This window comes from Haemaphysalis longicornis, unplaced genomic scaffold (assembly GCF_048455015.1).
Source record: "Haemaphysalis longicornis isolate Haplotype H1 unplaced genomic scaffold, Haemaphysalis longicornis Haplotype H1 scaffold_8, whole genome shotgun sequence".
Lineage (NCBI taxonomy): Eukaryota > Metazoa > Arthropoda > Arachnida > Ixodida > Ixodidae > Haemaphysalis > Haemaphysalis longicornis.
Window position 1 is genome coordinate 136,396,228 of NW_027526445.1, and position 72,089 is coordinate 136,468,316.

A 72,089-nucleotide genomic window follows, 5' to 3' on the forward strand; every position below is an offset into this window, starting at 1 on the left:
CTCGATGCGAATCGACGGTTCCAGAACCACGCGCGCCGAAAGATAAAAATCCTGCAGATCAGACGCCGGGGCATTCGATTCTGCGACGCTCGCCGACGCACGTACGTCACTTTGTTGACCGCTGCCTCGCCGCCTTTGTATTCTTTTCAGTTGTTAGGGGAGCACAAGTTCGCTCCAATAAACTTGTTTCTTTTCCAAACAACTGCGTCGTCCTTGGCTTCGTGACATCTGGTGGAGGTGCTGGGTACGCACCCTTCATGCCCACTAGAACCTCTGGAAGCCGCCAAGCCAGTCCAACAAGAGCCAGCCTCCGCGTGCAAGATTTACCACCCGAGTTCGGTCTACTACCGGAGAAGACGAAGAAGAAAGCCGTCGCAACCAGCACCATGCTCAACCAAGCCAATCCTCCTGTCGTTCTGCAGCAGCCACGGGAACCGCCATCATTCCGAGGAGCCCCCGCAGAAGACCCAGAAGAATGGTTGGAGAAACTGGAGCGCGTCCGGAAATTCAACAGGTGGGACGACGCAGAAACGTTCCGGCATGTTTTCTTTTACTTGGAAGATTCGGCTCGCACTTGGTTCGAGAACCACGAGAGCTCCTTGACAAACTGGGCTCAGTTCAAAAGCGAGTTCACTAAGACCTTCACTACCGTCGTGCGGAAAGAAAGACCCGCCCTTTTGTTGGAAACGCGCACGCAACACCCCAATGAAGGCGTCTTGATCTTCGTTGAGGAGATGAAGCAGCTATTTCGCCGCGCGAATCCCGAAATGACGGAAGAAAAGAAGTTGCGGTTCTTAATGCGCGGAGTGAAGGAGGAACTGTTTGCCGGACTTGTCCGAAATCCGCCCAAAACCGTCGCCGAATTCGTTACCGAAGCCAGCACCATTGAGAAAGCCCTCGAGATGCGTGCTAAGCAGTATGACCGCAACTTTGTTGGCGCGGCCAATGCGAACGACTTTGGCAGCACGCGGATCCCGGCCGACAGCCTACGCGAGACTATCCGCGAAATAGTGAGGGAGGAGCTGCGGAAACTGCTCCCGACGCCGCCGCAACCACAAGTCGCTTCTCTTACCGACGTCATTAGAGAAGAAGTGCAGCAAGCGCTGGGAACTTCAACGACGCCAGTAGCACCTCGCGAGCCGCAAGCCATGACCTACGCAGCTGCTGTACATCGCCCTCGCCCACCTGCACCCTATCGTCACGAGGCTCCGTACCGTCGTCCCCTCTCGCCGGCCCGACCACCTGCGGCGCAACCCCCTGCCCCAAGGAAGACCGACGTGTGGCGAACGTCCGACAATCGTCCGCTGTGCTACCACTGCGGAGAGGCCGACCACGTCTACCGTCGCTGCCCCTACAGGAGGCTCGGTTTGCGAGGGTTCTCCGTCGACGCACCCCGCCCCCGAACTGGCCAGCGCCCATCGGAGATCGAAGAGTACCTGTCCAACACCAGCCGTCGACCAGCCCGTTTCAACCGTTCGCCGTCGCCCTACCCATACCAATCGCCGAACCGCCGTAGCAACGCTGACTTCGCCCGTGGAAGGTCCCCCAGCCCACGCGGGGGAAACTAAAAGCAGCAACTTCTGGAGGTGAAGTTGCTCTACGGCGAAAAACTGGGAACCCTCCAACGACGCAAGGACGCGGTGAAGACAATGATTCACGACATGCCCTCATCAAGACGACCCGACCTAACCCTGACGAGACTCCCGAACACGACGACAGCTATACGCCGCGACGCGTACCCGACCTGACCGAGACGTCCGCTGAGAAGACGACGACAACGACGACGCACAGTGCCCGACCGCCAACACGCACAAGCCGAGATACGACGCCCCGACGAACCCGGAACTCGAGGAAGACTGCGTCTGACGTCAAGGTGTCCATCGACGGCTTTGACGTAGTCGCCCTCGTAGACACGGGAGCTGACTATTCGGTAATGAGCGGACCATTTGCGGCTAAACTGAAGAAAGTTATGACCAGATGGGATGGTCCGCACATACGCACAGCAGGAGGCCACCTCGTGACGCCAAGTGGAACGTGCACATCGCGCGTCACCGAAGACGGCACGACGTACCCTGCGGTGTTCGTCGTTTTGCCCAACTGCTCCCGCGACGTAATTCTCGGAATGGACTTTTTGACGGACAACGGCGCAATAATCGATCTGCAGACGAAGTCGATAACTTTTTCCTGCGACCACTCCATGACGCCGGAATCGAACCCCGAACACCGTGCAGCTGTAAGGATCGCCGATGATCACGTCACCCTGCCACCCCGCGCAAGCTTGATGATCACCGTCCACTGTGAAGGTGCTGCTCCCGACGTCGACGCTATCGTGGAGAGTGACCAAAGGTTGCTTCTTGACCGCGGTGTGTCTGTCGCAAGAGGCATTGCACGGTTTAAGCAGCGCAAAGCCCACGTTTTGGTCACCAATTTCACCGAGGAGTACCAGCATTTAAACAAGGGCGCTGCAATTGCGTTCGTCGAAGAAATGCAACAAGCAAGTGACGTGTTAGCAGTCGCCGACTTTGAACGCGGACCCGACGATACCTTCAAGCTTCCGCACCCCTTCGACGTGAATCCGGCGCTACCGCAAGATGAAAAGAACAAGTTATTGGCTTTGCTGCGTCGCTACAGCGAGTGTTTTTCATCGAACTCAAAGTTACGTCAAACACCTCTGGCGAAGCACCGGATAATAACCGAGGATGGAGCACGACCTACCCGACAGTCACCGTACCGCGTCTCTTCACACGAGCGTGAAGCCATCCGGACTCAAGTCGACGACATGCTCAACGGCGACATTATACAGCCATCGAAAAGTCCGTGGGCTGCGCCGGTCGTACTCGTGAAGAAAAAAGACGGCACATTAAGGTTTTGTGTTGACTACCGACGACTGAACAAAATCACGAAAAAGGACGTGTACCCCCTCCCCCGAATCGACGACGCCCTCGACCACCTCTGCCATGCGAGGTACTTCTCATCGATGGATCTGAAGACAGGCTACTGGCAAATTGAAGTGGACGAGAGAGATCGAGAGAAGACTGCATTCATAACCCCGGATGGCCTATACGAGTTCAAGGTGATGCCGTTTGGGCTATGCACGGCACCAGCAACGTTCCAAAGAGTCATGGACACTGTGCTAGCTGGCCTGAAGTGGCACACCTGCCTCGTATACCTCGACGACGTTGTGGTATTCTCTAGGACTTTCGACGAACACCTCGCAAGGTTGCAGTCTGTACTCGAGGCCATCCGTACGTCGGGGTTAACGCTGAAGCCTGAAAAGTGCCGCTTCGCGTACGAGGAACTGAAGTTTTTGGGCCATGTTGTCAACGCCGCGGGAGTCCTGCCAGATCCGTTGAAAACTTCAGCCATAGCGAACTTCCCAAGGCCGAAAGATAAGAAGGGCGTGCGCAGGTTTCTTGGACTGTGCGCATACTACCGGCGCTTCGTCGCAAACTTCGCACGCATTGCAGAGCCGCTCACGCGCTTGACGAAGGACAGCACCCCTTTCAGCTGGGAAGACGACCAAGAAAAGGCATTCTGCGAGCTGCAAAAACATCTGCAAAGCCCGGCCGTGCTCGCTCATTTCGACGAAAACGCCGACACGGAAATACACACGGACGCCAGTGATATAGGCTTGGGTGCTGTCCTTGTCCAAAAACAAAGCAGGTGCGAAAACGTAATCGCCTATGCCAGCCGTGGTCTGTCAAAGGAGGAGAAAAACTACTCTGCCTCCGAAAAAGAGTGCTTGGCTATTATATGGGCCATTTCAAAATTTCGCCCATACGTGTATGGCAGACCGTTCAAGGTTGTAACAGACCATCATGCGCTGTGTTGGCTCGCCAATTTGAAGGACCCCTCTGGCCGTCTTGGGCGGTGGAGTCTGCGCCTGCAAGAGTTCGACGTTACAATCGTCTACAAATCCGGGAGGAAACACTCCGACGCCGACTGCCTGTCCCGCGCCCCTGTCGACCCGCCACCACAAGACTCCGATGAAGACAGCGCGTTCTTCGGGGTTGTTACGGAGAGTGACCTAGCCGCCCAGCAGCGTGCCGACCCCGACTTGCGCGTAATCATCGACTACCTCGAAGGACGAAACGTCGCCGTGCCTAGAGCGTTCAAGCGTAACTTACCAGCATTCAGCCTTAAAAACTCCGTCCTCGTGAAGAAGAATTTCAGCCCCGGAACAAGAACGAATTATCTACTTGTCATCCCCGCAGACCTTCGTGACGAAATTTTGGAAGCGTCCCACGACGACCCGTCTTCCGGACATCTCGGCACAGCTCGCACTATTGCAAAAATTAAGGCGAAGTACTTCTGGCCCCGCCTTACATCCGACGTCACCCACTACGTTCGGAGTTGCCGGGACTGCCAGCGACGAAAAACGCCGCCGACAAGACCCGCCGGACTTCTGCAACCGATCACCGTCCCGTCGAGGCCCTTTCAACAGATTGGAATGGACCTCCTAGGCCCGTTCCCGACGTCACGATCGCAGAACAAGTGGATTGTCGTAGCAACAGACTACATGACGCGCTACGCAGAGACCGCCGCTCTTCCGCGGGGGACTGCACAAGAAGTCGCCAAGTTCTTTATAAACCGAGTTGTGCTGCGACATGGAGCCCCTGAAGTCCTAATCACGGACCGCGGAACGGCCTTTACCGCGGAGCTGATGCAAGGAATCTTACGCTACAGCAACACGGATCACCGAAGAACGACGGCGTACCACCCCCAAACGAACGGACTAACGGAACGTCTAAACAAGACGATTGCGGATATGCTGTCCATGTACGTCGACGTTGAACATAAGACTTGGGACGATGATGATGATCGTTGGATGTTTATGGCGCAAGGCCAACTGGGGCAAAGCGCGCCAAAACAATAGTCGATGATAAAGGTGAAACCTTAAACACTAAGTAAAATCAGCAAAAACAAAAGTAAAATCACGAAACGACAATGAGCATGGCTGGTGTATAGGGCCAGATTTCATGATGCGTGATAGGAAATGAGGTTTAAAAACTTGACGTCGGACAAATACTCAAACACACGTTTCACGGAAACAATGGCATCATCACCTAGGAAAAACGATGGATGTAGAGGAATATGTTGTCTGTAGAGTTCTCTGAAGTGTTTGTGTCGTGTTGTGTGAAGTGCCTTGCATGTGATTAGTATGTGCACTACGGATAGGGCCTCTCCGCACCTGCTGAACTGGGGTCTAGAAGATCCCGTCAGCAGATACGAGTGCGTCGCATGGGTGTGCCCTATCCGTAGCCTACCCAAGGCGACTTCCGTGTGTCTGTTGCGCGAGTCAGCTGTGTACCGTCCCAAGTGTGGCTTTATTACATGTAGTTTGTTGTCTGTCTGTTCGTCCCAGTGTGTTTGCCATGTTCTGCGCAGGTGTTGTCTTATGTGTGGCTTGAGGTCTGTGTAGGGTACCGTTGTAATGTCCACAGTGTTCCTGAGTGCAGCAGCACCGGCCCTCTCGTCTGCCAACTCGTTCCCAGCGATCCCTGCGTGTCCTGGGACCCAGCAGAGGACCAGCTGATGCTTTTGTGCATACACGGACATGATAGTGCTAAATACAAGATTAACTATGTGGTTTTTGGGGGGCTTGTGCGATGACAGTGCGCGAACAACACTCAAAGAATCTGTATAAATGATGGAATTGGGAATTTGAGTTTCAAGAATGTGTCGTACAATCAGTAAAATTCCATACGCTTCTGCTGAAAAAATTGATGTGTGCACGCTCATGGTTCTGGCTGCATTGAGATTAGGACCATGAGCAGCGCACGACACCATACTGTTGGTTTTAGAAGCGTCACTATAAAATTCAGCACATGTGTACTTAAACTGCAAAGACAGAAAGTGCTGCAGTATTGCAGCTCGTGGTACATGATTTTTGTCAAGTCTCATAAAAGAAAGGTCGCACGACACAGGGCGAACTTGCCAAGGCGGTAAACTGTTAAAAAAGGATGACCTGTACACATCTAAAAACGAAGCACTGAGATCCGAGGCTCGCTCTCTCACTCTAAGTGAGAAGGGCAGAGGAACGGATGGGCGATTTGCAAAGAGCAGAGATGTTGATGTGTCGTTAAAGACAGCATAAAAAGGATGATTATTCAGTGATGAAATTTTAAAAGCATATAGCAAGTCCATGTACGTTCGTTGGTTGTCAAGGCTCCACTTATCACACTCGACATACAGACTCTCGACAGGGCTAGTGCGAAAAGCACCCGAGGCGAGACGAAGCCCCAAGTGTAGCACTGGGTCGAGCATTCGCAACGCTGTCTTAGTCGCCGACCCATATACCACACTGCCATAGTCTAAACGAGACCCAACCAAAGCAGTGTAGAGCCGTAGTAGGAGTTCTTTGTCGGAACCATAAGATTGATGGGAGAGAACCTTAAGTATATTCATTGTTTTCAGACATTTATGTTTAAGTTCCTTGATGTGTGGAATGAATGTAAGTTTCTGGTCAAACACAACACCTAAGAACTTGTGCTCCTTGTTCGCAGGAAGCGACACGCCATTAAGAGTAATGTCTGGGTCCATATGGACCCCGCGCTTCCTGGAGAACACAACGCAAGAGCTTTTTACAGGATTTAATTTAAAACCGTTCTTGTCTGCCCAGCCGGCAAGTTTCTTTACACCAAGCTGGACTTGACGTTCGCAGATTGACATATGGCATGATTTATAGGATATCTGCACGTCATCTACATACATGGAATAAGAGATTGTAGGTGGCAGTGCCTTACCAAGAGAGTTCATTTTTACTATGAAGAGAGTGCAGCTCAACACGCCACCCTGTGGCACGCCATTTTCTTGCACGTAAACGTTTGAGAGTGCACAACCAACTCTTACTCGAAACGTTCTGTCTGACAAGTAACTAACAAGAGTGTTCAACATGTTACCCAAAACACCGAATGACTTGAGGTCACTAAGGATCCCATAACGCCAAGCGGTGTCGTATGCCTTTTCAAGGTCGAAAAAGACAGTTAAACAATACTGCTTATGCGCGAAGGCATCCTTGATATACGAGTCAAGAGCTACAAGTTGATCATTCGTCGATCGCCCCACCCTAAAGCCTGCCTGGCAGCTCTCGAGAAGACCGTTGTACTCAAGGAAGTACACGAGCCTGCGATTTACTATCTTCTCGAAGAGCTTGCACAGGCAGCTCGTCAGGGCTATAGGACGGTAGCTTGAGGGGGACGACGGGTCCTTTCCCTCTTTCAGGAAAGCTACAACTATAGCCTCCTTCCAGGAGTTTGGAATGTGCCCCGAAAGCCATATCTTGTTATATAGGTGTAAGAGTGTTAGAAGAGTGTCTGCGTGCAGGTGTTGTATCATTGTGTATGTGATGTTGTCTGGGCCTGGAGCTGAGGGTTTACACGTGCTCAGAGCAGCCCTCAGCTCATGTAGTGAAAACAGGGAGTTGTACGAAGTCTGTGATTTGTTGTTGTCGTGTAGGGACTTCTTTTCACAAGAGGCTTTATGTTTCAGGAAAGTGTTCGTGTAATGTGCTGAACTGGACACGTGTTGGAAGTGTTGTGCGAGTGTGTCAGCCTGGTCTTCCAGAGTGTCCCCTGTTGTACTGACCAGGGGTAGGCTGTGTGTCTGTTGTCCTTTGAGTTTGCGTATACGTGTCCATACTTTCCGTGTGTCTGTGTAGGAGTTTATTGATGTTATGAATGTACGCCAACTCTCTCGTTTTGCCTCACGGCGCACACGTTTTCCCATCGCCTTAGCCCTTTTGAACAAGAGGAGGTTTCCCGACGTGGGGTACCGACGAAGGATACCCCACGCCTTGTTCTGGGCCTCTCGCGCTCGCCTACAGTCCTCATTCCACCACGGCCTCCGCTGGTTGCGCGGGGCACCAGAGACGTGGGGAATGGACTTTTCGGCGGCGTCGAGGATGTGCGCCGTAAGGAGTTGGGTAGCTTCGTCAACGTGTAGGTGTCCTATGGATGTGTGGTGTAGTTTGGATGTCTCTGTAAATGTATTCCAGTTAGCTCGTGCTTCATTGAACCTATTATGGGAAGAGGAACTGCTTGGGCCTTTACCTATATATGTAAGTGAGGTGGGGAAGTGGTCACTGCCATATGGGTCAGCTCCCACACCCCACTCGAGATGAGGAAAGAGAACTGCGGAGCCAATCGCCAAGTCAAGACATGAGTACGTGTTGTGTCCTATGTTATGGTATGTAGGCTGTTTACTGTTGAAAAGGCATGCTCCTGAAGATGTAAGGAATTTCTCTATGAGGCGACCTCGGGCATCCGTGCGAGAAGAGCCCCAAAGAGTGTTGTGAGCATTAAGGTCGCCTGTCAGGATGTATGGTTCGGGCAGCTGGTCAACCAGCGCCTCGAAGTCGGAGCTCGTAAGTGAAACATCAGGAGGGATGTATATGGAGCATACCGTTATCAACCTGTTAAATATTATTAAGCGTATTGCTACAGCCTCAAGGATAGTGTTCAAGGTGACAGGGTGGCATGCTAACGATTTCCGGACGATTATGGCCACACCGCCAGAAGAGTGTGTGCAGCCATCCCTGTCTTTCCTGTATACCAGGTAACTATTCAAGAAATTTGTGTGTTTAGAATTCAAATGTGTTTCCTGAACACACATAACACTTGGCTGATTGGTATGCAGAATCTCATACACGTCGTCAAGATTATTCAGAAGGCCTCTGCAGTTCCATTGTACTATGTTCTCTCTTCCCATTATGAAGTGTTCGGAGCTACTGGACTGTGTTGTTTATGTGTCGTCTTTCGGGGCTGTGACTCTCGTCTTTTTTGGCTTGTCTGGAGGCTTTGGCGTCGGGACGCGTTCCTTGCGGTGCACCGCAGACAAGAACGGACCGACGTCCATTTCATCCTCGGATGTCCTCGGAGCGCCTGAGGGATCAGGCTCCTTGGACCGCGAACCCTTTGGGGCGCGCTTTTCCTTGCCCGCAACCACCGAGGGGTTCAGGAACGCCTCGGATGGCACAGGCGGTGCGGTGGGGGTGGGAGCTGCCGCTGGCTCCCCCAAGTCCATCTCCTCTGCGCCCTCGCCTGTGGCTTGGGACGCTGGAGTGGAAGTGGAGGATGCAGCATCGCTTCCACCAGACGTGGTTGCCCCCACAGCCGCTGCTGGCTCAGCGAGCGGTGCGGAGGCGGGTTGGGCTGCCCGAGGCAACCCAGGGGGGGGGCGGGGCAGGGACCAGGTCAGACTCGCTGAACTGGGTCCCTGTGGACACCAGACGCCGCTCCGCCCCCCGGCGAGCCGCGTCGGCGTACCTCCCCAGAGGGAAAGAGGCGAACCTCTTTCGCGCCTCTGGAAAGGTGATGTTCTCAGTGACCTTTACATTTATGATTTGTTTTTCTTGCTTAAATTTCTCACAAGTGCGAGACCAAGCTGCGTGGGGCCCCTGGCAGTTGGCACAGGTGAAACTCTGGGTGTTGCAGTTTTCGGACGGGTGGTCATGTTGGCCGCATTTCGCACAGGTAAGGCGGCCGCGGCAGGAGTTGGTGCCATGCCCAAACCGTTGGCACTTAAAACAGCGCCGCGGGTTAGGGATGTAAGGCCGGACCGGACATCGAACAAAACCTGCATTGATGTATTCTGGAAGGCTCGACCTGTCGAAAGTTAAGATAAGATGCTTTGTAGGTATTTGTTTGTCCTCTCTACGTATGTTTATGCGCCTGACTGCTGTTACGCCCTGACCTCGAAGGCCCTCCAGCAGGTCGGCTTCAGTTTCGTTTAGTAGATCGGGATCGGAGATCACGCCCTGGGAGCTGTTTAAGCTGCGGTGGGGCGTGACCCTGATGTCAAGATCACCGATTCGGATCTGGCTCAAGAGTTTTTCTGCCTGCTGCTGCTTGGTCACTTCGACCAGCAATTGCCCAGTTCTTTGTTTCTTGGCTTTGTACGCCTCACCAATTATACTCGTCAGGAACTTCGATAACAAGAAGACAGACAATGAAGAGACAGATCTTTCTGTGTCAGTTGACTCAACTACAAGAAAACGGGAATAGTTGTTTACAGTTGTTGGAAAGACAGTTGTTGAAAGAGGTGGAAATGGAACTTCGGTGCGGCCCCTTTTCGGGGGCCGATCACGTCTGGGGGGGGGGGTTTGAAAATGCCATATGACACATTGAAAAGCAGGGAGACGGGGGTACTTTCTTCTTTGACCTTACCCTGGTAGTCAAAGAGGTCCCGGAGCTCCCTGCCTGGTAGACAGGCAGGGAGCCCATCGGCCGGAGCTCGACCAAGGCTCCGACGGCCACCGTTCACGGCTTCTAACCCTTCACCTATAAACACATTGCCACGGTTGGATCCAGCGTATGTTTGGGGGCTCGGGGTCCGCGGTATCGCCAATACCGTCACCAAGATTACTCAAGGTGCCCCGTGCGGGGAAGACTTGGGACGAAGTCCTCCCGTATGTGACGTTTGCGTACAATACAGCGACGCAGGAAACTACGCAGATGACACCGTTCGAGCTTGTCTACGGAAGACGGCCGACTATGATGCTCGACGCCATGCTTCCGCACGTAGAAGACGACGACCTCAACGCCGACGTCCACGGATATCTTCAACGTGCGGAGGAGGCCCGCCAGCTCGCTCGAGTTCGTATAACGGACCAGCAGCTGGTGGATGCGGGCCGCTACAACCTCCGACGCCGAGACGCCGAGTACCAACCAGGGGATCGTGTGTGGGTTTGGACTCCCATCCGACGACGCGGACTCAGTGAGAAGCTCCTGCGACGGTATTTCGGACCCTACCAGATTCTACGACGTGTCGGCCAACTTACCTACGAGGTGATCCCCGATGGTGATTCCGGAACATCACGACGACGCACGCGGCCCGAAGTCGTTCACGTGGTTTGCTTAAAACCTTTCTACGGACGATAACGAATTTTATTTTTATTTTCGGACTGTCGCTTATGTTAGCATCGGGTCGATGCACTCTTAGAGGGGGGGTAATGCCGCGAACCATACATTGGGTTTGTTTATTTGTGTTTTGCTTTTACCGCCCGGCTGCGCCGGTCTGTGTTATCTCTGCGCCAAGGGAAGCGCGTGTTCCATTCTTTCTTTCTGTGCCGCATGTGTTATCTGTTGTGATAGGGAGAGCATTCCGATTTACGTGAACAGCCCGGAATAATCTTCTTGCATCTACAATGTTCTCGATGCGAATCGACGGTTCCAGAACCACGCGCGCCGAAAGATAAAAAGCCTGCAGAGCAGACGCCGGGGCATTCGATTCTGCGACGCTCGCCGACGCACGTACGTCACTTTGTTGACCGCTGCCTCGCCGCCTTTGTATTCTTTTGAGTTGTTAGGGGAGCACAAGTTCGCTCCAATAAACTTGTTTCTTTTCCAAACAACTGCGTCGTCCTTGGCTTCGTGACAATATTTTTACGTGAATTTTGAAACTATGGATTTCACTATAAGAACGAAGAACAAATGAACACGAGGATTTGCCAAAACTTTTTAATCCCAAGTAGTTTTTTATGTCTCACAACTTATTCAATTTTATGAAATACCAAACAAATCTTCCTCTGGCTCAACCCCCTTCCAAAAGGGTGTTCATTATTTTAACATCCTTTTTCCCAGAAGGGTGTAAAGATACAAATTAGGGTCTTTGAAACTTAAGCAAGGGTGTGAAGAAAAAGGGTATGAGAAGAGACAGTCAGCTTAAGAGACCGTGAGCTTAAATCTGAACAGACTTCCAACTTTGGAGGCATTTTGTACCTCTTTACACAGGTGGACTGAACATTCTCTACAAGCGTGGGGTGTTTTGTACCTCACGATGTTTAAAGCAATATGAATTAGCATAATTTATTACCAGTAAAGCTGATTAAGCTTGAGCTAGGTTTGGTGGTGGTAGCAAAAAAATACAAATAAAAAGAACTGCGGCACCTGTAAAAGGTGCACCACCGCAGAGAGGGTGTTATAAAAACATAAGTCGGCTTTCGAGCTTGTTAGAGTGTGAGCACAAGGGTCGTACGCGCATGCGCACCTCTTACTGTATCATTTCAAAGATGCTGTAGTATTTTTTGGATTCTAAAAGGCAAAAAATCGAGAAGCTTGCAATAGTGGTGGAAGGATGGAGAAACAGCATAACTGGGGGCCGACCTAGGTTGTTTCCCCCTTGGATCCCCTGGCATTGGGAGGCGGGGCACACTGCAACAGCCTTGTAAAATTAGGTTAAACTTGGCCTTACCCATCAGCTGTCATCCTAGCTTAGCGAAAACATTGAAAATATTAGCAAACATAAAAAAAACTTAGCAACACCGGAAGCAACTAGGTCGAGCCAAAGCTACGCTGTTCTTTTTTTGCAACCAAACACCTATTTCAAACCGTTTCAACACCTTACAGAGAGCCAAGCGTGTTGCAGTCGGTAACCACCCTTTTCGCAACACGATTATAGTCTTTTTTTTATCATTTTGAATGTTCAAATTGGTGTTTCACACGCCAAATATACACTATCAGCCAAAGCTTAACTTGGAGAATGAGGTGCACCGCCTATGGAAACGAGCGATTATTGCATACCAGCAAATATTATTTTGCGTTTGAAAATTTCTCGCCCGCGGAGAAGTATATGAGGGGATGTCTTGGCGTTATTCAATGAACTGCTGAACCCCTTTTCCACACCCTTTGAACACCTCAAGAAAAACGAAGGGTGGTGAAGTTGATCAACACCCTTTTTTCACACAAAAAAGGTGTAAGGATAAGAAAAAGGTTTTGAGATTCAAGAAAAGGGGTGTAGAGGCCTCCCAACACCCTTGTTTCACTTATGCTGCACCATGTTTGACTAAAAGGGTGTAAAAAGTTTAGTGTGTAGTGCGCAACTGCCAATCGCATTGCCCAGCGGTAATTTATGTTTACATGTAGTTTAGTAAATTCCTCTCTCTATCTCAGCATGATCACTGCTATGAAAAGAATGTACCCAAGATCAAAGCGGCCATAGCTCTTTCGGAAGGCTTATGAGCCCTGCTGAATTTGCGTTAGGTTTTGTCGTATCAGCCAATCGGAGAGCTGAGACAAATTACATGATATATTGTTGCGGGAAATGAGCTAGTTGTCGCATACCCATTCTATTTTTGGCTAATTTTATAGCTTATATGAGCGACGTTTACGTTTTATTGAAGCAATATTTCTAAACAACCGAACTTGTGTTTTCTCGGCATGGCCTCTTTAAAACTAGTGAAATACATGTGTTTCGAAAAAACGTTTCCACAATACGACTGTTCAGCCAAGCCGAAACCGTACGTCTCTGAACCAGCTTTTTCCGCGTATGTTCGTACAGAGCATCCCCTCTGCCGAGATTTTGTGCCATCCTAATTCTGGAGTCCCCACCGCTGAAGGGAAAAAACCATTTGGTGTGTGAAGATACTTGCGATGCTTCATTGCAGGTAATCTTGCCCTGCGTCCGTGCATGAAGCCTACGCGCTGATGCCCGCCAGAGAAGCAGCCACGTTTGGAGCGGACGCTCCCTTGGTGGGCCACTGGGCGGGCTCCGCTTGGAAGACCAAGCGAACGGCCGAGCGCGCAGCGTCCAACCTCGAAACGTGGGAAGAAGCTCTACACGAACACCTACGCAGCTCTAAACAAACAGTAGACATCCCAGCAGATTCCCCAGAACCTGACTGCAAACTCGGCCACATGTGGCAAGCAAAGGCTAGTCTCAGAAAACGCCTCTCTAAGCAGCGGCACAATCGAAGCCTTCGAAGGAAAATAGCTGCTCTCGAACGCGACATTGAAAAATACACCCTTCAGCTCCTCAGTCATAACTGGCATTCCGCGTGCGAGGCTTGTAACTCCCACTTCAACCTTTCGCTAACGTGGAGCATTCTCAAACACGACCCCTTTTCCACACGCACCACACGACGACCACTCGTATCCTACATCATATATGAATTATGATTTCACTGGTACTGACACCGAACTCCTCGATTATATTCATAATAAATACGCTCCTGCTGTCCCCACCTTAACTAATTCAAGGTGCTGTGGGGATCCCAACCCAGAGCTGGATGCACCCATAACGGAGGCGGATATGCCCACCGCCATTTAACACCTTAAAACCAGATTGTCGCTGAGCCCCGACGAAATAACTAACAAGGTGCTTCGAAACCTTGACGACCCTACCATCCCCGACCTGCCTACACTTTTCAACGAATGTTGGGAGAAGGATGAACTGTAGTCTTAATGGAAGACAGCCAAAACCGTTCTTATTGCCAAACCGGGGAACGAGCCACCCGTCGATTTCCTCCGACCTATATCGTTAACATCGGTCCTGGGCAAGCTCTTGGAGCACGTTGTTCTCACCTGGCTAAACAGTCATGTACCACCTGATCCATCACTTCATGCTGGGGTTCCCACCTCAGCTCTCTACTCTGGACGTCATGCTTTTATTTAAAGACCAGGTATTATATGCTCGATTCAGTTCCACACCTAACACCAATGCGATCTTTGGCATCGATTTACCACGAGCACTCGACTCAGTTAGCCACTCAGTAATCCTGGAAGCAGTAGCCAGCCGCCGTGGTGGCTGAGTGGCTAAGGCATTGTGCTACTGAGCACGAGGACACGGGTTTCATTCCCGGCCGCGGAGGCCGCTTTTGGGATGTAGGCGAATAGCAAAAACGCCCGCGTGCACGATATTTCGGCGCACGTTAAAGATCCCCACTTAGTCAAAATTAATGCGGAGCCCTCCACTACGGCGCGCCTCATCGCCTGTGTTATGTCGGCGCGTTAAAGGGACACTGAAGTGAATTTGTCAAGCTCCCGTTTTTGCTTGCACTGTGTAGACTGGCTCAAATTAACACACTATTCATCGTTTATCCGGTTGACAAATCGGTAATTATTTTACAAAGCGCGAAAGAAGAAAAACTACTATGCGCGGTTTGCGGCGGCCGCGCCAACTAAAGGCTGTGACGTCAGGAGGGGGGGCACCGTGATTGGACGATGCCCAAGGTTAGCAATCAAAAGTTTCGGTTTCGGTTCTGTAAAACAACATGCTTGACATCTGATGGCGTTGTTGGATGGGCATTCTCGATTTCTCAATTATCGCCGTACCGCGCTTCTGCCATGTTGTCGGCTGTCAAATGTCTAAGACAAACCTCCCAGGGCGGCTTGGAATCGTAGAAATCACTAGACGAGGCCTACGCAGTGGATGAACGCCCTCCGCGTCACCGCAGACTCTCAAATGCCATGCGCTTTTCCCGCATATTCGAAGCTTGCCTCACTCATGTCTGTTCGTAAAAAGCTAGTTCGCACCAGGCCAAGGGTGTGCTGATTCAGGCCTGGGCCCACTGCCCGCAAGCAGTCGGTGCTTGTGGCAACAGCACGCCAACGAGAACTCGCTAGCGCGTCTTTGTCAGTATGCGCGCGTTCTGCGATCTCACTCGTGGAGCAGTGAACGTTACGGCCCAAAAATGGTGAACTCAGTTCAGAAAACATCGGCCGCATACGACAAAATCAACTTACAAAAAAAATACATGCACCCTGGGGGATTCGAACTTGCGACTTTCAAAACAAATATTCCCTCGCCTCAGACCGCTAGGCCACGAGCCGGCACTGGCCGGGTGTGGATATATAAGGTTTATAATGTATGACCAGTTTACACTTTTATTTATTTTAAGCATTTTAAGTACTTTATGTGACTATTTGTTGTATATTACTCCTGCAGTAAGTGTCCCTCAAACTTCCACAATATCTCACGTCTAGCAATTGCATTTCTTTGACGGAAAAGCGTTCGCAGATGTGCGGTCGTGCTGCTGACCGCTGTGCTTGTTTACCTAGCGCAAAAAGTGCTTCCTGCTCCCTAGTTTTGCGATGTACGGTAAAAGTTTCAGGTGATTTTATTTTCTTAGTACCTATATTGACTTCGCTGACTCTTCTCCCGCCTTCAATTGGCCTTAGATTTTCCTACTAGCGTAAAGTCAGCGAAGCGTCGCATGTGCACTTGTGCAGCGCTTGTGTGGAGCGACCCGGACTCTGAGTTTGACACAGTGTACAAACTAACAAAGTAAGGAAAGGCACATTCTTTCATTCACAAAGGTGTTGTGGCTTAGTTTCAATTGAGCGAGCGAATAGCGGCGACCCGTCGGCGGCCGGCGGACGAAACGCTCGGCCGACTGACTCGATCGGTAGGTCGGCTGATCGGCGAACCGTGCAGTAGCGCAGCCATTTTCCAGCTCATCTCCTGCTGACGTCACACGAAAACGCCACAGAAAATGGGCGAGCGTAAAGAGAGGAGGACAGCATTTTCGAATTGATTTTTCTACTAAATAAATTCGCGTAAACGCGGCCAGAGTGGTCGAAACAATGCCTACGGACTCCGAACTACAATTTGCGCTAGTAATCCCGCAATGTTTACAAATCACTTCAGTGTCCCTTTAAACCCCTCAATACGTCAATCAATCAATGGAAGGAGTAGACGCGGCTTGACTCGGTGCGCGAGCATAGAACTACATTTGTAATTTCCTCACTGGTCAAAAAGACACACTCACCATTTGACAATTGGCTACACCTCCGACTCCTCTCGGTAGCAGAGTTACGCCCCAAGGATCGGTTCTTTCCCCCTTTCTTTTTAATATCGCCCTACGAGGTCTACTCCCGCGCCTCGGCGCCTTTCCCGACCTACACCACAGCATATCCGCAGATGACATCACGTTGTGGGCTACTAAAGGATCTGATCGTCACGTCTAAGATACCCTCCAAACGGCAACTGATGTCGTCGAAGCGTATGCTGCCTCTCGTGGTCTGTCGTGCTCCCCAACAAAATCAGAGCTTGTTCTACACAGACCTCAAAGACCCGGAAAACAACCACCTTTTCCACTCCCCCTCATCCAAATAACTACGTCTAACGGCCAACCGATCGCAATAGTTGACTGCATCAAGATTCTAGGGCTCCGTATAAAGGCAAACGAATGTAATGTAGATACTATCCGTGCCCTAGAAAAAGGGGTTTATCAGACTACACAACTCATCTCCCGCAGAACTACCAAAAATGGAGGAGTAAAAGAACACAATCTAATACGTCTCGTACAAGCCTTCGTCATCAGTCGGATAGCATACGTCAAACGCCTTCCTAAACCTTAAAGTCAGCGAAACGAACAAAATTGAAGCTATGTACGTAAATCTTACAAACAGGCCCAAGGTCTCCCCGTTACACTCTAAACAGACAAACTATTCTGGCTCGGTCTCACAATACACTACACAAAATTATCGAAGCCCAACGAGTCTCGCAACTTGAGCGACTCACGATGAGTGACACTGTACGCCACATGCTTCAGAGTCTTGGCCTCAGTCACCTAACTATATCTGACACCCACTTCGAAATTCCTTCAGTCATTTGACACCAACTGGTCATCCACCCCCTCTCTAAACACATGCACCCGATTCATAACGAGGACAGACGCCGAGCGAGAGCACAGGCTTTACACAAACAACACCACTCCACCCCACAAGCAACCTACGTGGAGGCTGCAAAATACCCAGGACGCGAAGCCATTGCAGCGGTCGTAGTTGATTCATCTCACCGAACACTAGCCGCCCTCTCCTTCCCTACTCAATTTTGACCGTAGAAGAAAAAATGGCTATCGCTTTTGCCATTATTTTCAGCTCTAAGATTACTACTATAGTAAGCGACTCCAGATGGGCCATTACCAATTACTCCAACGGGCGATTAGACCCCCGAACCTTACGGCTATTCCTGCAGGCATGCCATTTCCGAAACAAAAAGTATATATCGTTTGGGCACAGGTTAACTCCGAAGTCCCAGGAAATAAATTAGCACACAAGGTTAAGAGAACTGGTAATCCGAGAGCCCAGTGGCGCTGCCGAATCTCCTCAACCGTTCTCCCATAGGGACCGCCTCTTGACCTACCGATTTGTACTCGATCACTACCGACTGTCCAGTGCTCGCTTCCCACCACCCGACTCTTCCCGCACCCGCCGCTACGCTGTTGTATGGGGCAAACCTAAAACATCCCCATTTCCCACCCCTGCCCTCCTATCACTGCACTACCACGAGTTGCACTCTAACGAGTTGCACTCTACCACGAGTTGCACCCTGCCCTCTTTGCCATAAATACGCAGACCTACGCCGTGTGATTTGGTTCTGTGAAGAAATACCCCTTCAAACTCTTAAAAGCTCGCCATTTTATTACAAATTACGATCGACGAGCAGTGGGAGGGCACGATGCTCAGCACATACCCTATCTCCCAGTACTCACTAGCCCAGATGGCGGAAGACGCCGAAGAGATCTACATGAATCCTGCCGTCGTCGGAAGGGCCCTGAAGTCGACCTGAGAATGGTCCCACCCATGGCAACCATGAAGTTTAATCTGACCTGATCTGATCCATTGTGTCAATTATCTTCCCATACTTTTAGTAGACTTCGTCGCTAGTAATACTATATTTAGATAAAGTACACTTAAGTGATTTCTGAACAATCTTTAATAAAAGCAATAAAGGAAAGTCTAGCCTGTCGGGGCCACGTTCTGAGATTTTTCGGCCCATAATAGGCGTTTTACCACAAAAATTGCTTTCGAAGGGGCTGTTTTCCCACCTCATTTTCCCGCTGATTTGCTGACGTCGAGTCTAACAAATTTCTGAATTGCAGGAAGTGTAAACGATATGTTGCCAACAACACTACCGTTGGTGACAATGTATTTAGAGTTTTACTCTAATTTACACTACTGGGACGAGAGCCGAACTTCAACAAGCACCCGGCCAAGGACAATGGAGACGCGTTTCATGTTTTTTCGGAATAAGAAAACATGCCAAGAAAGTCGTTTACGGGTGACCTATCACAGTATTGTTGTTATATAAACATCAAACTTGTTACGGTAGTATGAATGCGGAGTTCTGAAAAAATGATGTTTCGGTAATTTTCTGAGAGCGTCGCGCAAGACAAGCAAGAAAAAATCTTCCCTAGTTAAAAGCGGTTAAATCGCATTTTTCGATGGATGACTTGGTTTTCGCGCCAACAATGCGCAATTAACACACATACACAACTGCCCCTAAACGCATTTCACAGAGGCTGCTCTGCACAGACGGCGCTGTAGGTAAGAGTGTGCGGTGAACTTAGTGTCAGCCACCGACTCCTTGCGCTCTTTTCTAGTACCACGTGAATTTGCCCTTTCCCCCAATCCCTCCCACCACGCCCCTTTTTGAACAAGGGTGCGATTAGAAGCTTTCACTTCGGAACCGGCCGAGGTGCTGGGTTACATTGACGTAACAAAGGGTTTCCAGAGCAACAGAGCTTTCGATTTTGAAATGTTACCGTTGATTTAGAGTTTTCGCTCAGAAGGGGTAAGACACATGTTGAAAGGAGAGCGAAGTAGGAGCATAAAATATGTCTTCCACCAGTATGACACAGCACATTGACGGAAGTATTTTCTCTAATATATATTTGTACAAACTCCAATTGCCATAAAAGTTTCGAAGGCTGGCGCAATAATAAAACTCATTTCGAACCCCTGAGACGCAATTAGACCAGTTGTGTGACGGCCGCAATCAGCTCACGGTAAAACAGAGTGTTGGGCAAGTTTTTGGGCACGTTGGGCGAGTTCTTCTGCCACCACTACAACTGGGTGCTTGTTGAAGTGGCGGCAGAAGAGAAAACATCTCACTGTGTTTTCTGCTCTTCCGCCACTTGCAGACGAAAAAAATCCTAAATCACCCTAATAGTCAAATGAAAAATTGGATGCGCAAAACAGTACAGTAAAGCCACAAGTATCAGCCTTTGTCCCCTCACTGTCGCTTTAAACATCAAAAGAATGGGAAAACCCTGAAAGCGCTGCAAAACAATTTTATTAGTTGTGTAGTTCAATCGTTACGATTATAGTTTCCTGTCGCCCTACGCTGGTGGGCAGGCCATCGACTGCGGCGACATAGCGGGAATCCACGCCATTGCTCATATGGTTGAATTATTTCCTTGGCGTTTCGGCGTCTTGTGGCGAAACTTATTATTTATCTTCGCCTTGTTATGATTTGTCTTTGCATGCGAGCGAGGGTGCCGCGTGTGTTCCTCAGTGGTCTCCGAATGGTGCTCAACGGTGCCGTCACCGGCTGTGTCCTCCGGCTCAAGGCTGAAGATAGTGGCTGTGCTGCCTCGGTTGCTGGTGACAATAAAAAACGAGTACAAAGGGTGCGCTTACGACATGAACATGGGACTCGTAAACGCGGAATATACACACCTGTAACATCTGTAAACGGTTGCTGTAAGCTAACCATGTTCGAAGAAGTGAGAAAGCATTCAAACGGGCACTAAAGGTAATCGCTAAATTTTTTTGAAATGAATGTATCACAATTTTCGCCATTTTAGGATGTGGTTATAGCCATTTTAGCATCGTTGCGGTGACAAAAGATGCATTGAAACAGTACTGACACGAAATGTTACTGTTTTATTTTTTCGTTGTATTGGTGCCAGGCAGCCCTATAATCAAAGCATGTTACGATAATGGTCGACCGTCTCCTAAATAACCATCTACAGCCTCGTTTATTTGTTTCAGTTTACGTTTTGAGGACACCAAATCCGAGGTGACCGCCCAGACAGGACGGCACTCTTGACATCACCGTTCTAGGCGCACCAAGGTTGTTCTGGACGCGGGTGCTTACTCGCTCGCTCGACCGGTATAAACATACCGGTGGTGGTCGCACTAGTACGCCCCACATGGCGTCAGTGACTAAACTTTGACGTGACAGACAAGACGGAGCAGCGCGCGTCAACACCAGCTACCCGTTTTGCTAGGGCTCTTGAACCATGACGGCCGTACTGTTAACGAGGCGCATGGGCTAACACTCAATGCTTCAAGCTGATGCTTATATCAAAAGGGTATCCGTTTTTGGCTTTCCCGTGCACTAAAATTTTAAATTGCCTCAAAATATGTTATAGTGAACTGCTGCAGTCGAAACTTCCTGTCGATATATTCATACACGCAGGAAGCTTTTACATAGTTATTCCGGTTTTCATATTTTGTGTCAGAACTACTGTAATTCCTGAAGAACCACTAATCAAACAAGGTACTTCCATTCCTCATTTATCTCGAAGGGATTCGGTGGCGCAAAGAGCGGTTGCTGCTAGCGCCATCATAAACCGGAAGTTAGCGAATCAGCGGTGAAAAATAGCTTTATAGATGCAGCGGAAAACCACACTACCACGTACTCAGCTGCTGGAGTATTTCCGAATTCCCTCATCGTTTACTTGTCTAGATTACTAGGCAAAATCTTTCCAATGAAACCCGGGACCTGTGTTGTACGCTTTGTTAGAGAAAAGCATATTGTTTCTTAGACCACGCGATAGTTGGGGTCTTAGCCTCGAACCAACCCCTTGTGCGCAGCTCACTCAGTCCCGAATAGCGGAGTGGCCCCAAGTCGTTTGCGGCGGCTCCGCTATGCTCCAACTTGTCATTTGGGGTCTACCCGTGATCTATCGACGGCGTTTTCATGATATTGTTTCTAGCAACCATGTTTGTTTTTTAGTGTTCAAACATGACATTAGAAAATATTCCCGATAAGATTTTTTGAACGGATGAAGGCGTATTGTTAAAATATGTCACAAAACTTAGCCACGTCTGGTGTAATCAACGCGGTATAACTATGTACGGTGACACATGTCTTCATTTTTTAGCTATTGCCTATTCTGTTTCAGAAAATGTACGCGTAAAATTGAATATTTGTGTCCTCAATGATATAATCTACCTAACTAGTACGACTTGTGTTTTGTATACAATGTCTGTTTAAAGGCAACGAGCTATGAAACGTACAATAATATTCCAGTCGACTACAGTTTATACCATGTCTATGGTGGCCACACAAAAATTTCTAATTCACCGAACATCCAATTAAATATAAAGCACTAGAACACGTCTCCCTTCTTCATTTTGTTTAGAATCGCGACTTTCTTCGTCAGTACGAGTGTGTTTTCCCCTTTCTGTTCAGGCTTATCTTTACATAAAAAGCCCGAGGAATCCCACACGTAGACTGCTCACACAGCGCTCAGCGCAACAAAGACTGTGCAGGAACAAAAAATAGGGAGGCGTATCGTGCCGCGATTCTTAGCTGAGCTGTGGCTTTGCGTTTGTGCACTACCGCAGAGGGGACGGCGCAGTTACAGTGCAAAGTACGGCGCTGTTTTGGTGCTTAAAATTGGTTCTCCAAATATCACGGTTACCTTGGCGCTTTTTATTCAAAAACGCATCCAACTAGTCGATATATTGGGCTTTTGCATAAAGCTATTCATTGATAAACTCTTGAACTGTATGTAAAATTGGTGGGACCACACATCTATTCCAGTTTTTCCGAAATGCCAGTAAGGGAGTTCTAATTATCTAGAGTTGGCTGTGAAGCAAATAAACGCCCAACTGGGGCAGCTTCACACAAGTTACTTAGCAAAGAGGGATCTGACATTAATGCTCTATATGGTCCAACGACTCAAGATGCGCTCGGAGCTTTGTAGTACATCAATCATACGACATTCCTCAGACGTCCCTACTGGGAAATATTCCGGAACTACCGTAACTTTTGATATTCATTCAGTTCTCCACATAATCATCTCACGTCTCTCGGCTTATCATTTTCTTCTCCCAATCCAAAACCATAGCGCAGCCTTGCAGAGCACCTCCCCTACTCCCCATATGACCACGCTAACCGCTACCTCAGGACTACTTGTGTATTGGCATCCATTAAAAGTTAATTTCTCCCATTTAACGATATTCTCTCTCTGTATACGCCTTCATGAAACGATGTGCACGCTTTGTCAATTTTTTCTAGGCCAAACCTTGGCCCTCTCGACCACACACGATTCAAAGAATAATCTTTAACTTAAAATGGGACAAATGTATTTCATGACAGTAACAAAGAAAGTGTTTTTCTCTACCTTTCTGGCATAATAGCTTCAGCCCCAATATCGACGTAAGCGTCTACACTGAATTCTTTGCAGCCTGCGCACTGTCGGCTTGGCCTAGAAAACTTAGACAAAGGCTGTACATTCTGCTACCCACATTGCATCCCACAAACGAACTGATTACATGAACTTTACGTTACATGATATATAATCGTCGTACGCGACAGCCCGTGTTAATCGGTGCTCTCTTTGGCTACTTGTTGGTTTCAGCGCGTACTGGCCTTCGTTGTCTTGTGATTTGCCGATGAGCCTCACCGTGGTTTCGCGTTATCATCGCGCAGTTCTGCCGTTAATCGTAGTTGTCGCGTTAATCATTTCCTTAACCGTTGCATCGCGTCCTCATATACGAGACAGCAAGCTTTCTCTAGCAAAGAATTTCCATTGCGTAAAACTGCGTTTTGACGAAAGCTGTAGGCCTGCTGAAGCTCTCATCACGAAGAAAAGAGAAAGCATAAACGTAAAATTGCGAAGGAGAATGCCATGCAAATGCCGGAAGTGTTGCAAAAATATTGAGCGTCAGTCTGTTCCTATAAGTATGCGCATTAAATCTGTAAGATTACTTCTACAGAAGTGTAACGTTATTGCAATACTTCTCCCCGAACAGACATGAAATGGGCGGCTCAAGATAGAAATCAAGCACAACTAGCACAAATAAGGAAAGTAGAGCCCTTCTGATATTCCATATTCTCCTTTTATGAACTGGAGGTAGAAAGAGTTCTCTCATCATGAACAATGCACGCTTTTTTTGTATTACTCCGACAATACCATGCTGTGGTGATTCCGGCGAATTTCAGTCTCCGTGCAATGAGTGACTGGCGCACTGCTAGAACTCATCCGGAATTAACGTCGATCATGACATAAGCAAATCCCCTCCCCTTCCACCACATATTGCTGCCACCACAGCGTCCAGTCTAAGCCTGTAAAATTGCTCTTCGACAGTTTTATTTTAATTTCTCGGGCTAGCCGCTACCGAGGTACATTTATTCAATGAATCCGTTGAGACAGCACTTCACAATTCAAACAATTTCTTTCGCGCCAATTTCTCTATGACCACTTTGATGACACAACGTGCACACTGATCGGTAGCCTTCCCTAAATACCATCAGTTCTCCAGATTGTGTGAGATGTAGGCTATTACTTATGGTGTTCTCGGGTTGTTTCTTATACGCGAAGCGAGCACGAGGTCGCCGGTTCGATTCCCAGCCGGTGCGACCGCTTTTCGGATGAAGGCGAAAAGCACAAATATCCGTGTGTACGAGATTACGGCACACGTTAAATATTCCCATGTGTTCAACATTAATTCGGAGCCTTCCACTACGGCGCGCCTCGTCGCCTGCGTTGCCTCGGCTAGGTAAACCCTACAATCAATCAATCAATCAATCAATCAATCAATCAATCAATCAATCAATCAATCAATCAACCAACCAATCAATCTTATACGCAAAGCAGAAAGCTGAGATCTACTCCAACTGCTAACGTATTATCGGCGTGATCATGAACCCGATTTCACAGCCAGGCTTTAAAGTGCTGTTGTCCCGCGTACTAGTGAACAAAACTTGTACACGCCACTGCGCCCATTGAACGCAAGAATTTTTCTTACTCCCTCACCTGTGGGGTTTACGTTCAATCCGTAGTTGCAAAGTGCTCCCCAAGCTCAAAGTTTCACCCATTTGTACCCGTATACGTACCCATACCTTGCTGTTTCCTGCTTAGTCTGGTTGAATTTGAGCCATCGTGTGCTGTCCTCGTCGGGTATATGTAACACGATGGTTGCCTCCTCGATGCCTCGCTGTGCCACTTGGTCAGTACGCTCCCTCGTCTTGAACATGGTGTACGTACTTCCTGTCACGACGCACACGACCGAAAAAGCCACCACGAGTCCGTAGAAACGCCACGGCGGAGGAGGCACCTGCGCCGTCCAGTCAATGACAGGACGGGGAGGTCTCCCGGCCTCCTGTTGGTGTGCCTAATCTGCGAAAGCCGTCGAAAAAGTTTTAACCTGCAAGGTCCCCTAGCGAATTCCGTGAGGTGTATTACAGTAGACCACCAAAGTTCGCGCGAAGCTGTTCACAAAATGTCTGCGTATTTGCTTCCTACGCTTCAAATGTAAAACAAAATGGTTCTGTTCGGGTGTTGTACTCTGACACGCTCTCCTTTATCCCTTAAGCTGTTCCGTCAATTGTAGTGGAAAGAACTCCTAGTTTGAACAGTACCAACAAAGAATAGAAAGACAACATTGCGCCTGTTCAAAGCGGAAAACGCTTATAATTTGAACAGTAGCAAGAAGGGTTAGAAAGACAACAAGAGTTCTCCTGTTCAAAGTATAAGGGCTTTCCACTCCAGCAATGCAGCCCTAAGTACCCTTTTCATATGCCCTGTTAACGCTAATCATTCCGTAACACTTAAGAATGCCCCAGTATTGATAGAGTGCCAATTTTACCTCTTCAATTTTTCTGCGCCAGCACAGCGCGCGCAATGTTGCCCGTTTTCCTATAACTTATAGGAAAATGGGCAACTGGTGTGTCATTTGCGAGAAGATTGCGATGGCTGGGCGATAAGAAAATTCAGTGGTCGCGTGTACGCTGCAAACTCCTGCGGGGTAACCGAATGCTGATGCTGGAAAGAAGCACGTTGGGGAGGAGTTATCCGTAAGGGGAGAAAAATTGGTTGCATTAAAGGGGCGGAAGCAGCACCTTGGGATTTACTGGCACTGGTAAGTAGAAAGGGACATAGCAGGCGGTGATACACACGGGTAAACAGACTGGGTGCACGCTACATCTTCTATGTTTAACCATCTGTAGGAACTGCATGAAAGTGCTTTACCACCTTATTTTTTTTCCTTTCCATCTCAAAATTTATCTATCGTGTATTCTCAAAAATAGTCTATTCTAACGTCCGTATGCCAAGAAAGTGCGGACATTCGGATGCAAACATGAGTGATGTTTTTTTTAGATTGCATAGTGTGCTTATAAATGATCCATCCCAAAGGTTTTTTGTAGTTTCAGATGTCTCCATTATACAAACACTTTTTGAACACATAATTCAACTTTTGTCGAAGATAGTTGGGCGAGGCTACGGAGAATATAGACAAAATAGCCAAACATTTTGTGTTTTGTTAGCCCAAGTATGATAGTCTCTATCAAAATCGATGAGACTCCTAACGATGCAGCGGCGCACTCCAGTTAAGCGAGTATTGTTCAAATAATTTCGGAAAGGAGCAGCACAATTTGTAAAGTGCATTTCTGGCAACCAAAACACGAGTCGCTTCCCCTCTCTTTCAAATATGGATAGAGAGGTATAAGGGGTGGTGCCCATGAAAATACTTTTCCTCACTTCAGAACACCGATGGGATGACCTTATTGAAGGGCGCCCTGCCAGCCGGAAAGAAATGGGCCAGGAACACGACGAACGTTCTGCGGCGAGGATAAGCACATCCTATTTTGTGAGAACTGAGCGAGACCCCGTGCCTCTTTCTCTCGCATGACCACGCAAGTTGCCTCACCTTGTCCCTGGGTTGTCGTGTGAGGGGCCGCGATCGACCATGCGTTGCCGCTGTAACTGGTGCTAGACTCTCCCCCCCCCCATCTCCCCAAGAGAGGTGTGATAGTGACGAACGGAAAAGTCGTGAGGAGTTTTACTGGACACGGTGGCTTGGGCGTGTCCAACGGTGGGCAGCAGGGTCGAATGAAGTGACTTAGGGCGGCTCATGGACTGTGGGTTATAGACTTTCAATGAGCACAGTGTCTTGGGAGCCATTGATGTCCAGTGCGTATGTCGGGGCGTGGTGGTGAATTAAAGGGTAGCGAACAAGGTAATGAGGCCGCAGTGGTCGTCGTACTGGTCCGCAGCGGCCGAAAAGATTCGTGCCTCTTTAGAGATATGGATGCACGTAAGAAGTGTTGTGTGGGGAGGCGCGTGGACTGAGGGCTAAAGTGCCAAAAAACCGCTCGTAGTTGGTCCCACGTAGTCACTGGGGCAAGCAGGTTGCGAAGGCTCGTCAAACAAGTTCTGTGGCAAACGCGGACATGTTTCACGTACGACGTGTACGATAGGTCCACTTCGTATTTGCACCGGATTCCTAAAAGCGTCAGAGGTAATAGCTTGACCCTCTCGGTTGGGAAGCCGTGCGCAGTCAGTGAAGCCTGCATGCATCGATAGAAAGCTCCTTGAGGCCGTTCGACAGCGGAGAGTAGGCAGCTGTTCGGAGACTAGTCGTGACGTAAAGATGTAGTGGTTTTGTGAACACGGGTGACTCGAACTGCCGAACCACTACTTACAACCGGCAGTAGCCGCTCGAGCCGCTGCTGCAATAAATTGGCAAAGGCTCACGCCATCATAGGCGATGCTCATCCAGATCTTGAAGTAGAGAGTCAGGCGAATTCATGTGGTGTAGCTTTTTAACCAGCGGCTCACCAGGAAAGATGCCATCTCAAAAGTTACCACTTCTCGCGAGTCGCCCGCATCATCTTTGGAATACGCGCCCCCCAAGTTTTTCTCTCTCTGTATGTGTGCAACAACTTGCCAGCTTTTGTGCGCTTGATATCGGCTAGAATACTATGTATTCATTGATCTTTACTGCAACACGGGCACTCAAAATGATGAACTTCTGGTAAGATAAAAACGAACCATGCTTCATCTCCCAAATAAGTATAACGGAAAACAGTTCGCAAGGTTCTTGATTATCACACGTTTCGTATTATTGTTAAAACGTATAATCGATCTCGCACACCACATTTAGCGTCAATGTGCTGCCGGCGAAATGTTCGCAACAAGTGCGTTCGCTTATTTCGAGTGAACAAAACTAAAATAGTTGACCGACCGAAGCTACCGTTTATTTACTGCGCCTCCGAACTTTCTGGGATATTGTATCCGGCAGCCTGTACGAGCTGAAACTGCACTTGGATGTTATTCGTTCAATTCGATTTTCCAGCTTTCGCACTGCCAGAGCGCCATTTGTTAGGGGCTCTTTTTACTGTTGCGGTTTTTGCGGAGACACATGCCCCTTGCTCTAGCGCGAGATATGCTGGGATTTTCAGCTGAATATGTACTTTCCAACAAGTGTTTTTGTTTACAATCACAATAATTATGCCTGCGTATGTGTCTAATTGAAAAACAAGTGGAAATATTATTTAGTTTTGTTTAGTCTCCAATTTGCCTCCTGTTTCCTCTTTTGAGCGTCCTATATGTTTACCCTCAAATTTAGCTAATTTTTCTTTTGGTTGAGCAATACTGGCATTTGTGAAGTTGGTTCCCAAATTCCTAATTGTATAAATGTTTTAAGTATGTGAAGGTCTTGTGTAAGAATTTTTCAACTTTGGGCCGGGCGGCTAAATGGAGGGACAGACAGACAGACAGACAGACAGACAGACAGACAGACAGACAGACAGACAGACAGACAGACAGACAGACAGACAGACAATTTTGGTACAGAGATCTCTAACCAGACGGCCACTTTTTAAAGGAAATGTCTGTACGAGGCCCACTCGATCCCCACGCTTCGTACCGCAGAACTAAGACGGCATTTTAAACATTTACGTTCTGATGCGCGCCAGCCTGGGGTAAAATTTGTATGCCATCACACAGTACCCAAATAATGCAAGCACAGCTGTGCTGTACCGTCGTCGGACGGTGCTTTAGGCACTGCGGTTGAGGAAGCGGAAACTAACAGGGCAACCAAACGATCTTGCACATCGTTGCATCCTGTCTACCATCAAGTGTGGCATGGAACCTCCAGATGAGTTGGCTCAGCAGCGCGGTTACACTACAGGAAGAAAGTGAAAGCTCTAATATATACTGAGGAGGTTATCCCCACGAACAGGCGGCTTCTGCTACGTCACATTGATGTTAACATACTGAGACGAAACAAGAAGAGAAAGGGAAGGTAAGTACCTATAAGAATTAAAAGAAAACAACAATAAAACAAAATATCCAAGGTACGTAGAAGAAATTGTGCAGCATAACAGGAAAGGTTTAAGGAGATCGAGTTTTTATAACCTCGACCAATCTTGAGTCAGCTGGAAAACTTTACCACCCCTTCCTAGTAAATTTGGTAGAAGCGAGAAAGCTTTTTGGCATCATCCGTGCATCAAAACCTTCGCTGAAAGGGCCTGGTTATTACATGGTTAAATAGATGGTTATACGTTCAAAGAGACAAATCGCAAACAAAGAATGAACTAATGCGATAATTTTTCGCGCAAGTTTTTACCGCATCTACGAACAATCTAAATCGGTGTACCGATAGGCGGATTCTTAGATAAAGCTAAACTATCGTATCCTCCGTTATGATCGATGCGTGTAGTACCTTTATCTGCAACCATACCTTTCTCGTGATTTTCAAGTAAGCGTGGTGGTAGAATGGAAGCCCTTTTCACTCCCGCGGCCGTGCGTCCGGAGATCTTATTCAAGCGTATCTCTCGACCAACCAGTCTATTAAGAATAACATTAGTTTTTTAACAGGGCGCCATAGAACCCACCGCAAGAGGTTTTGCTTTAAAAGTCAACACATCCTTTGTCCCTATCACCGGGACCACGTGATTACGCCGCTGTCCTAGAAAGTGCCCAGTTTTGAAACGTTTCCTAGCATCTGTTGGGCTGTTGCAGTGGTCAAGCATTTCAACTGTTGCATCCATCTCCTGAGCCAGTTAAACGCATTATAAACACTTTCACTACGAGTCGTGCAGAGATCTATTTCATTTCAGTGGGGTGTCCGGCCATTATGGCATCCACGGGAAAGTTACCCTCTCTGCCAGGAATGTCACCCCCATGTCACTATGCATGCTGGTGTTTATACGGCACCTCACCGTTCCCATGACGCTCACCGATTGGCACTGCCTCGAGTCGGCCCGCATTGAGAAGGCGTGCGACGTCGTCCATCATGGCGAAGCTTCTTCTTCACTTTAGGAATGACACGCACGTTCCGAGGGTGATTGGCCAGGGCTCTGTGGAAAACCAAACTAACCATCCACGAACTCTTCCTATACCTTTTCGCGAGAATACGTTCCCTTGTGGCTGCAAACTCGGCATTTAAAATCTGCAGCCATACCAATCCGCTGCTTCTCTGGGAACACTGTGTACATTCTTTTACGCAAATGCTAAAAGAGATCCGCTGCTCAAATATAACTAATCTAAAAGGCTACTATGACGAAAATGATTTTAAACATGCTTGGACGTCTTTCTTGCACAGGTGTGTAGCATTTCCTCCTGGTAGTGGGAATTGTGACGGGTTTGTTCGCGGAATTCCAGATAACCTGTTTTGCCTTCTATATTTAGCGTTATGATGTGTAAGTAGGTATTTTATAAATTTTTCCTGCTATTTCAATAAACTACCATGGAAGAAAAAGAGGAAAAGGTAGTGTAGGTATTGTGGGGTTTGGAACGAGCTTCTTGGTTTTGATCCTCTGGAATGCCAACATTTTTTTTTTAGATCGTGATTTATTTTACCCCTTAAATGCCGTGTTCCGGATCCAGCAGGCCACCTTTCGTTTAATGGAGTTTTATTTAAGGAGGCTTCCTTTGTCCAATTTTGCAGAATATTTTGCTCAGAAATTCTAGTCAGTATTTTTCAAGTCTGTTTCTTTGCGAGAAGGATGGCCCTATCACAAGGTTTTGTTCAAGCTCAGCGTCACACCGGAAGTTCTCGGGGTACACAGACTCCGAAACAGAATGCTGCGATGATGCCTCTAGAATGCCGTGGTAAAGACGAAGGTTCCAGTTGGTAGGAATTGAACCAAGCAAGGAAGGATTAGGACCAACTAACTGGAATATTCTTCAATGCTTTTAGTGAATAGTAAAAAATGGTTACATCCCTTTTGTTCATTACTGTTAACAGAGTTTGTTATAAGTTCTTCCGTTTTACTCTTTTCTTTTTCATAAACATCACCGCTATGTTTCCAATCTAGATGGGGGGTTCCGGCTAGTTGGTTGTCTATAATGCTCACATCGCAAAATCAATTAGATGAGGGGTTAAGTAAATAGCCACACAAAGAAGCGCTGATTTTTAAGTTTTACTGAAAGAGACACGTTCCGAAATATACATTGAAACAAAGCCACCTAACTAGGCGAAAACAAGAATTGAACGAAACGAAACCGCTATGGGCTTACCAGTATGGCCAAGTGTGATTTTTTTGTTTCAATGTGTTTTCAGGTGGGAGCCTTTCCGAATAGAAGTAAGTTTCAAGTCACCACTGGTGTGTCACTGCTCACTTGCTCCATCGCCTGCGTCTGCGATTTGGGTATTACGTTTCTAAAGCCAATAGAGTGACGAAAACCATATTTTTAACGGGTCCTTCAAAAATCTGGATTTATTTTTATCGATAAACGGTGCATCAATGGCCTTTTGCTTGGTGCAGAACCATTCACCTCGCAAATTGCGCCAACTAAATCCTAAAAGTATCAACCGGGGTTTTCCTTTTGTCCCTCTCAGTACTTCTTGTATAACACTGTGATGAAGCGACCGGTGGGCGGTTAACTGGCTAACTGGCTTTTTTTCGTGGAGATGTTGGAAGCCAGAATAGCACAATGATCTCGGTTGCGAAAAATACCTTTATGAACTCCATCAGCAATTTTCTCGTCCCAAGTTATCCAATGCTAAGTGGTTGCATGACAAATTGATTTGTACTCACAATGTCGTTCCAGCGTGCGCATGTGCCTTAGCCAGTCGAAATTGTAACAACCTTGCCGCAATTCTTCGCCGTGTTTTTGTGAAACCTTGTGCAGCATCACTTAGGGTCTCGAAGGCGAAAGAGAAATTCAACGTGGCTAGTGCGTTGTGCACAGCTGGAAACAGAAACTACGAAAATGTAAAAAAGGCAGGATACATTTGGCGGGGCTGTTTTAAAGAGTGAAGCATTCTTCGTGGTTCTGAGAATTATTTTATATTATCTCACAGGCCCCCATGTATAAGTAGCCGTAGATAATGGCTGAAAAAAAACTCTGATATCTGTGTGTGTGCAAATATTTGTTCCAAGGTGAGTACAAGCCCGGTTTTTTTCCGTGCCGTGCAAAACGTTAATTCCATTTGTTGACATGCAGCGCCCCCTTCCTTACTGATTTCTTTGTTAACAAACAACATTAATTGCAGAAATTGTGCGTAGACTGAGATAAACTAAAAAGGAACACAAAAAAACAGCACCAAGAACATTGGCCAAGCTTGCACGGTTGTTACGAAGCTCTGGAGAAAGTCTGTCGCTGGCAGCCCCTCTCCCTCTATCGGAGACCCGGCTGTTGCACCTAACATTTATTCCCGAATTTTTCACTGAATGTTACCTTTGACTGCCAGCCGAGGATCGCATCTCCCACATGCTTTACATCTGTCTCAAAGTGCTGGCGTTAGCACAAGCTGGAACCCATGGCCCAATCTAAAGCAGGCGCCCACGCTACGAACCCAGAGGAAATTCTGTGCGCCCGGAATTACGTGATAAGCATGCGGAGCCCTGGATCAACAAAGTATCATTTTTGATAAACTGTGGCAATTGCAAGTGTTGTGTATATTTTTTTTTTATCAGACACCAGACTGATTTCCTCTATTTGGCGTTTTCGTGTGTTCGCCTCAATAGTGTTCTAACTTCAGTGTTTTGTATTGATTGCTTGACTATGTTGTCTCCTCGTACGGCCATGTTTGAGCGCATTCTCCTATAAACTCCAAAGACAAAGCGATGATAGTTTCATCGTAAAGACGCCGGTTTTATAACGCAAGAAACCCAGCTTTGATTTCAGCCAGGAGAAATGATTTATTATTTTCGTTCGATCGGCTGCATATGCTATTGATCGCCGCCGCTGCTAACGCCGTACCCCTCGGCCTTTGGGATATAAATTTGGGTTGTTTGCCTGTTTCACGACGTAGAGGTCCCGGGTTCGATCCCTGAGACCTCCCTTATAACATTATTTTAAGTGTTGGAGGTTCTTGGGTAGGATGAAGGAATACAGCTCGGGCTAAACAGCTCTTCTGATATGAGATCATCAACTACATCACTGTCGAAACGGCAATCAAGTCAAACACCAAATGAGTCAACCCGGAAGCAAGCGGACGCTGACAACGATCAACTGCCTTATTGCGTCGACAGTGCCGGCATGGCATAATTGGATATACGTCGGGTTTATAACCTGAGGGAAACATCTTAGATTCTGACCATGAAAACAGTTTGAAATTTTTGTCACTTAACCCACTACCATCACCATCGTCAGCGAAAGTTGGCCGTCCAACAGTGTGTTTTCGGATGACAACAGGCGATTTCAGTAATAAGCTGGAAGTTTCGACTTAAAATTCAGCTATGGCGACTGTCGAACACGGGCCGTTCGTTCCAAAACCCACGATTCTACTCCGAGGCTACTGACACCGAAAACGAAGCTTTTTTTTACCAGTTCTATAACAGAATAGATGAAGTGCTCCAGGGGCAGCCGTAGATGACGGTGGCTTCGGAAGACACACTCGGGGCTCATACAATGACCATATCTCAACGCAACCTGCCGTAAAGAGTGAAGACAGAAGCAGTCGCCTCTGGGGCCTTGGAACTGCTGTTGCACCTAAGAATTAGTCTTTATCCCCTGTTTCCTTCTCCCCTCTTCCGTTTTCCTACAAAGTTTGTTCAGTCAGTGAGTGAGTCAAATGCTGGAATTGTACCCACAAGGGAACTGAATCCCGCGTGTGCGTGTGGTTGTGGCTGTGTGCTAAAGGCAACTTTGATACAATAGAGCACACGGTATAAGATATCACAAGCACAGACACCGGTGGATGTGCCCTACTTGTTAGGAGCTATGCTCCTAGGGGAGCTGGGGTGTTGGTGTCTCGTGTCGTCGTCGTCGTCGTCGTCGTCGTCGTCGTTGCCGCTATCATCGTTCGCTTCATGTAGTCGCGGTACTAAAACACCGGAAAGCTCGTTTTCGCCTCCCGCTGGAAGGTATAGTGTACTAAAAAAACACGGGGACACTCGTTTACGACTCGCACTAGAGGGCTTCGCCCTTGAATGACAAGAGGCTTTTACAGCAAATTCGCTTGCCTGTACCCTCGAACAGTTTCATCTCCGTTGGCAAAAAAGCCAAACCGCAAACAATACACTGATGCCCTTTATGCATCGCCCCTAAACAGGTTACACATTAGTGGAGATGGAACGTCATTTTTTCTAGCCTCACAAAGCATGCTTTTTGCCGCCGAACCATGCCAGGGTAGTCGAACGTAACACATGCGAAAAAGAGATTGACAATCAATCGCGACGCGCATACATTGCTAGATTAATCTGAATTGTGTTTTAGAAACTGAAAAAACTGCTCCAACCACGCAACCAACTTCGCAAGCATAACAAAAATCGCCTCTCGGATTTTGAGAAGAGTACACAAATCCTGCCTGACGCGTGCTAACAAAGAATCCTCCCCTTCTTGAGCACTTCCATTATTTCTGGCTTGTTAAAAGAGCAGGTGCTGCATTCCCATTGCCGAAAAACTCTTTCGACGAAAGCTCAACTTCTTATTTCTCGGTAGATCGAGCTGTCCTCTTTTATTTAGGGCTGTGCCAACAAACCTGTAATGAACGTTGAATACTTTATACGCTCTGACCTAAAGATCCTCTCTGTGCTGCTTCTTACAGTCTCCAAATTCTCAAAATCAGCATGCACAATCGCCTCATCGTGGCTTTGTTCATCAAGCTACTAAATCATCATCAGCTCTATTATCATCAACAGCAGCGTACTGCAGATCTACTGCATGGCGAGGGCCTCTCCCGCTGACTTCCAACCACTCCTGTGCTGCGATGCTCGAGTCCACTGTCGGCCATCAGAATTCTTATTTCATTCCCATATGTACGAAGCAAAGTTTGATAGCCCCATCAACTTTGCTTCGTTGAAAGTTACGCCACCTTGGGTTTATTGCCTAAATCTGGTCAATTATCTCCTCCATCATGTTACTGCCTTTCTCTTCCTCTTAGTGCATACTCTGTTATCGTAATGTTCCACCGGTTGTCTTACGGTCTTATTACATGGCCAACCCCAAGATGTTTCTTTGTTTACTTGAACTACGACATCATATACTCGATTTTGTTCCCTGATCTAGGAACTCGCTTCCTGTCCCCAAGTTTTACAATTATCATTACGCGGTTGATGGCCTGTGAGTCGATCAAACTATGCTTTCAAGTTTTAGGTGAAGCGTTAGTGTTCGCACTGGTCTCGTTGCAAACCAATCCACACTACAAGAAACCGAACTTCCTCTGACGATGAGGATGAATGATCGTTGGTGAATGGAAATAGAAGGCGCTTCCCGTTGCCAGAATTGAACCTAGGTGCCTCTCTTCATGAAGCCGGCGTTTATCCGGCTGCTGCATTTCGACATGGTCTAACCAAACGCCAAGCAGTGGTACCCATTCACGCCATACACCCCAAAAAATTCAAACACTATGCTACGGTGTGTACACAAGAGAGTTGCTGTGGGTTTTTTAGAAAAGTGTGAGTACATCCAGGGCCGCATATACTCGCAGAATTGAATTGCCCCACCAAAGAATCCATCACAATAAAGCTTTGAGTTCAACTTTCACTTTCCCACCATTGTCTTTCCATAGATAAAGTAGTATTTTGAGGGCCTCATGAAGTACAGTACGGTATTCAGCCCTGGCCAATCCCCCTTGAGGGTACGGGGCAAAACTTTGAGGGCATCATCATCATAATCATCACGGGCTCTCGAGTCACATTACTTTGGTATCTTACGTGTCGTGTGAGGTTCGTTCTGGTATTAGTAGTAGCATTGTCATTCTTATTTTAAAGGCAAACCATAACGAGTTCTCGGCTTCCTCAAAAACCAGCACGCTCTCTGTTGTTCGGTGGATCCCTCGCAGGACCTTCCCTGCAGCCTCGCACTATCGCTAGATTTCTTAGGTAAGCGTTTTCAGCAAGGCGCCGGCCCACACCAGATACCTACTTGGTAGTCGTGTTCTTATGGTGCTTTTGCGGCCAGCCGCTGCTCGGTTATCGCTGTGTATGTCCAAACTAACAGGCTATAGCACAGTTGTTTGTCAGAGAGTAGGATCTTCGTTATGCAGACACGTGTTTGTTTATAACAGCTTTTGTACTAACTGGTTTACTTCCTTCCTTCGAGTTCTGGACTTTCTTGTCACCTCCTTAATGTTGCTAGCTGAGTTAGAAACGCTTTTTTACCGGCAAAGTGCATGAAGCCGCCGAAAGTTAGTTGGCAGATGCCGTCCAGAAGTATTCGGGGATAAATTGGCCGCAGTTCGCACAGGACCGGCATATTTGGAGATCTATGGCAGTAGCCTTGCCCTTGCAGTGAACGTAGACAGATAATGATGATGATGCTGTCGATGGAAGTGTTTTCTTTCGTGCCTCCTTGCATGCTTTTACATCGCCTTGATTATCATGTCCTTGCTCGGAACCAGCGAGAACGTGACTAGTTATAAATTCTGGGAAAATGTCACGATGTCGAACGTTCATTGATTTATACACCTTTAATCACGCCAACTCTTTCGCTTTGTATCCGCAACGAGTTAAAAGCGCAGTGTTTGCCCCTTCTTCCGTATTTCTGTCACCCATTGTTCGATTTTCTGCCTGATCTCAGCATACATCATTTTCTGCACTTCCAGGTTTTTTTCCCGGTAGATAACCCATTTTTTCTCCACTATCGTCTGTTCCATAACAGTTGTTTTTTCCTATGTTCTCTCGACGCCTTTTGTCACTGGTCAATATTCTCTTTTATTTCTTGATTCCACCAGCTTCTCGGCTTTCTCTTCCCTTTCCATAGGCTTCGTTGCTCGGCTTCATTCATCTTATGCTTTAAAAACGCCATCATTTCGTCGTACTCCCAATATTTTTCCGGGCAGCGATTGATTATACTTTCCATCATATCAACGACGATCTCTAAATGTTCATTGTTCAATTTAGTTCCTCCGGTTACAGCGATTTTTATGTTTGTACGGGTTGCGCCACCAATGTGCGAAATAATCCACTTATGGTCGCTACCTAAGCTGTCTGTTCCATTTTCGTCTATTTTCATTTCCTTCACCCAACGTATACTGTTTCGGAGACTAGACTATAGTCTATGGTGGGCGGTCTCTTACCGCTTTCCCACGTTGTTTGTCCGTCACACTTTTTTCTGTGTTTACTATTACAACCCAGCTTCTCTAATATAGATCTATCACTTGATAACTACTGTGATCTGTGTATCCATCCAAATCTTCTATGTGGGCATTGATATCTCCTACTAAAGTTATTTCATCGGAATTTCTGAACTATTAATTTTTATATCTTTTCTCAAACAGTCCACCATTTCCTCCTTTTCCTGTGTGAGCTCGGTTTCTGGTACACAGATACAGAACTCCTAACTATGTATTTCTCCGCTATGGTGCCTCTAACGCATATATGCTCTTTAGAGCTTTCATGTACTCTCTGCCAGTCGTTCCTTGTTTATTAAGCATGCCAACGCCTCCCTCTCTCTTCATTTCTGTGGCCCTGTTGCATCGTTCCCTAACGTAATTTTCTATCACAGGTGGGGCTTCTAGGTCTGGTTGGAGGGCCTTGGCTAAAGCGTACACGCGTATTTCTTCCTGTTCAAGTTGATTTTGAATTCCCCCCCACTTATCAGGCTTTCTGCCTCCGTGCATATCTATGTACCTGAATAAATATTTATTGCATTTGTTTCCCCCCTAGCTTTACGCTTACGGGGTCTGTTTTTGTAACTCACAATAATGCCCGCACTATTGTTTCCACTTTATTCCCCTCTGGCTACGATATCAGCCACGCCTATATGTTCTTCTCAGCCACGCCCTCAGCCACGCCTATATCTCTTCTCATACAGTTCACGATTTCTACTTTTTCCTCGCTACGTCTGCTTCCGGTCCTGAGATACACAACCCCAAACCATGTATTTTTCGCGTTATGGTGCCTCTTACCCATAAATGGTCCATAGCGCTTTCAGGCGCTCTGTGCCAGTTGGTTCCTTGTATAATAAGCACGCCAACGCCTCTCCCTTCCTTCATTCCTGTGGTTCTGTTGCGTCCTTTTTATCACAGGCGGGTCTTCTAGGTTTCGGTTGTGAGTCTCGGGTAAAGCGTACACAAATATTTCTTCCTGTCCAAGTTGATTTTAAATTTCTACCCACTTTACAGGCTTTCTGCTTCCCTGCAAATTTTCGTACCTGATTAAATATTTATCGCATTTGTTTTTTCCTCTCACTTTCCGCTTACGGGGTGTGTTTTTGTCTTTTATAAAGCTGTCCGCTCTATTGTTTCACTTAAATTCCCTCTGGCTCCGTTCTCGGCCACGCCTGTATGTTATTCGAAAAGCTCTAGACTTGACTGCCTCTCAGCGTTCAGTGTAATTACTTCATTCGCTCCCCCTTTGTCGCCTAGTTTACGTTCCTTAGCTTCGCCGGGCCCTTAAAAAAGCTACTTTGCTCCCACCTAAGCGCCACCAAACCTTGTGTTCTAGCCTGGGGCTGAATTGAATCCCGTCCCACTGAAAAGCTAGCCTATGGCAAATGGTACCCACTACCTTGTTCACGTATATCACTTCAAACCCAAGTTCTCTGCCTTGCTTTTTGATCTCACCTTTAGCAGCGACTACTGCTCGTTCGGTGTGCACGCCCTGATTTGTCACCTCCGGCACGGTGCAGACTGCAATGAGTTCATTTGGGGCTGTCACTCACAAATCATTTACTGCTTTCGCTATTTCCTAACCAAGTTTTACCTCTCCCCCTTAAGAACATCGTTAAGCCCGGCGGCAATCACCAGAAGATTTTTAGCTTTACTGCAAAGCGCCAACTGCCCCTTGGCTTTTGTCACCACCGTCTGCATCGTTTGACCGGAGGAACACCCAACATTCACGCGCTTACATCCCTGTACCCTTTACACTATAGCAGCGCTGCTCCTCTTTACATTAGAATGTCCCGCTATGATTACCGTGCTATCCTAACTTAGCCGTCTTAACTTATCTTGGCTATCTTAACTTGGCTTTGTGGCGCCATCTGTCGTTTGCCAAACCGAGCTTGCAGCATATTCAGAACCGTGGAAATAGTGCAAGATAGTTTGAGAATTTATGCGATTAGTCCCGGTAAAGTGGACTTTTAGTTCGGTTCTGCTTATAAAATATACGCATGCTTGGTTTCGATAGACCGGCGTAAATAATTTGCCTCCTGTTTTAGTTAAACATCCCAATGTTGGTGCGGCCGTGAGTTTGAGTGGAAAACGTGCTGCGGAGGCTCAGTGGGTAAGGCGTTGCGCTGATGTGCCCGAGGACGCGGTTTTGATTCCACCAGCGGTAGCCGTTTTCCTGATGGAAGAAAACAACAAGAATGCCTGTGTCCAAATTTCCGCAGATGTTGAAGATTCTGCGATGGTTTAAATTATTCCTTAGACTTCCACTTCGGCGCGCCTCACAGCCAGCGTGTCCCTTCGGCGCATGAATTGGTGAAATTTGTATTCTTTGATCTTCTGATGGAAACACGCTTTTCTGTGATAGCGTAAGTTGCAGACACGGCTAGCGACCGTGTCTGCCGAGCATACTATCGCCAGCGGTGCATAGATCAGACTTCACCACGCAGGCGCGGCACCTGCTACAAATGCGAGTCCTTTCTTGCGTCTCCGCCGTAGTATCCTTGTCCTTTCCTCTGTTTAGTTGCCGCGGCGCGACATTCCAGATTAGGCGGAACCCTCGACTCTTGCATCCCCAGTCGAAGCTTCCCGGTTGTACGGCGATGTATTTCTGTGGACGCCTGGTGAGCACGGCTGATCGCGAACCACTAGGAGCGACGGGAAAATGTAAAAATTGAACCTAATAACGCTATCGCGTTAAACACTAGCGAATTGCCGAAAGCGTGACCGTGAGCGCAGGCTTTCCGGCGGCCGCCGAGCGTCATCGGCGCACGTTTGTCAATCCAAACGTACTCACTTAGTGAGATTGGCCAAGATTGTTATAAAACTCCAGCGTTACCGTAGTCGTTGCAACACTTTTTTTTTAATTGCGATAGTATGTTCTTTGGCATAGATTCCTACAGGTAAAAGTTTGCTTCCGTTTCCCGGAGAAAACAACGGTGGAGGTGGCCCCACAGCCGTCGCTGAAGATCGGCTGGTCTCCCGGGCTGCAGGCCTGTGCCGCGAAGGTGTGAGATCTGGCGGCACTCAGGGAAGGGCACGTCCATAGCAGGTGATTTTCGTCAGCGTCTTCGGCAGTAGGTGTACGTGAAGGGGCAGTTGTTGGTAAACGGGGCGTGGTATCGTGGTGGCCACGCCCGGGTTTCCGCAGGAGAGGGCCCCCCCCCCCCCCCACTCCAAGTCTACGCAGCAGAACCTCCTCCCAGCGGGGAGCCCACTGGGGCAGTCTGTTGCACACCGTGGAATGTCAGCGCGTGTGGCGCGACGTAGATCTTTCTTTATTTGAAGAAAGTGTTCATGTGGCTCAGTTATCAGCAAGGGCAGGGGCCATGGAACCGACGTAAGGCGACAGGAACTATCCGCCGCAATATGAGCAGTGATAGTATTACGCCGGATCCACGACAGTCGGAGAGGGCAGGGGTACGAGTCCAGTAGGTTATGAATGTCTCTTAAGACCGACGAGTTATAGGCAGACGAGTTAGAGGCAGACGAGAGCGGACTTGAGACAGACGAGTGAGAGTTTTATCAAAGTGGCTGCACCTGCGTGGCCTCCGCCATTGAAGGACCACGTCGACATTTATTCACCATAAAATCATCCTTTTCAGGTAAGCTTCATTACGCCCAACCGCCTGCTCCAATACTGGCCGTTGAAAACTTTTAGCTACGGCCACTTTTGGGCAAAGTACAAATCGAGGCTGATTCATTACTTCATTTTTGTTTTTAGTTTTATCTCATTATTTTTACGACTAATGTTCTGGTTCTACCTGGCCCCGCCTAATGATGTTGACCCGCTAGCCTACGGCATACCTTCTTTTTCGATAAAAATTACGCTTTTTATGACACTTTACTCAATATAAGCGTAGTTAGGTTACATTACTGAAAGCGCCCGTTTTAGTTGTAGTCTTGCCTAATGAATGGGCTCGTCAACTCCACACCGAGAAGCTAGATGTTCCACGCATAAAAATGAACCAGCAGAAAACTGCAGCAAGCACCATATGTATTTACTCTGTTAGTTTAAAAATGAAGATTGTAATTGAACATATCTACAGATTGAAGAAACAAGAGCACATGTTTTTCCCGTTATAAACGAATGTTCGAGCACCCAATGACAGCCAAATAATACAAACAGACAGGAAAGCTTGGCACAGACGCCACTCTGCCGCAAATTATTGCAAGTGAAGCGCCTGAACAAACACTCTGGAACTCGGGAGAAATATTTGTAGTATACATCGGCGATGTCTATTCTCGCGGAAGCCGGCTCAATTTCTGAAAATAATTTATTCCGACAGTCACCTCGTGTTGGTTATCAGAAGTAACATGACAAGTTACATTAAATCTCGACTGCCGAAAGCTGGCGGCCCGTATAGCGTCGGTAATTTATTCCCCTCCCATAAGTATAGCTGCTGATTCAGGTCTTAGAATTTTAGCCATGTTATGTGCACTGCAAGGGACAGCCAAGGAATAACGTGCGTGACGATAGGCTGTCCCGCAATCGCTCGCTTCATCAGACGCTAGGGAACCAATGTACGAGCGTAGCTTTAGAAGTTCACAGATTAACGCAGTTGAATAGTTGAAAATGTGTTTTTATTTATGGGCCCTATGTAGGGGTACTGTAACATAATCATGCAGAAATATCAATGGCATGATAATACATGAACGGGGGCGAGGTGTTCTGATTGATTGATAGTAGGGTTTAACACGCCGACGCAACGCAGGCGATGAGACGCGCCGTAGTGGAGGGCTCCGGATTAATTTGGACCACCTGGGTATCGTCAACGTGCGCCAAAATCTCGTACACACGGGAGTATTTGCTTTTCGCCTTCATCAGAAAAGCGGCCTACACGGCCGGGAATCGAACCCGCGACCTTGTGCTCGAGCCCGCTCGTCGCGAACGTTTGCCATTTGAGCAAAACATCCCAAAGATTTCGCGCAAAATTAGTTGGTGTAGAGGCCAAGTGAAACTAACCTCCCCAGAGGGCTCGCTCGCTGGGAGGAGGTCTTGCTACGGAGGCTCCGAGTTGTGGTGGCGTTATTCCCAGCAGTTACTCACGCTTGGCCTGCCCGTAACTACGCCCGGTTTGCGGACACCTGCCCCTTCTGTGTGACTCCTGTGCCAGAAGCAGACCTTGAACACCTGTTGTGGACTTGTTCAGGTCTTAGAAACCCCAGAATCCAACACCTCCGAGGCACAGGGTTCCATCCTGGGAGACCCCCCGATCTTAAGCGTTGGATATGGGGACCCCAGTACTGGTCTCTTCTTGGCTTTCTGCGTGCAACTGGTGCAATGTTGTACTTATAAACTTCTCTGTTATGCCGTAGGGCAATCTATCGCATTAAAAGAGAAAAAAACCCATCACCAGGTATTTAGTTCGCTAATTGGATAACACAATATGTGCTGATTATGCTCTCTTCGTCTGGTTGCTTGCATTTTCAAAAGAGGGAACGAGCCAAATTTGAAGACGGAGTCCTGCAAGCCAATTAGCAACCTTTGCCATTCCGACAACTGTGACAATGAATATGACCTTTGGCGTAAGCAATTGAGAAACACGGACTTCGACGGAAACCTGATCGACATTCTGGCATTCGCTGGATTTATCCCTCTATCACTCGCTCTCTGTACACGGTCATAATATTCCTCGTGACGGCGTGGTGTCCCTAAAGCGGGATTCACACGATGGAGAAACCCTCTGTTTCTGGCACGCGGGACCCGCTCACGTGACCGGTTTTCGGCTCCGCCCCTCGGTGGGGATCACCCGCGGATGCGCCGGGAAATAAAATGCCTCCGCATGTTTTCGCTCGATAGTGGTGGCCCTCGGCGGGGAATGGAACCTCTTCCGCGGCGCTGTCGTCCGCTAGTCACTCCGCGTAGCTCCGCACGTGTGGATGCGCCGCCAAGCTGAATAATCTGGTCACGGGCTGCTGACGTTACATATCCGTCCGCCTCCACGCGCCTCTTCCTCCCTCGTGTGAATCCCGCTTATCGAGCGTTCGGTTACGCGATTCGCAAATTGTGAACGTGGCTTTGTTTGACGGCGTCCGACAACCTTTGGCCTGAATTCGTCAGGCCACCACTGCTTTGGAAAAATGCGAACAAGGAAGGGCAAGGAGTGTTCCCGGAGATAACTTGCGTGCCTCTAGACGCATGGTGATTTAATCAGGTGACTGCGTGCAAGGGTGGGTTTTGCGAAGCAAACGAATCTTAGTGTTGGTGCTCGTCAAATTATTTAACTTTACATGGTTTTTAGGCCGGTGCAAGACTGTGTCTTTGATCGTGGTTGTATAAAATGTTGCCGTTATGTATTGAGGTAGTTTTGTTAATAAATATTTTGAAACGGGCTACCCTTCAATGCAGAAAAGTGCTGTCTGTGCTGTTCCATATGATATCCCTTGAATGCTGTGAATGAATTTTTTATGTTATTTTAACGCCCTCCCTCCCCACCTTTCCGCCCCACCTCCAGCCGACGCTCATGCTCTGGCGATGGCGATGGATCACACCCCACCCGTGATTATTGTCGGAGTGTGATCCAGCGCCAGTGAGAAAAAGTGCGTTCGCATGAAGCACTCGAATTCAGATTTGGCTACATTCAATGAGATGTAGATTAAAAATTAAGATTCCATCGTTTCTGCACAACCTCAGTCGACTTTACCTGATTGCAGTTGAAATGCCTATCGCGCGGTTTCCAACTCGCTTCCCACACACTATTCCAGTGTATCCGTTCACATTGTAGTACGCATCCGACCACGTTTGCGAATGACGCAACAAAGGCACCTCGTTAAGGAGGAAGTCGTAAGTCAGGTCCCTCGAGTGCAAAACTAAGGATGGAAAATTGAAAGTAGAAAGTGCAATCCATTGCTTTTCTGGCGGAACGATGCGTCTCACACGGTTATTATTAGGACCAATACGTACTACATGGCAGTATCTTATCAGTTGTGCGAGAATACTATCAGAATCTTGAGTTCATCCTACCCTCTATTGTATCAGTATTGAAAGGTCGAATGAATTAAAGTTGAGTTCGCCGTCAGGCACACCACGGAATCTGTGCTCTTATTTACAGGTACAATTCCTTAACGGAGTGTGACAGAAGGGGCGGACAAAATCCATGCCGTCTAGAGAACGTCGTTGATGAGTTCTTGACACAGTCACCCAGTGTACTTTCTATGGGCGATTTTGTAGTGACATTCTCTTTAACCAGACTGGCGAGCTGGCATCGTTGTGAGTTTGCGCACCTGGATAATAGGCATGCGAACCTGAGTTCGAAAATCTAAGCGCCGGTTCTTTTGTTAAAGTTGTTTTTGTTATTGTGGATGTGGTTTTATTTGAAATAGCGTATCTGGCTAACACGGATATTTATTTATGAAAAATCTGGGGATTATAAATGTGATTTTGGCTTGTTTTGTTCTCTTAAGACAGTTTCAGCTATTGTTTTTCGGCGCCTTCGTGGGCTTTTTAGGGGAAGAGAACAGTACCAGCTGTTCACATGTCAGCAGTTTGTGCTGGCCGACCTAGATTCGGTAAGCATGTGTGAACGTTAATTTCCTTCCAATAAAATCAGTAAGAAGCATTTTCGTCTGCGCATATTGTTGTCGCTTTCAACCCAGTTCACCACATCACCAAAATACAAAGAGAAATAGATGCGGGTGCAGTAGTTCCCAAAGAATTCATGATAAGAATAAAAAAGATTGTAGCTCAGCACGCTACCTTCAGGCACCACATTTTCTCGAAATAATTTCTTGGGTGGAACATTTCGCTCTTCTTGTAAGTTGTCTTTCATCCGTATAGCATGATTTCCCAAACTCCATACGCCGCACATCAGGAATGGTACCTTGAGGACATTCCCTCTCAAAGGATGTCTGCAGATCAAATGAAGGCATAAAACAGTGCTGCTGGGGTACAACAGCATCTTTGACGAAAAATCTGGTAGGTTCTAAGTAGTCTGTTGGGGACCTACCAGAATAAAAACGTGCCTGGCAATTGCCAACGCTCCCATGGCACTACGAAATATCCAAGATGATTAATCCTCTTAATACAGAATTCACGTGAAAATGATAACTGAGATTGGCCAAAGTCTTCTTGCAAGCATCAGCTATTTCCGTTAGTTTTAAGTATGCTATTAAAAAGCTTCTTTGCTGGCAGTTGTAAACTGCCCGGCACTTCATATCAACTTAATCAAACGGAAGCGAACAAAGAACTAAGGCAACACCCTAATTCCAAAGAAATCAACGTACACATATGCTTACAGAATCTAGCTCAGCCAGAACCAATTGCCTACATTTGTTCACAGCTCGTACTGATCCCCCTCCTAAAATGGAGACTAAGGCCTAGGAAAACAAAAGCTCAAACTGCCCAAGGAGAACAAGACAGCCCAAAACCACATTTGTAATATCCAAGGTTTCCCAAATAGGATATTCGCGGTACCAAAATACGGTACTTTGAATAAAAGAACAACGATAATAACAACAAAGGTACAATAACAAAATACGGCATTTATTGATTTCGTATTAAGCTTCGCACGCCCAGCAGCCAGGGACGCATCCTCTCACCACGACGCCTGAGAGCAATTTCGTGAAAAACAGTGTCACAAATGTCAAAAGAGAACCGCTCCCTTAGCGGACACGCTGTGTCACTCGGCTGGGCGTTGTAACAAGCATTTATGCGGGACTTGGCGCGTGTTCGCTGTTCATATGCCGTAGAGGAACGTGCGTGGCTTTGGGCGCGCTTTACAAAAGAAGCTATTAAAGCAGGTAAAGAGCACCCGTGGTGTAAAAACCAACCTAAGAGACGACAAAAAAATCTAAAACAAGCAAAGAAACTCTAATTAAGAAAAAGAACAATCAAATATATATGGCTACCGAATCTAGCCTTCCTGATACCATTGACACCGACATTAAAATGACAAGACCAACCAACTTGCTAAAAGAAGTTTTAAAACTCTCCACAAAAATTGCCCATAGCAGCATAAAAGAACCCAACGACAAAAATGTGCACAAAGAAGACCTAATATAGACCGGGCTACAAAGGCGGACACCACCGCTGTATCCAGGCCGTTCGTCGGCGGAAAGAAAACAGAGGAGGGTCTTTCCAAGGGTAAGACAGCGGAACCAAACCATCATAATATACTGGCTCGGGGCTACACATCCCCGCGACAGAAGCGCAGACTCCAAAACAATTTGGCATGTGAGCTTAGTGATTCCCATATATACCGATTTAAACTTGTTAGCTTTGGAAGTTCGAGAATTGCGAGAAAGCTAAGGAAATTTTCATTATCGCTATTGATCAGATCCACTTGGCCCTTTCGCATTTTGTAAATCCTCTTAAAACACCTCCTAATTGTACATATTTGGTGTTGTGAATTGGAAGAAATTTTGTTTCGTAATTAAACATTTTGGAACCCCAAAGGTGAGGCCCTGGAGCATCGAAGCATGACAACATAGCACGTATGCATACAGCTCCCGCGGTTCAGTGCTTGCAACAGAAACTTTAAAAAGAAATGTAAAAACCTGAATTTCATAGCTGTTTATCTGGGTACAAGTTTTAGAATACCTGCTTTCACTCTTTGAAATTGAAAAGGTTGCTGCCTGCCCGCTCCCTATCATTGTTGCCAGTATTCGGTTTTGGCAATATACTTGCGGCAGAGTTCTATCAAGGGCGCTGTCCGCGAACGATTTAGGCCTAAGTTACTCCTCCGAATGCCCTTTCATTTGAGATTGAGAGTTTATGCACCACAATATTAGAATGTCTGCTGCATTAAAAAAAGGCGCTGCAGCTTCCGCTGTTGCGATATATTTTGTATATCGTTTGAACTCAAGGTAGTCATGTGCCGCAGTGGCGCACTGACCACGCTTAGCCCAATGACGCGGCCTTGAGCTCGGCCACGGTTGCTGCTATTGAAATGGAAACAAAAAGCGAACATAAAGGTCACCAGGTGGTCGAAATTATTCTTAAGCCCTCCACAAGCGAGGGCCTCATAGCCCAAGAGTTGCTTCAACACGTGAAAGCGCCCCCTAAAAAGAATTCTGCGCCATTGAGATAATAACTTCAGACGCAGCAATTTGGTTCTTAATATTGTACCGTTGTATTAAGGCACCAACTATGTTGAAAAGCTGGTGCATGGCTTCGACCCATATTAAATTGCGCTAGGTTAGTTTTACCAGCTATCAAACAAGGGTGTATATCGCAAGTGGTCTTTTTAGTACATACGGCAGGATCTGTACCTTAAAAAAATTCTTCATAATTATTATTGGTTTGGAGGGTACAAATACTGGTAACATAGACTAGTTGTTAGCTCTTTGACAAGACGCTGGCCGTGATGCCTAGTACAAAATTGCGAAGTACAAAAATTAGGTTGCTCTTCGAGATGACCGTAATACAGACAACCGCAAATGGGCTCCCTGCGGCTAAATGCATATTCGTGTAAAGCGCCCGGGAAGGCAGTGCAGAAATGGAGGAAGCTTTAAGGAGAGTTGCTGATTCAGTGCGGTCTTCACAGAATATATAATCTCAATTATCTATAGAGCAAAATGTCATGATAGAACCGCATATTACGGGCGACGTAAAGGAGAAAAACTCTGTTACTTACCTAACTTCGCACTTGTATCCTAGTTTCGTGTCACCAACAAGAGCTTATAATAAATAAAAAAAAACACGCCAATGTATTGCAGAAATTCTAAACAAAAGTAGAGAATAATAGGGCTAAGAAGAAAGAATTGCGCTGCGATCTGTGGTTGTTTTTTTAAGGTCAGTTATGCCCTATGCCTTTGTTCGAGATGCGGCCCATTGGTGGAATTCTGGCACACAACACAGAAAGAATGATGCATCGAAACAAAAGAATCCATCCACACATGAGCGAACACAAGCTGCGGCTATATTACAGCAGAGCGCAAATCCGACGTGAAAATGGTACGTTTGCCACATCAATGAACCAATGAGGATGTGGCAGCCCAAGCGGACCACCCCTACACCACGGAAGCGCAGAGTCCCGCAGAATTCGGCATGTCCCGAAGCTGGTGTAGGAAAGGGCACCACGGCGTAGGACTGCTATCCGCTCATCTTCCCGTACTGTGTCCTGTAGAGGTTGCGGAATTTTTTGACACGATCGAAGGGACCTCCGGGAAGGCACTGTGACGTGAAGTCTGTCAGGTGCACGTTCCACAAGAACCAGGTGAAGTTTGACCGCATGTTGTTTTCGCTCATTATGCGTTTGGCCTGGGGCAAAGAAGGAATCGATTTGAAGCTTACATCGCAGAATAACCGAAAGATCTCAGGAACTCCGAAGAGTGCCGTGTTTCAATCGCAAGTTTAATCGCTATCGTCATGTGTGTTGAGCACACAATTGAAAAGCAAAGAAACGCTACAGCATGTTTGTATGCAAGGTGCTGGCGAAAGCTATATGCCAAACAAAGCACGGTCATTGATAGATTTTTCCGTGTTTCGTTATTTGGCAAAATATACAAATTTTACTCCTGGAACAGTGTCCCGTAGGAGTGTTGAAGGGTCTGGAGTCACCCTGACCCCTCTGCTATTGTTAATATTGAAAGCCGCAGACTCCTAGGTCTCTGTTTCCTTAGAAAAACGGCTACGAAAGCAAAAATAAATAGGCTGGAGGGGTCAAAGCGAGTAATTCTGAGAGAACACCCGTGAAAACGTCCGAGGTAAAACGCTATGTAATTGCCCATTTTCCTCCTATTCTCTTTGTCCAACTTCTCAGTGACATGTTGTTATGACTGTGTTTTTCCTTACCAAAATGTTATTCAAGAATTCAAGTGTATCTCGCACTTAAAGCACCACAAATTGTGTTCGATTGCTCTTTCCTAACACACCACTACTAATAGTTCAAATTTATAATTATTACATTATGTGAAGTTTTTGTAGTGCAAAAATTCCTGCAACTGGAATCAGTGAAGCTATGTTGAAGAAAGGGTAGATAAAGGCGGAGTCAACATTTATAAAAAAAATTCTACTCTAAAATCAAATGCTCTTTGTTTCCATCACCACAACGATATCACAGTGATCAATAATAAAAGCAGTGGTGGCGACAGCATTTTGGGTATTTTGAGCTTTCGAGGTTTCAGTTTAGTCATTTTCGAAAACGAAGCGTCTCTTTCAAACCAGTTCTGTTGTTTTTACCAAACACTTGCAAGAGTATTGATTCAAACGGTAGTAGCACAGGAAAAAATATAACCCACAAAGAAAAAAAATTTTGGCATCTTAAAATACTCACACCACTTTGCGTTACGAATTCGTGTTCGCAGAGGTTAGCTACTCGTGAGAAAATAAAGGTGATTTACGTGCATTGCTTCTAGAAGTCTTAAGAAAGAACTATAACGCAAGTGGCCTTTTCAAGTTCAATACCTTTGTTTCTAGGAGCTCGAAAGTGTTCCAGGTTCTCAGTATGGTTGGAGGGCCCCGACTAATGTCAAACACTGCATCTTCGATGGTCACAGTCGCTGTAGGTGGCTGGCACACCTGAGAAAGGGCATACACAAAATAAAGTACAAATATTGCCTTGCGGCTTTAAAAACACGTCAATAATGAATGAACAATAAAAAAGGATAACAATTTCAAGAGGATACTTCGTTTTGGTCGTGATTGCCAATATCTTTGCATTGTGGGCAGTGGTATCAAGGAGCGGTGCGTTTACGGCTTCAAATTATTGCGCTGCATTGCTTGTTCAGATCAATTAAGATCTGCTATACGAAGGTAGGTGCACCAGCGCGCTGAGAATAACAGGAGGAAGGTGTTTCTTTCACTACTTAAACAGATAATTGCCTGTCCGACGTCTCGTATGTCTGTCCTGTATTAGGACTTGCGGAATAAAACTTGTTTGTATAGCAATCCTTCTCTACATCAGTAGATCTGTAAACGCGCTCAATCTGGTCAGCAGTGTTCGGGAAAAATACAGCATTATGGCTACACTTCACTACGCCCATACTTCACTACGCATAACAACCAGACTGCAATACATGTGGTATTTTAATTACCCTTTTCAATAAATGCAGATACGACTACTTAGTTATCGCAATATTAACAAAAAATATGTGTTAATACGTGCTGCACTGCCACACCCAAATAGCGCTGGCGCGATGCTGGATCTCGTGTGACGGTTTCAAGTTTAATCGCAACAAAAGGTTTAATAAAAGGGGCGAGCAGTGGAACGCGGAAAAATTTAATTGACTTTGGGAAACCTTCGAGAGAGGAAGAACATCAGAGAGGAGAGGTGGAGGGGCGACTGGTTTTTATGTGGAACGGGTGGCAGAAGGCTATCGGGATTTGACGATATTTGCCGCGAATTGAAGAAATACGTGTCGAGTTGTGTTTTATAGCTGCTCGCATTCGCCAAAACTATATTCCTGCAATAGCCTGGACCAGTGCATGGTTTAAGTGATGCTCACGAAACGAATGCTCGGCAAAACAAAAAAAACACAGAGAAGCATTTTTCACTGTCTGTAGATACACTTTGACAAAGTGTATGCCATCTGTCAAGGGCAATTCCTTGAGAAGGGATGTACCAAGAACCCAATGAAAAGAGAACAAAGCCAGGGAAAATGAACTGCGCGCCAGGAACGGACAATCCACGAGCGCCGCGACGGAGCACCACGGCATCATGACCAAATATGCTACTGAAATGGGGAGCCAATCCCAGAACGCCGTGAAGGAGCCCAGCGGTATTGTGAGAAAATACAGAAGTGAAAAGGGAGAGATCCAGTCCGAGAGTACCGCGATGGAGCCGAGAAAATGTAAAAGCGAGGAGTCCAAAGAAAGGAGAAGGAAGAAACAAGGAACCGCGAGGCGCAAGCAGTATCCGAGCTTCAGGAAGCAGGCAGAGTTACAGGGCCAGGGCACCGGCAGAAGCGGGCCGACCTCGAATCGGCTCTGGAGTCCTTGTCACAGCCCCAATTTGCGTATTGGTTGCCCCAGCAGCGACGGTCGGGAACCTGCGGCCAGCGCTCACACCCCGTCGACTTTCCCTTCGACGGCGGCCGCCAGAATGGTAGCCTCCGAGGAACCATTTCGTGACGAGCGGTGCCAAGGCCGTCAACGCAAAAAGAGCGTGGAGACGTCGGCCCCTCTTTGAGATGACTACAGCTACCCCCGTGTCACGACCACGCATCGGTTACGCCACGCCAGCACCGACGACCGAGGTAGCCCAATCCAATAGGGACACAGTTTGTAGAGGGCAACTAGGTACTACTAGCGGCAATTGTACATGATGACTTAATATTAGGGGGTGGATAGGGTTTCTTTCTTTCTGGCGGTGGGAGGCAGCCTCTCGTTTGGTCTGAATTGTATTTTGTGACATTTAATTAGGGGTTTTATGTTTGATCGGTTTGGTGCTGTTTAGTCTTTGGGTCGTTTACTTCACGTTTTTTTTTTTTCCGCAGAACAAATGCGTGTTTTCTTGAACCCACCAACGGCTCTCTTGCGTTCATCTTTGTAAGCTAGTTGACGCACATCACCCTGACACTGGAAACCTAAGCTAATAAGAATACCCAAACATTGGAACATCTAGAAGGAAGGACAGCCTGAATCATCCGTAGTATTCAAAAATATTATCTCCTCAAATATTTCGGGGCAAAATTCTTTATAATCACTGTTACGAGATCAGGGGGAAGTAAAGCGAAAATAAACTTCAGATGTTGTGTACTTATCTGATTTGTTAAAATTTGGTTGTATTTATGTCCAATTACCGCACGTAATTCCAATTTTTCTATTTCTTTTCGATTGGAAATATAAAGTTTCAATTCGAAGGTATATTTTACAAGTTATACCACTGAGGTACTGGAAGGGTCTCCATTCTAAAAGTCCGTTTAAACGAGGTGGAGAATTTGTTACGTTGCACTTTCAGCTGGTGTTTATGTAAGCTGCGTGCCAGAAATTCATTCCACGCAATATGGATGGTTTGTATTAACGAATAAAAAAACCAGGATGGTTTTCTAGTAGCATTCATAAAACCGAAGCTTGAGAACCATAATTCTTGCAGGCCCATTTTTCTCCATAAAGATGGAAACATTCAGCATAGTACAGACAAATATTTAGTGCGGCAGCGCTTCAGACACTGGCGCTGAAAAACGCGCAAACAAAGTGGCATACCTACAAACTTCGAAATGTTCAGTTTCGAAGCTCATGCTGACCCTATGCAGTTGGGAACAGCAGTCCACTGGTTTGGAAAGGGGGTAACATTTTCAATTGTTTTGGCCGACATTTGCTGTTACTCTGAGAGTTTTCATTCTTCACGGAAGCCCTAGACTTGCACAAGCTCGTAACGGCGATTTTAAACCCACGACGATGATTTCCACGCGTCTTCGTAGGTGTAAACGCGGAACGTCAATCTTGTTTGGAGTAACCTGACAACGATTTGCCTGGTAATAACGTGGGCGCAATGTAACATGTACGACTGGCTTGAGGTCGCATGTGATTCACTTCCCCAGGGGGAGACTGCACCTTTTATCTACATTGTTTTTCTCTTTTTTTTGCAGTGTACTTACCTCCGAGTAAGGAACGAAAGTGGCATTGTTGCACCCCTTGTTCACTGCGCGTTCCACGTTCCCGTAATCGGCATCCATCAGGTATCTGGCCACGCCCATTTGTAAAGATATGGCCACTGTCCTTGAGAAGTTGAAATTGCGAGCTTCCTTCGGTATATATTCCAAGGCTCGTATCTGCAGCAGGTGGTCGCCTTAAATCAAACTTGAAATTTTATCAGTCTCGTACTATTATTAATTTTGTGTGCAGTCGTTTAATAGTACACGATGGAAGGTACCCTGAAACATTTTGTATGCTCATCAAGCGTAGTTAAAAGGCAATTTACCAACATGCCCAGGGGCATACACGAGTCAGATATTACTCCTCTACGCAGCATAACGACTGGTGTACACATTTTTGTTCCTTTTCTATCGAATATTTGTTTTCATATTTTTGCTCGTGTTAAACGCCGCACAACAAAAATAAGCGCAATAGCGGACTTTCTTCCTGCTGCACAGTGAAGACAAATGCACCACTTCTCTTAAATGCGCTACAAAAAGAAAGCCATTATTAAGAAAGGTATCAAGCAAGTTTTGCCGACAGTCGAATGCTGCGCATCGAACGTCGGTACTCACTAGCCGGTTCACCATGCGCCGCTTCAATGAACGCCGTATGATTGAAGAAGATTTCATCTGAACATTTTACAGAGTCGTGGAGTGCACACTATAGCAGATAATTTGTCCTGCATGGTCATAAAAACACATGATTGTTGTTCTTCCGCAGACTACGACCATCCGGCTGAACGGGTTTGATGTTTAATTGCTGTGTTCGAGCATGTATTTGTGTATATTTATTTGCCTCCAAATGTGTACGGGTGTGTGCAGAAGCTTCAACTGCATAAACATTGTAAGGTTACTCTGATTTTTTGGCCTCTGTCCGACAACATTGTTATTTGTTTGCTTTGCAGTCATCCCAGAATTCGAGGGGTACATCACATTGCTCAACATCTGCAGCTACCAGGTGTTTGAAGAACTGAAAGAAGAGTTGCCATCAGCTCCGAGGTGTCGTTATGCTTTTTGGAGATGATTTACGTAATGGAAAAGCCATGCCATAGTCCTGGTATACTGATGTTCTACGCGCCACTTTGGTATTCCTTATCTTTTGTCGGTGAGATATTAAAAGCACAAGGGGTGCCAGAAAGCAATAAATCAATACAAAGCTGGTACAAAAGGCTTCAGAAGTTGTCGGAATCGCACATCCTGGATGCCTGCCATTCTAAGCTGATTGCAAATTGTTTCAAATAACCGTGGGAAGCACTTTTACGAATCAAGTTACAGAGAAAGTACAGTCACGCTGTGTTATCCAAAATAGGACAGTAATATCCGGTGAAATAGGCCAGTAATTAACGTTTAGACGTCGATTGCGGACCAGCTAATACGATAACAGCGCTCTTTTTTACGCTTCTATGGCAGCGCGATATGTACATCTACAGCTCATTTCTTGCTTGTGAAATATTCATTGCAATTTCTTCGAGCCCGTTATTAGTTTTAGGTGCTTGATAACGATTCCTGCATTCTGGTAAAAATCCTTTGTAAGAAGACGGTTTCAGAATGCCGAAAAAAGAGTCAATATAAAGGCGAACTTGTGTAAATGCACTGAAAATATAACGACGACCGAAGCAGGTTTATTCCGCTGCACAAATCCGGTAATCGGATAATTGCCATAAAAGTGAAATGGTGAAGATTGTGCCTAAAAAACGCGTGTTTTCTTTGCATCCGAGAAATTATAAGGTATGTAACTCTTCATACAGGCCTTCGATACGAACAGAATAAAGATTTTCGAGCAGCAATACTGATTTATCACTACCAAAGCTTTTAAGCGACACTCTATGAATGATAAATGCCTTCGAAATAACTGCGTTTGATGAAACTATGTCCGATGCATTGTCTTCTACCTACAGTGCAGCACCGAGAAACCTACAAAATGAAGTTCTGTGGTGGCTTTAACTAGAACTGTAACAGCGCTACGAGCAGTAAGAAAATAAAGGAGCTTCTCAGTCTTTGCGCTTACACTTTTTAAATCATACGAAAGGACTAATGACCTGTTTTGAAAAATATATGACCCTTCTCGTACCTCTTCACACCTCCTTGATGATGAACTCGCTTTTTAGTGTGAATGATTGATTGACTGTAGGGTTTAACGCGCCGACGCAACGCTAGCGATGAAGCGCGCCGTAGTGGAGGGCTCCGGATTAATTTTGACCACCTGGGGATCTTTATCGTGCCCCAAAATCTCGAACACACGGGCGTTTTTGCTTCTCGCCTCCATCAGAAAAGCGGCCTACTCGGCCGGGAATCGAACCCGCGACCTCGTGCTCAGCAGCGCAACGCCTTAGGCACTGAGCCACCGCGGCGGGTCTTTTATTGTGAATGGAAAACCGACAAGGTTTGCAGTTCTCTCCCGCCTACTTCTGATGTTTTCTGCGGTGTATACTGGCGAGCCGTAAACGGTGTCAAATTTTACCCTCGAATTTGAGAGAATACCGAGTGAAGTCCAAGCGACCACAATACGTGCAATGAACCACAGTTATTCAATATATACCGGTTGGGAAACTCTTTGTAGACTTCACATACCAAAAGAAGGTCCAAGGTTGACCCCCATGCACTGAGGTTATGCAGGGGGAAGTTGACGGACGCGCCAAATGTGGACAGCAAGTTGAAAGAGTAATGAGCTCTTCTCGCTTTCTTCCTGTTGGACACGGCCGGCGTAGAGAACAATCCACTAGTCCTGGCTCTCCGAATCCGCACTCATAATAATTATAATTAAGATTGTTTGCAGTACTAGTAGAACACAATTGTTTTTCGGCTTCTTCGCGTTCTAGTTACTCGCGTTCCTCCAGCTCGATTGCAGCGCTGATTAAGGTATGGTCAGCTTTGGTTTGTTTGTTTTTTTGTTTTATCTTGCATTGCAGCTGTTTCTTGCGGCCGTGGACTCGGCGATACAAGCTCGAAGCGATCAAAGTCGCCTGCGGGTCTTGCATCCGTCGCTGGTTGCCTGTCTGTGTGTTAGGTAAGGTAGATCACAGCAAAAGTCATGGCGAGCTGATGGGACATTCTTTACGATGGAGGAGTGTGTAGGCTGGAATTGGCGAGGGCCTAAGGCGTGTAATGGCAACCTTGCGTTATTTTCACCAGGAAACGAAGTGTTGCTATAATTCTTCCTACTTGTTGATAGTGGGTGTTTTGCATCGGTAGCAAATTTACCGGCTCAAGAGTCGTTACTCAAAACATTTCACGGTATGTTTATAATTTGTGCATCGCGCGACGGGTGGCTTCAAAAGGACGCCTGTGCTGCCAGTGTGCGCTGAGCTTTGCATGGTGCTGCAAATGATAACAAAAACTGCCATCAAGGGCTGGTTTTTACCCGTTTGAAGCGCGCACGTAAAATGCGCAACACTGTTGGTTACACAACCATGTTACATTCACTGGGAGAGTAGTGTACGATTATTATGCACAGTGCATTATTTAAATTTCGCGAAAGAGATACGGACGAAGAATAAAGCACCACGCACGTTATACCTCATTATTCAACCAGTTTCTCTTATTTTAACACAACAAATATTATGTTGAAGCGTTGCACAACATGCATTCCTTTTTTTTTTTGCTTACCGCCTCTACAGTGATGGCCATAAAACCGGGACCTGGTAAAACTAGTTTTCGGGTAGATATTCCATGACTTAGAGGAAATATGGGTGACTGAATGGAATCTTGGCAAGAACGCACTGAACGCGCTGCTGTAAGCTAAGTAGCGGTATGCGATATATTGATGTGAAATGGCAGAAGGCATCATCATCCACCAAGCTGTGAAATGAATGCTTTCCGTGTCAAGGAAGCGGCCGGATTTGTTTCGAATAAGGTATACTGGTGTTCAATATTGAATATTGTTACGTGACAGCACGACCCCGAAAATGAACCACAATTTACTAAACGCCGGCCAAGAAAGAGCTCATGCACGATGAGTTTCCAGCACAGCTTCATCTTCATCCGGGTGTTGGCCCCGCAAACATCTCCTTCCCATAAAAGAATTATCATTTTCAGTTAGTAAATTTATTAGCTCAAATATATGCGTAAGATTCTGTATGTTACTAACCAAGTGCTTCGTACTCTTTGAACTCGTTTTCTGGAGTAAGTAGCGGTGGCGTTTCAGAGGGAGCCCGTGCAGTGCTGCAGGTAACGCCCTTACCGAACCCGTTCGTTCCATGCAGAAATTAACACTGCCAAGCTTGCTGCAGAATGCATGCGTGCCCCAACCACTATGCGGATATCCATTGTACGGCTTTGCGCGGCTGTCCAACCGCCTCCGTAAATGGGGGTAACACTTAACCTGTTTAAGTGGTTCAGTGAGGCACGAGTATTGGAGAAGCGGAAACTCTGAGAAATCATCCGCTCGTTTGCAGCTACAAGCAACAACCCTTACTTTTAAAGCAAGATTACGAAAACTAAACGCTAAAACGTTCGGTTTTGGCTTAAAATTCACACCCCTAATTTTTTTGCTATGGTTGGAAGAGAAAGGGCGTTCTTCTTTATCAAAAGAAAGCATTTCTTCGAAGCAGTGGGTTACATTGCGCAGACCGATGGAGATAAAACTGGCGCGTTATTGAAACCGCAATGACTTCCAAGCTTGATCTTTTTAAGTCGAAGAAACGCGAGTGAGGTGTACACCTATTCTTATTTACAAACAACTTCGCATCTGGCATCGATGGTACAGCGCCGCTTCCGTTAAACACATCGCCCCTGAAGTGATTCAGTTGTAGCTTTTATTAATAATTTCACATTAGGAATAGAGTTTCTGCACAAAAATTCAAACTCTCACGAGTTAGGCCAATTCACAAAGGTAGTGACGATGATCGGTGGTGCAATGATAGGCCAATGTCTGGCCTGACTGTCTTTTCAAAAATATTTCAAGATTTAACGCACAGTATACTAACAAACCTTTAGAACACACCCAAGGTTATTTCACTGTATCAGTACGGCTCTAAAAAATCAAGCCATAACAGTAGGCTCTACTTAATACTAAGAAGATTAACAGAAAATATAGAGAGGAAAAATAGCACTCGGGTTACTCTTAGATTAAAAAAAAAAACATTGGCTCTATCAATAAAAAAACATTGCTGATAATGCTTAAATGAAAGTTTAGGAATACGCCGAGTAGGGGCTGACCAAATAAGGAGCTATTTAAATAATAGAGAGCACTTTGTTGAATATATTGGTGTTTCATCTGGTTTATTCGAAATAGACTGTATGCAAGGATCAGGGTGTTTTGCAACGATCAAAGCTGGACCAATAGTTATTTTGATACAGTTGGCTGATATTCCAGACCTACCATATACACCCCCGATAGCCATGCATGCAAATGACACGAACATGTCCTTCTCCGGTAGCAGTGTAAGCGATCTCCGGTATGACGTATATAGATATTTAAAAATGTAAAATTGGCGGCACGAAAATAACTTACAGCTACACGAATCGAATTTAACGCTATCATTTTTAAACCAAATAATAGCAAGATAGATCAAAAGCATTCATTTTGAACACAAAGTTTTAGGAGTATGTTTTATGAATTATCTTGGGAGACTCATATTAAAAAACTCAGGCAACGAAATTAAAAAATGGCGTTCTCCACATATTAGTTGTTTTATTATTTTGGCTAAAAAAACTGCTTTGTAACACTCTTGTCGATTGAAAGCTTTGTTACGGATTATTAGAGGTGGGAACCAAAAATGAAAGAATTTACAAACGGTTGATCGTCTTACAAAGAGTTCGCCATATATTTGCCACATTTCACAGACACTATTCTGGCTTGAGAACGGGTCCACTATTTCTCCAGTACGGTAAGCTTAAACGTGACCAAATTATCTATAGGAATATTTTACAAGTTGTACACAAAGAAAATATTCATGGCAAATAGCGACGCAAACAGAATATAGTCTTTCTGATATGCCAAAATAGATACACTGAAATTACGAACGAACGGCGGTAGGCAGTTTTTTCTGTTTGAATACACCGACATACTACAGCAACTTGAGGACGAGATTGATTTCAAATACAGAAGAAACAAATTGAAACGTCAGGTGATTTATTACCTCTTAAATCAGAATTTCTGCATTAAAGGCCGGAGCTGCACATGTTTAGACTTGTTTTCTGCGGAGGCTTTGTGGATGTTTGTATATTCAAAACACAGTCAAATGTGTATCCCGATGCTGGAATATTACTTCATTTTTCATCGCTCTTACGTACTCTAACGTGCTTTATTGTACCTTTCCCTTACTGCTCTATTGTCTACTGTTTCACATGTTCTTTATATCTGTTATTACTCAAACATTTGGTTTTCAGTTTGTCAAGTTTGCTTACTCAAGGTGGCTTTTGTAGCGTTTACGAACAGCCTGTCTCCTCCTACATCTAAGCAAATAAAATCTTAAAATTCGTTTCTGTTTGTTAATTTAGGTAACCTAAGCGGCCAGATGAGCATTTCATACGGGCGGAATCAGTTGAAGACCGACGAAACATACAATATTGCAAAAGGAGAGAATCAACGCAATAAAAGTAACATTGGAATACAATAAAAGAACAAGAAGTATACAATAAAATTGCCAAATATAGCGTTACACATTAAATCTCAATACAGTAAGTGTAAAACTGACAGGAGACCTGGTAGTTCATTAGCCGGAACAAACATTTACAGCCTAAACACAATATTTATAATAAGGACAAGTGACAAAGAATTTTAAATCCCTGAAAATGCAAGGAGTGCGGTCTTGAAAGAAGAGGCGTCTGTTTGATCCACTATGGTACTTGGCAAACAATCCTATTCATTGATCGCCAATACAAAGGGTGAGTTCTAATATTTGTTTGTTCGGGCAAACATTTGGACACCTTGGTGAGCGTTGTCGGTGCGTGCGGATATATGGATTGCCTTAATGATGATTTTGCAAGCAAACTGTGTAGGATGACGGTACAGGATGTTAAAAAAAGTTTATCTTGAAAACTGCCTGCGTTGGGTGAGAGGGGAGCCATTACATTGGTCCTTCAAGGCCGATACTCTGGCACCCTGAGTACACCGACATAATGAAGCGCGCGGCCTTGTTCTGTACTGATTCAAGCATTATATTCAAACATCTGATGTGGTTGCCAAATCCTTTGCCCATATTCTAGTGAAGAACAGATAAGGCTATTGCGCTCTTGAAGCCGTGTCTCGGAATTAGCTAAGCAAAGTCGACGCTTGAGCAGGCCGAGCTTTTTACACGCTTTTGGTGTGATTTTTTTCTATATGGGGGACCCAGTTAAAGTCGGAGGTGAATGTAATTCAAGGATCGTTAAAGAATGAAACTGATTCAATTTTGACATGTCTATAATTATAAGCTCATAATTTTGCCATTAAAAATCGCACATTTTTAAATTTTTCTACGTTTATTTTCATAAGCCATTTTTTGTATTCTTCAGTTAGAGTAAATAAATCATGCCGGAGTGGAGAAACGTCATGGGAAGTTGCTATTCCTTTGTAAATTACACAGTCGTCGGCAACAAGACGAATTAATGAGTAAGCGTTGCACCCTATGTCGTTTATACGAAATAGAAATGGTAAAGGGCCGAGTACCTACCCGTGGAGGACTCTTGTTGAGACACCCACAGGGTTGGACACGTGTTCGCTTAATCATACATATTAACAACGGTTTGTTAAATTAGTTGCGAATCAAGTGGGTCGTTTTTTCTTCCAGATTTATGTTATACGTTTTACGCATTACGAGCTCATGTGGAACCCAATTGAAAGACTTAGGCAAATCGACAAAAATGGATCGGTAAAAAACAATCTATGCTGCCAAATGTGGAGATGAGTGACCAGCTCAAAAAGTTGTGTCTGACCTAAAAAATCTTTGCTCAATCTGTGTTGGTTGTTTTTAAAGAAGTTATTTTTGGTTAAGGTGGGTTACTACATGCCTGAAGAGAATGTGTTCTAGTAACTTGCAGCTGACTGAATTAAGTAAAATAGGCTTATAGTAAAGGGGTCAGACCGATCGCCGGATTTGAACAATGGTAGTGCATGGGCGAATTTCCACTCGTATGGCAAGCAACATGAATCTGGGGTTTTTGAAATAACAACGAAAGCACGTAAGCTGAGTAAGGACCAGTTATTTTCAATAGCTTCGCTGTTATGCCGTCTGGCTGGGGTTAGGCTTGGAAGCTAGGTGGTCGATAGCGCTAGCCATGCAATGGGCTGTAATTACAATGGGCGGAAGAATTGAAGCTATCTCTGGTTGCGACCTCCAAAGAGTCACTGAAAAGCAGCTCGGTAGTGAAAACTTGGGCAAAGGCTCTGTAAATCTATCGTCGCATTCGTGCAATGATTACTTATTCCCAGTTGCATTGATTAGGACAGGTGCCGTGTTTTTTTTTCTTCGGGTTTATAGTGTTCCAGAATTTGTCCTGGTCTGTTTTCGTTATACTTTGGAGCGTAACATTAAAATACTTGTGTTTTGCCTCACGTATTGTTTTTTCACCTAAAGTGCAAACCTGTTTGTAATTGTGCCAGTTCGATCGTTCATTTACTTGACTTTCTGCAGGCCATTTTCCTTTTGACATCACGGGTGAACATGGCACGTTCCTCTTAGAGCTTATCACTGTTTTTGGCACGCACGGTGCTTCTGTTCCTTTTAGCTTGGCTCGACATATACACGAGTTTTTATTATTCGTACGATCCTGAAACCCAGTTTCAAGAACAACCGGTAATGTTTCCAGCATATGGTTCATTTTTTGCATGTCCGAGTGTGCGTAGTTAGTTTGTTTTTCTGTTTCATTTTTGTTAACGCGTGCCACTGAAAGCTAGAAATGTACGGCCTTATGATAACGTATTTCGTCTAGAACAAAAGTGTTAGTAATTTCAGATTGATTTGTCAGAATGAGGCCAAGTAAGTGATCCGCGCGCGTTGGTTCACGCACTTTTTGCGTAAGTTGGTGCTAATCAATACGGTGAAGAAACATGATGCATTCGAGGAGGATATTTTGTGCAGTGACTAAGTTTGTTGGCTAATCGATAACCGGGTAGTGAAAATCACCACCCATGGTGAATAGACTACTTGGAAATTCGTACAAGATGCCACCCATCGTGTCGTTTACAGTGTTGACAAAAGTTGCGCGACCATAGCGAGGACGATAACACGCGCCTAAAACACGGGGTGTATGGTCAATGTGGGCACTTAATCAGATACTTTCTAATGGTCAATAGACGTCTATTTGTGATGGGGGATATTCTTTTTAAGTAGGATTAATACGCCGCTCCCGAGAGACGTGCACCTGCCCTTGCGGAAAATTTCAAAGGTTAAAGAAAGAGTGAGATCTTTATGCGCTATTTTATCGGAAAGCCAGGTTTCTGAGCCGATTATGATATCGGCTGAGCACGCGTGCATAATAGCTTTAACAGTATCATGCTTTGGAAAATACTGGGGAACTTATCTCGGAGTAAGGAAACCGGGTCAATTGTTTGTTAGTTGCGTGAGTGGCCAGCAGTGTGTCAATTAGCAAGGCACTGATTTTTTTAAAATGTTGTAGAAGAACTAGGGAATCTTGCATTTCAGAGCTAAGGTTACTCAAGTGAACACTGAATAGAAGGGCTGCAGAGACTCTCAATCCCACAGTATCTAACTAAAGACGTCTTCTCCTTCGAGGTCCTCACTACCCCTGCTCAAACTTCCCCCGGTAGTTTGAGGCATGAACGGGACTGAGTGTGTCACACATTTGACCGTCTTGCCTCTATACGTCCGACTGCCTAGCGGGTGAATTACAAGCCAAATTCTACGCAACACACTTCGAAAACCTGTGTGTTGTCTATAAGCTACCTTTAAAGCCTTAGCAAGGAATCCGAATTCAAACAAAAAAAGAGCAGACTACGACACCCTAGGGTTAACTTCGAAGATGCTCACAGGTCACGGCGAAGTGTGTTCCAAATGCTAGTGCGCGGTAGCTGGTTTTTGGAGCCATCCTATATAACCAACACTTGTCCTTGGTTCGAACAGCAAGAACTCTTTGTCATATAAGAATTTAAAGGCCATGTCTGGATAAAAAAACCGGAACGCGCACGAACGCGGTAACCGCGTGTGATGATTTCTCACTCTGAGTGAGTGTGTAATGTGTTGGTCCTGGACATTTATTTCACAGCATGACTCCTGAATATGTTGAAAATCGGGCGTCAAAGTGACGACGCTGCCGCGAAAATGGTAAAATGATGCCACACAAAATGGCAAAAGATGGCTCAGGAAATCCCCGACGGCTAGAAGTATTTTTAATTCTTTTTAAAAGTATTTCTATTTTTTACAGGGGTTACTCAGGGTCCATTGTGGAATGGGGAAGGGGGTAAATAAGGTGATGGCGCCTACATCATCTTGTGTACCGTAATGGTACTTATTTATTTATTCATTGTTCTTTTTATTTATTTATTTATCTTATTTCTTATTTATTCATTATTTATTTATTTATTTATTTATTTATTTATTTATTTATTTATTTATTTATTTATTAGTAATACTCTCAGGGCCAATAGTATTATAGAAGGAAGTGGTTACAATCAATAGCACAACAAAAAAAAGCAGCAAAGGTAATACACGAAAAAATACATCTTTACACAAAATAAGAAAAAGATAAAACGCACCCACCAAAGATAACGGCACACAACAAGGAATGATTTATACAATGTTGACTACGGTATTTTGGAAAAGCGTAACTTTAACAAGGGTTCTTATTGATGAGAGAAGGCAATTTCGTTATAAAGATGTCCGGGGAATAAATGACGGGGAAAATGCATTCGTTCGGCTCGATGCTATGCCGACATTCTGAGCATGGTCAACGCGAGAAGAAACGTACAATGGAGGCGAAATCAGTTCATCGTGCAGGCGTTGGTGATGAAATATTTTGTGTAACAAAGGAAGTCAGAAAATTTCACGTCGAACTAGTGGTGGTTGAAGGTTAAGGGTAAATTTCACTGCAGTTACACTGGTGGTTCGGTTAAAGGTAGACAAACTGAGACGTGCAGAAATATTTTTAACCAATTCTAGTGAGTTAATGACTTTGTGAAAGGAAGGATCCAAAACTGGACAGGCGTATTCGAATTTACACCGGATAAGCGTTTTGTACAACAGTAATTTAAGGGATGATGGCGCCTTGGCAAAATTACGTCTGTGGTAACCCAGCATGCGATTTGCATTGTTAATAATATAGTCCATGTCAACGGACCAGGTGAGATAGTGAGTGATGTTAGCAGCGAGATACTTATAAAAAGAAACAGAGTCTAGGGCAATGCCATCAAGTCAGTAAACAGGTAGTGTGTTATTTTTCTGGAAACGCGCATGAATTTACACTTATTAACTTTACGTTCCATTCACCACTTTAAGCTCCAAGCCAAATTAGAATTTAGGTCAGCTTTAAGGTTGGTTAGTTTATGATGCCAAGTTATTTCCCGAACTACTACGGAATCTTCGCAAACAAACACGAACGTCAAAGCTTTTTTTTTCGGTGAGCCCGGCCCTAAGAAGGCGATGGCCCAAACTGCAGGGTCTGGACGTTAGGCAGAAGATTTGCTTTTCTCTCCGCCGCGAGCCCCGAGCACTCCTACAGCATGTGCTTTATTGTGGGCCTTGTTGGCGCGTGACACGATTAGCGGGTTTCGGTCGTCCTCCTTCAGTTCTGGCGGGTTGATTCGGGTGTACTGAGCGACGGCGAACGTACGCCGCCACTTTCTAAGCACGTCCCCGGTAAGAAAACCCTGGCTTTTTTTGTGTACCCGATCTTGGGCCCTCCCGCGGAGTCCTCCTGGCGGTAGCCTAGGGCCATCAAGTGTAGCGGCACGGAGCTTTGCGCTGCTCTCTTGTTTGGCGACGGCTCTGCTATTCGCTGGGTCGGGAAAGTGCCGTTTAGGGAAACAAGGTGTAGTGAGTCGGAGCGGATATGTGATTCGCCTCTCGCTTTCACGTAGGGGGACTCATTCTCGACGGCGCCCGCGTGTCCCGGCACCCAGTCCACCCAAACTATAATATGTCATTGTGCGAAGTCTGCTCGCAATTGTCTTGATGGGGTTGCTAGTGGATCAGGCGACCGGGTTGCTACCGGTCTGGAAACGGCCTGTCTACTGTTAGCAAATACGCTAAACGTCTACGGTTTGCTCATAGGCCTAACTGACCTGTCGTGACGACACATGACTGGACGTCTGTAATGGGGCCTCTAGTTCCACTTAACGGCATGACTTGAATGCTAACGTCCAGTTAACACACTGAAAATTGTTTTATTGTTGCCCTCTATGACGTCCTTCTTGATCATAACAGGTCACTCTGGCGCAAACTTTCAAGTTTTTAAATACTTGTTGCGTTTTTTCGTTATAAAACATCTTTTGTGGCTGTAATGGAGCTGTCTGAGATACAGAATCCTAGGGACTACAAATTAAAAGAAGTTGTATTTTCTCTTCATGGCTCCTTTAACCTAAGACTGCACAGAAGCGGCCCAATGCTCAAAAATCGGGGCTAAGCCCGCACATTGTTGCTATTGTTGTTCCTTCTTTTATTACAAAAATACATTTCGGAGAGTGCCTCGGAATCTAGAGTTTTGAAGGGGGCAAGACGCCGCTTCACAATATTCCAAGAACTCTGAATTTGAAGGGGAAAGGTTGTAGAATTGAGTCTGACGAACGCCACCTGAATGTGATGGAATGTGAGTAAAGAAGGTGCCCGTAAGCCGTGTGAAATTGTGAATGTAGGAAAGCAGTGTTATGTGCCAACGTGTGTACAAGTGAAATTCACACCATGAAAACAATATACGCAAGCGAAAAAGGAGCCGCATACATGGTGTTGCAGGAAAAAATCCCGTGTAAGAAATTCGCTCGAAAAGTCCAGGGAACAGAAGTGAAGAAAAGGATGTTTATTCTATGTAGCAATGAGACAGTTGTAACTACGCGTCGCTGGGTTGCACCATAAAACCACTGAAAAAACTCAGCCTTTCAGGAATTTCTTACTTAACTCATTAAATTGGCAATCATTTTAGTCACTCCGAAACAACACCAACAACTAAAAAGATGAAGGCGCCTTTTCGCCGATTGTGGCACCTAGGGATTTTTCCTTCAATAAAATTAACATTCAAATAGCGTCGGAAGTGACGCTACTTGCTTAGACAAGCCGTCACATACAAAATTGAATAGGTCAGACAAGACATTGGGTATATAGTTTAGTGTAGTACTTAAGTGCCATGACTCAATATTGCGTCATGAGAATGCATTCCTATACCACGTACGGTGGATTCGTGGCTATAGATGAAGTAAGGTTGACCTAATCCACCCATTTTGTCTTTCTACTTAGAGACCTGTCTTTAAGATTTACTTAGGGCAGTGAGAGGGCTTTCAGCATATAATTGCAGGGGTGGGAAATACTGACAAGCAAAGCATGTTTTCGGGTGTACGATATATGTTAGACTAAATAAGTTGATTGACAAAGCATCCCTTCTCATAGAATCGAAGAAAAACAAAAGGTGGAAATTGATAAGGTGACATTGGTATATGTAAGCTGTCTTGAGTAAAGCCGCTTAAAATGCGGTGATAGGCGTACTGCAGCGAGGTTCGCAGCTTTGTCTCTACATTGCTCGGTGCTCTTGAAAGGAGCGCCAAATTTTAAAAAAGCGGTATGTGAAACAAAAACGTCAGGAAAACCGAGAAAAGGAACAGCGACACGCGCTCGCCTGGCTTTTTTCTGTACGTTGAGGGACTTCGATTTTGATATGGCTGTTATATTCACAGGCTGTCACGAAGAGGAAAGAAGAAGCCGGGCTATTATTCTAGGTGCCCCTTTTGAGTGGTTTTACGCTTTACTATTTTATCTGAGTCAGAGAGCGGAGAACACGAAATTGTGATTTCGTGTTTTGCACGTGACGCTCCAGGGAACTTACCAGTCTGGGCAAGTCGTTCGCGGGCCACGCCTGACAAGGGGGCGGATCAATATCCGTGTAGGCGACATTCAGCAGCACCATGATGTCGGTATCTCCCCTGCAGCAAATGAAAGTGTTAAGTCACGTAAGCGGTGCTTCATTCAAAATAAATGTCCTTGCGGTGTAACGCTCATATCCACATGAAGTACGGTAATTTTGCAGCCCGAATATTTAAAGGTTGTTGCTCTAGGATGAGGATTTTTAAACCGCACTGCGAAAAGACAAAATGCACATTGCCTACCACAAATGAGGGTGGTGATCTTACAGTGTGGTGATCTTACAGTGATTCTTACAGTAATCTAAAACACATTATGTTGGTGGAACAGCACTAGGGACGACTTAACTTCGTTATAAACCCGAAGTGTCTCCGTTTGCCAGCAGAGCTATAAAGCAGTTTTAGCAGGTACAGTTGAATACAGTTACGACGAAGTCGGTAAAGATTACACACTCTCCCGGAAGGGAACTATGTGGTGATGCAAAGCATGTGTTGAAGAGCGGCATCCCGATCCGCTTGGCGACGTTGGCGTGCCGAAGCGGCTTCGCTTTCTCGCAGTGTGGGATCCGCTGCTCGACACTGGTGTTTCGAAGCGGCTACAGTTTCTCAAAGTTTGGCATCCGCTGCTCGACGTCGACGTTTCGAAGCAGCGTCGCGTTGCCGAACGCCATCTGTATCCGCTTCTCGGCGTCGACGTTTGCAATCTGCATCTCGAGCTCTCCTCTGCGGAGTCTAGTCTTCAGAGGTGCTCGCAGATCTCGGAGTGAGCTAGCTGGCGCTGCTTGAAGGTGTGCCGGTCAGGTCACTGACAGAATTGTTGGCGTCCATTCAGTTCATGGGAAAAGCAGCAACTGAGGGAGTGGCGCGAGGACATGAGGAGAGCAGGAGCTGCGCGCGCGCTATCGCAAAGCTGGTGGGGAGAGAAGGAGAGGAGGAGCAGCGCGCGCGCTATCACACAGTTGGTGGGGAAGGTCCGAACGGACGCCGACGGACATAGCCCCGAGCAAGAGATGCTTTGCATCTAAAAAGTGAACCTCAATGTTAGGACGGACAATGTGTTTGCTCTCCTGCAACATGCACATTGCTAAAAAATACGGACACATTTTAATTTGCAACACATTGACAGCCGCTACCTGTGTCTAGTTGCAGCGACGGTGTGGGCGTTGTAACCAAGCAATCGAAGACTGAACTATCACGACGGAGGAAAGTGTGATGAAATTCTGAGGGGGAGCGCAGTATGCAGGGCTCGCACGAGGCGCTTGTCGGCGAGTGTAGCGGAAGTGTGGGGGGCAGGGCAGAACACGTTGCAATGGCATCACCGCTTTCAAGTCCTGCTTCTCACAATTTGGCCCCTCGTCACCGTTGCGGAGCGCCCTCCCGCTCACACTTTCCCCAGGCGCTCCTCTTGCACTCGTGGCTTATCCGAGCAACGTGTCATTTGGACGGTAGGATCAAACGCGAGTTTCAGCAACATGCTCAGTGGTGGCAACGCGCGCTGAGATAAGTAGTGTAGCGCGCACCGCCGTGCATTCGATGATCACGTGATCACTTCCTGAGGCGTAGCAAATATGCGCAATGACCGAAAAGCGTGCATAACCGCTGCGCACTAATTTAGCATTATAAAGCTTGTAATCGTAACTGCTTTTTCCTGGTCCCTAAAAAGGCGAAGTTTCACGTACACCTAAAAAGAGGACGTTGATTTTAGTGCACTCTCGAGGAATATGGTCCTATGAAAACCTCAACTGCTCTTTTTACGGTACAGTTTTAAAGAAAATGTTTTATCAAGTATAACAACGGCAATAATTAAACGTACAGTGACAAGGCACAAACCAAATTCTGCTGAGATTTTTTGCACACGGCTAAAAGATGCATCTGACTGCAACAGGCCTTATGTTTACTGAACCTTTTGAATGGAGATAACTTGCTTTTGCGAAGTTAAAAGTATTGAATAGCTACAACTCTGTCAAAAGTACTGTGAACTGAACACTGTTTTCGTACATGGCCCACCTGCCAATGCAGCAGAATTTTTGTTTAATATTGTTAGAAAACCTGTCAAACTCTCACCGGGTGCTTTGGGGTTATGTTATCTTTTCCCTCGCGCCTAGACGGTCCTTAACTTTCGGAATTTTTTTGTTTGTTTGACTCTGGAACAGTGCCTTGCTTCCTTCTGTTATTCCACCTGTGAATATTCTGTTATTGTATTGTGAATACAGTACGACCCCTCAGAATGTCGTCGTGCTGCGGTATTGATAGCACCAAGACTAAATTTCTGCATCAGAATGAAGTGTACTCTTCTAACTTTAAGCAAAATATTCTAGCAATCAGTTGAACACGACATCTTACCGCCAAACGGAAAATAGTCAATGGAGTCGCGTGATTTAGCGCCCGTAACAGACATTCTCCACACAAAAATCAACGAGTTTTACTAATCCATAGTTTGTAAACTATTCAAGCATGTAGTGTAATACAAATTTGCAACGTTTGGAATAAAACATTTTTCATCCGCTTACATGGTTTTCCCGGAATATTTCCAAGTAAAACACTCTAATCCCCCTTCATTGATCTCTCGCACAAAACACTAGACAATGATTCACTGGCATACTGTAATTTTCTTTATTACCGAATGCGTTCGAAAAATTTTACTATGCATTAGTAATGCAAAGGCTGCGTAGAATAAATATACACACGAACATATCAACGTGGCTTCAATGCTTTCAGACTAACCATGAACCGCGTGCATCTACTTATTACAAGTGTTAAATCTCCCGCTGGCTATGCGCCTGGCTCGGATTCGCTTTTTGATAGTTTGCGATTCCGCCGTACTTATTTTTGTGCTTAGGGTTCGGTCGCAATACGGCTTTACGGTTTCTTCATATGCAACCGAAGCCATCAGCCAGCGTGATTCCGCTTCTAGGCCTTCAGGTGGATGTAACGGCTCAGACTCCTGGATGGGTGCGACCTCGCGCGCTGCTGCAACGGTTGGTGCTAGCCGGCCTTCACAAATTTCCGGTAACGCTTCACCCCTCAAGGAGTTGGGAAAAAAGGTGTACTCGAACTTACGCTCGCATGATAGTTGCTCTATGCTTTCTTTCACGCCGTTCACTTCACGCGTTCTGTCATGTACTTGGATGGGAGCAGCGGAGTTGTCCTTGTATGCGGCAGACGTGGCCTCGCGTTCTTCACAGTTGTTCTTTGCCTGAACGCTCGACGCTACCTCGCTGCTGGCTCTCGCGTTGTCACTATCTCGTACGTGGCTGTGGGCCGTCGTCTCGACACGGCACCGATACCCCTTGCACCCACGTGGCTCACCGTTGAAAGTTGAAACCTGCAGCATCGGCAGGACAACTGGCGAAGTCGACGTGTGCGAGCCGACGTGGGAGGGGTGGTGTGGACGGTGTGAAGTTCTCTTTCCGGTAACCTTAATGCCGGCTGCCCGCAGATCGTTCAAAGTCGATCGCAGCCGGCTGAGGGCACCGCATATCCTCTCCTGGAAGTGCAAAATCTCGTAGTAATCGTGTTCGAACTCGTCCCCTTCCAGCAGCTCACCCACCATATCATTCAGCTTGTTGAGTTCGGCGTCCTTCTGTTCGAGCTCGTTGATAGCCAACTCCAAGTCCAACGCAGATGGCGAGGGAGCTTGCCGGAGCGCGGTCGCTGCCTTAAGCAGCCTCGTAACTGCAGCACGAAGAACCTTTCTAAACGAACGCAGGGCGTCCAGGTCGTCACCAGCTTGGTACTCGGGAGACGTACAGTTACTCCCAAGCATGGTACCCTGGACGTGACGGGGCGTATCTGCGTCCCGTTGAAGGTTCCAGTCAGTCGTAGGTGGGCGGTTACGGCCAGCCATGCCGACCTCCGGCTGAGGGTGGGGCTTATCAGCGGAATAACAGTCGAAATCACGGGGTTCCAGGAACCTCAAGCCGGAGGGGACGTAGGTGGTCTCCTTCGTCGTCGCGTGCGGTCATCCTCCCGGGTTTAACGGCACCAGAATGTTAACGGAAGAACGACTCAATCGAGACATGGGCCATGGCTGCCCTTCGTGGGGACGCTAACTTTAATCGCAGGGGAAATCTACATGATGATGTGGATGACTGGCGCATAGCCAGCGGGAGATTTAACAAGTATTCCCCATTAACGAACTAACGTCTGGTCTATCACATCGGTTTTTCTTCGGCCAATTACTGGTCCGACAGCAGAGCTGCTTAGGCCGGCACAAATGCGTCTGTCGTACCCAAAACATTCCAAATACTCGAGGAAAAGTTCGGCTAGGGAGGTCCTGGGATTCGAAGGCGGGACCGTTACGGCTTGTAACCGGCAACCTTACCGTTGGTATACCCCGAATGCCAGAGAGTACGGATTATACATGGGCAGGAAGAATAACATGTGTAGCCATTTGGCAAAAATGAAGGCTTTCCAGTGTTTGAATCGTTGGCTAGATTTTCTGCATGGTGGGCAGTTGCGTGTGTGGCAGTTAAGCCAGCTTCTCAAAAAGTTTTCTACATGTCGTTGCCTCTTCATTCGCACGGGCCCTATGGCACTCCAAATCACGCTCAAGTCGGCTGCTAGGAAGGCACACTCTTGCTCATGTAAAGTGGGATTACCCGACGGGGTCATCCGATCTTTCCGGCCCGCAGATCCCCCTCAAGTGACCAGATTCAGGCTCCGCCCCTCGGTTGCAAACGCCCGCGGATGCTCCTGGTAAGAAAATGTCTCCGCATGTTCTCGGTGGACGGTGGCGGACCGCCGCAGGGAACGGAACCAGTTTTTAGCACTGCGTTCAGGCTGTTTTAGGCTGTACCAGGTGCGAGGGCGGCTTTTTAGACGTGGCGTGGTTCACGCGTACGGAAGTGACTGCTGCACGCGCTGGAGAAGCTCGCCTTAAGGTTTGGGGGTGCTGCGGGTGATACAAAGCTAGGGTGCCTCGTTGTATGCCTCTGGAGAGCAGCCTCGTTCCTCCGCGCTGTCGTATGCTAGTCGCTCCGCACGTGTGGATGCCTCGCCGAACCGAATAATGAGGTGACGCTTTGTTGACCTCACGTATCTGCCCACCTCCGCGGGCCTGCTCATCCGCCATGTAAATCCCCGGTAACGCCTTTTTCAAGAAGCCTTCTACAAACGGCGTCCGTGAGCAAGAACGATGCCATACCCCTTGATTTCTTATGCCCAGGCTTCTCCGGCTTTAACCATGAGACCTATAGAAATTTTTTGGCACATTTGTGCTTTATTGCCTGGCGTTACTCGAATACCCCCCGCCGACCGTTAAGAATTCGGGAATAAAGCGGTCCGGAATGTTTACTTAACGCAGTCTGATCGAAATCCAGTTCATCGAAGCCGTTTTATTGTACGCAGGTTTGTCGACTGGCCTTCCATGAAGCCGTTTTATAGAAAATGTTTTTCACTATTTTTATTTGAGAAACTAGCAGTACCGTTTTTTTAGTTTCTTCCATATTATGCAATTAGGATGCTTTTCCCAACAACGGGTCTTTATTACTTACGGGAATCTGTAATATTTAAACTAGCCGTGTTATTTCCGGCATGCGTTTTATGTTTTTGTGATGCCGCAAGTATGTTTCCACATTTTTTTTGTTCGGTTCATTACGCAGGTTGAACTGCTATACCAAACCTCAGTCTCCTTCAGGTGCCCCCTTTGATCC